Below are 72,089 nucleotides of genomic sequence, written 5' to 3' on the forward strand. Positions count from 1 at the left end.
GAGGAGGGAGGGTGGGACTGGGAGGGGAGGAGGGAGGGGCTTATGGGGGGATGCAGAATGAATAATGTGTAATTGATGAAAAATTTTTAAAAAAAGGGAAAAAATAATTTAAGAACCTTAAATGACTTTCAAAAGTGGAGGAAAACATGGAGTTAGTCAATTGGCATGAAGCACCTCTCGCCCCTGGGGGCAATGGTCTTCTGAACCTACTCAGACCTCGGACACCACCACTGCTAGTTCTAGAACTGACACAGGATGTTTCAACGAGGGGGTTAAGGCTTCTCATAATATTTCCTATAAGCCCACACCTGTTTGTCTATATCCCCCATTTTTTATTCATTATTAGCCAGATAGAGCCAAGTAATTGTGGTAATGATACTTGCTTTTTTGCCCAATGCTGGAATGCTAGTAAATTTAGGTATGCCCTGGTTACTCGCATGCCTCACTGGGTGCCTGTGCCCGTTGATGCCCCTCACGCTATGACTCTCTTCAGACAGAAAAGGGATCTTGGAACTACAGCCACCATTTTTACTACCATCTCATTGGCGGCTGTTGGAGCTACCACCGGGGCATTAGCCATGAGTCATACTGGGCAGACTGCTCAGACCCTGAATAATCATTTAGCCAATGTAGCTCATGCCTTAGTTGTACATAAAGTAATTAATGCTCAACTTAAAGGAAGCTTGATGGTGTTCAATCAGAGGATTGACCTCGTGCAGGAGCAAATTGATACCCTATGCCAAATCGCTCAACTTGGCTGTCAATGAAAATATGCTGGACTTTGAGTCACTAGCATATAACATGAGAATTTTTCCTGTGCTGCAAATCTGTCTAAACAATTGTCGAGCTATATTTTAGGTAATTGAACTGGAGAATTCGATACTACGATGGAGCAGCTGAGAGTGGCCATTGTCACAGTAAATTCTACCAGAGTGGACGCAGGACTAGCCACAGGATTATCATCATGGATTGCTGCAGCCATGAATCATCTGAAGGAATGGGCGGGCATGGGAGCGTTAGCAGGCCTTCTGGTGTTGGTCTCCTTGGTTTGCCTGTGGTATATATGCAAGATTAGAGTCTCACCACAGTGTGATGCAGCCATGATCATTCAGGCCTTTACAGCCATTGAAGCAGGACATTCGCCCCAAGCATGGTTGGCTACCATAAAAAGCTAAAATGTTATGCTCAGGATGCGAGGCTAAGCACTGCACTCAGGGTCAGCTGCTTTGGACCCAGAGAAGAGCATGTCTGATTGCATGCGGGTTGATACCCCAAGTCCCGCCTCTGAGAAAAAGGTATCGGATGGGTCTGATGCTCTTTGGGTGGATGACACCTAAATGAACATCGGTACAAAGTCCCAATTTATTTCTAATATCAGAGATCAGACCTCTACTCTTGCCTGATGCGTCTAAAACAAAAAGGGGGAACTGTGGAGAGCTGCGGAATGCTATGCCTTAAAGATGGAGCTGGTTTCCCGCCTTCCACCTTCCCGATGGTGAGTGTTCTCTGTCACGAACAATTCCACATTTGGCTAAGGCTGAGGATCTGGCTTGCTTCCATGTATGTGGACCTATGTGCATTGCCCACGTGGCACGCCTGGGTTGGCTACCCAGAGGCTATTTAAGCTGTGGGCTGGCTTTCCCCAGGATCTGGTGATTGTTCAAGGTTCCTGAATAAACTGCATTGAAAAAAAAATAAATAAAAACTAAAAATAAATTAAAAAGAAACTGGTTCCCCCAAGTGTTGTTTGTATACAAACTTTTCAAAATAACTTCTCCATCCAAAGTGGCACAGGTGGGAGACATATTCACCTCATGGAATAATTGTTTAATTGCCATGAAACATAGTGTTGTATGTTTAAAGATTTAGACAACCAATGGAGAGACATGTAAGTGTGCCTTAAGGAGTAAGCTGTCTTAAGGAGTAAGTCTGCTCCTGAAGAGTAAATAAGAGTCTCTTTCCTAACAGAGGAATAGACGTTCCCCAAAGTCTTACTGCTTGAAACTTCCAGAGCCAGGAGTCATTTACCTCCTTATAGTTTTTTGTCAAACAGCCTTGGGGGTCTGCCAAAAAACAAAGTCTTTTGCTACTGTAGATGGTCACACACAGAAATGAATTTTAAAATCCTACTGCTAAAGATGTTTTACAGCTCAGTTGCAGGACTTGGAAAAATAGGCCCAGGCCTGGACATGAAGGGTCTCATCTTTGAACCAGCTCCTGTGGTTACTCAGGTGCTGGAGATAAGTGAGCCCAAAAGTCCAACTCAGCTTTGGGTTGTGCATGCTTCCTAATGGAAGTGCTGGGGAAGATGTGTCAACCAGTACAATGAGAGGCTCTGAATACACACTTATCTGATTGGACATAAAGCCCATCTCAGGAAAGAATTTACCCTGGTGTTATGAATTTAGACAAAATTCTATGGCTGGAAAGATCATAGGCTCCATTGGGGAAGCCACCACTGTTTGGTGAATGCATGAGTAATGCGTGTTAATTGTATTTCTAAAATATCTTTTTACCTAGAAATCGCTGTTGTCAGCATCACCTCAGAATCACTGCTGAAATTCCTTAGAGCAAGTGAATGTGGCTGTAGCACAGAGCCTTAATCTTTAGCCAGAAATAGATGTCTGTATTTACCCTCCAAACTCAGGAAACTTTGTGGGGTCAGAAAGGAAAGTATAAGGTGCACAGCTGGTGATGGAGTGTTGTATGGTTTCTTCCTCTAAATTGCAACATTCTCTCAAAATTGAAATATTAACCCCAGAAATAAAGGAGAGACTTACCAGCCTCTGATGGCAAACAGGAGATAAACGAAATGTCAGGCATTTGGAAAAATAGAAGCTTGGAAGGTTCTTGAGGGCCTCACCCATATCACAAATACGAGGAAATGATTGCTGAACAGTCAAAGTACTAAGAAGAAAAAAAAAAGAATTTTTTTATGCTAAAACCTTTAATCTTGGCAAATGACAGTCTGTGATAATCAGTCATAGCCACAGAAAATGGAGTAAGAATAAGTAGATCCTGATGGCTTGTGCCTATCATCCTGTTGATGGGAGGAACTGGATTTTAAGGTCATCTTTGGTGCCATAGGAAATTCTAGTTCAAACAGGAAAATAGATAGATAGATAGATAGATAGATAGATAGATAGATAGATAGATAGATAGACCTTGTCTCAAAATGAAACCAACAAAATGAACAAACCTCCAACAAACAAAGCATCACCAACGAACCATAACACACAACGAAAAAAGATAGTCTAAGGCAGCCTCCATCAGCCCAGTTCCCTGGGCAACAATGAGCAGAAAGGTGAGAGGGAGAGAGACAGGCAGACAGACAGAGACAGACAGAGAGTGAAAAAGAGAGACAAGGACACAGAGAGAGAGAGAGAAAGAAAGAGAGAGAAAGAGAGAGAGAGAGATTTGAGTTATTCAATGAGTCAAGTCATTGGTTGTGTTCCACATTTATGTGGTAGTGGACCTGCATGAAAGCTGGGTAGAGAAATCCAGGGTTGAAGTTTTTGGGAATGTTACCCCCTGGTATAGCGAACATTCTGATGATGCAGCTACTTTTGAATTATTCCTGCCTCTTGTAAGTAGTCCCTCATCCATACTCCTGGTAGTAACCTATCTCCAAAAATCCTTATTGGCTCCTGAAATTGAACACTGTTAGTACTGCTACTTTGATCATTTGTAGGTTCCCATTCTGGTGGTGAGTAGAACTGTGTGTTGGATCTCCCTGGAAATAATCTGTCCCACAACACGCAGAGAGCTAGCAACACAAGTTTATATGCAGGAGTCATTTAACTAATGTGACATTTCAAATGTCAGAAAGAACTCTATATTTAATATTACTGAATGGAATGGATGTGTGAATGTATGTATGTCACTCCAAACTGAAATGCTTACTCCAAGGGGAGATTCACCTACCTCCGATAGAAAGCTGTGTGGGTTTGTGTGTGAGTGTGTGTACTTTAAGCATAATACTTACTTATTAAATTTATCTAAAATGGCCATGTGAACAATTCTTATATGGATAGGAGGAGAATGACAAAGAAAACAATAAAAGAACAAGGAAAACGATTTAAAATTGTTTTTATCTTTTGTAATCCAGGGTCACTACCACAACTGACTATGGCCTTTTGTGAATGGTATGACTGACAGGGAATCCCTGTATATCAACGTCTTTAGGATCTGGCACAAGTTTTTGAAATTACTTAAACTTCTACCTCAAAGGAAGAAGCTGTGGGGGAAAACAAACAAACAAGCAACAGCAACAACCAAACCAAAACACTGTTATGTATAAGCGCATAATTTTTCAGCAACTGTGAATAGTATGTCATCTGACATGTTTTCCTCTGGAAATCAGTACAACCTCTTTCTTAACTAGAACATTCAGTGTCTTTAATAAAATATGGCTTCATGAGAAAATTTTTCGTTCCTTGTAACTGTGTTTGAATTTCTTTTCTTTTTATTATTTTAATATAATTTTTATGTATTATAATTTGTTCACTTTGTAAACTAGCTGTAGCCCCACTGCTATCCCCTCCCAATCCTGTTCTTCCTCCTTCCCTTATCTCCTCCTATGTCCCTCCACAAGCCCACTGATAAGGGAGGTCCTCCTCCCCTTCCATCTGACCCTAGCCCATCAGGTCTCATCAGGACTGTCTTTCATAGTCTTCCTCTGTGTCCTGGTCAGGATGTTCCACCCTCAGAGAGAGGTGATCAAAAAGCCAGCAACTGAGTTCATGTCACAGCCCCTGCTCCCCTTATTAGGGAGTCCACTTGGAGACTGAGCTGCCATGGGCTACCTCTGTCCAAGGGGTGCAGGTTATCTCCACAAATGGTCCTTGGTTGAAGTATCAGTTTCAGAAAAGACTCCTGGGCCCAGATTTCTTTGTTCTGTTGTTTTCCTTGTGGCATTCCAGACCCTTCCAGGTCTTTTTATCTCCCTCTTCTTTCATAAGATTCCCAACACTCTGCCCAAAGTTCAGTTTGATTTTTAAACACAAGTATAAACAGTTCAAAGTATTTTGAAAGGATGACCAAAAGATTATTCCCAAGGTTTTGTGTTGGTAAAACCTCTGTCTGAGTTATAATTGAGGTTAGTAATTGAATGCTTTCCCAATTTAGGGATAGACTTCTTCACAATGCAGTCAAACATCAGTGCTCATTAAATTCTGCTTCCTTAGAACAATGGCATTACCTGCTTTACCAAGGAGCATGGAATTCCATCTGCTGTTACTTCAGACACAAGTTATTTTATTCTTTTTCATCTGTTAATTTGCTCGTCTGAGAGTCATCAGGTTCCTGTACTGTGATGTAGCCAGGATGGTGCCAGAAGTAAAGTCAAACACAGAAGCATTCGCAGCATATTAAGGAACAAATGTGTGACTGGTACAAACAGGCACATACAGGAGAAATGTCCCACCAAACACTCTGGGATGTAAAAGCAGTGACTAACTCTACTGTGGACATAAGCAATTCTGTGATGGGCTTCCTAAAATTTTCTTAGGACTGAGGTCCGTATTCTTCATCCTGCTAGGCTCAGCCCTTCAGCTGGAGCTCTCTTCAAGAGTCCTAATTGAATACATAGCTCAGTCATGCTGCTCCCTAGGGAGAGCATGGACTCAGAGCTCTTCTATGGCCTAACTCCCTCCATAAAGGGGGCATCTGTGAACTGAATCTCCTTCCTGGTTCCAGAATATCAAAATGAGTTTTCTGGGGACTGATTTAGTTATATCATAGTTTCCTTTCTCTTCTTATAAGCACTATTTTCTTCTTGTACATACATTGTGGCTAAAAAGTATACCCACTGAACACCCTTCAAATGAATCTAATTCTATAAAAAATTCATCTTATACCAGGGTTAAAGCAGAAAATTGCCACATGTCATTTGATGGTTATTCCAACAAAAGGATGGGACTACCACATTTTGTTAGCTATTGGGTTTGGATGGAATTCAAGGTTCAGTGTTGCAGGACCAGAGTATGCTTAGGTAGGCAGTGACATAGTAAGTAGACAGGCTGACTGTTCAAATAAAGGATGACACCCGTGCTGAAGACAAAGAATTCTCACTAGGCTATTTCTAGAGGTTTTATACAATGGAGTGACATATTATTATCTTTAGGGAGATAATTGTTACAATCATGTTGGGAGAAGACGAAAGGCGCAGAGAGGCTTGATGAGATGTCAGTTAGAAAGCTTTACTGTCAGAATTCACTGAAGAAAGCCAAAATAAAGAAGGGTACTTATGTTAAGATACATGCAGGATTTGAAGAATACTAATTCATCAATAATCTACTAAATGAAGCAAGAGAGGGTTTCCAAAGTAACAGAAAATCTCAGTCATACCATTAGAGACTTTATTGTCAAGAATGATACATGCAAGAATAAGTAAAATGATTATGACTATATTCTTACATAATCACATTTTGTAATATAACCCAAGGCTAACAATGTGAGAAAAGCAAAATACAGAAAACTATGAAAATGAAATAAGATAATTTATTCAAAGCCTTAGGATAATGCCTGGCATACAGCAAACACTCCATTCTTCTGCTGGAGAACTAAGTGGAGCTTTGTTATATTGATTTAGAAATGTGAATTATTAGCAGGCTATGCATTGCCAATAATCTCTGTCTCTCTGACCAATGTAAAAATATAGTGATTTTCCAGATGATCATTGACACAATTTTAAAATTAATGTCCAAGCAAAAATTCTTTAAAGGGATCTTATATTTTATTTTTAAACCATTGTTACTTTTACTCTATTCCAGGGTCATGTACCATGCATAGAAAATCAATAGCATGAAACAAGTAATTTAGCAGGCAGTAAGTCAAGGACAGCCTCTAATTCTGCTCTGAAGAGTTTCTGGTGCTCCAGAGGCACTCCAACATAAAATTCAGCCTTCATTTTTTCTAAGCTAAAAATATTTGAAGTTTTAAAGTGTCATTATCAGACTAGGGCTGTCAATATTTGATGTTGCCATTTAACAATAACAGCCAGTTTTCACTGACTCTCCCTTGTGTACCCAGGAAAAATGAAACACTTGATAAACATCTCTCTGACCCCATTAGTACCCCTACAAGATCCTTATAAGTGTCTTTAGTATCTCTTGTAAGCTTCGGGAAATTTATTATCTAATCTGAGCTTCAGAAATTTAATATCTCATTCAAGCTTTGGCTACAGGTTGTGTGGATGAGCTGTTGCTAGGTAAATTATTATTAGGGGATCTAGGACATAAATTTGACTAAATAAGCATTTCCTGAAAATCATCTTGCCAATCCAAGTTGCAGAATAAATGAGAACTGTATTTGTTCATTTTGCTTAATGATTCACTGAATTACTTTTATCATGCATAAAACACCAATAAGAAATTTGGTGAAGTGAACATGGAAATTATTCAGTTCTTAAACCTGACAAATCATGCTGAAGGACTCTGGCCATGCATAATATGGTAGCTATCTAACTTTCTTTGTAAAGAATAAAAAAAGAAAAGAAAAGCATGCGAGAGAGAGGAGGCTAATAGTTTAATATGGTTTTCAAAGAAATTAAAAAGAAGAATGCTAAATAGGACAAGAAAGAAAAATTATCATTATCACACAGAGGATTCACGATGTTTCATTATAGGGGTGTTTTATCTTTTGGTATTTTTGTTTAAGAATGGGATACTTTTGCTCCATTCTATGTCAGATTTTCAGTGTGTGTGTGTGTGTGTGTGTGTGTGTGTGTGTGTGTGCGTATTTTCTTTTCCTCTCAGACCTAGAAGATGATAAGACTGTGTCTGATACTTAGTTGTTCAAAACAATAATATACAACTTTTCTTCCAGGGCCACATCCTCATCTCACACTGGAACTGTCTTTCTTTTTTCTTTTTATTACTTACAGTTGGTTTACTGTGTATGCCCCCTGTATTGCCCTTCCTCCTCCCCTCCCAAATCCTCGCTCCCTCCCCCTTCTCCACCCATGCCCCTCCCCCAGTCCACTGATAGGGGAGGTCCTCCTCCCCTTCCTTCTGATCCTAGCTATCAGGTCTCATCAGGAGTGGCTGCATTGTTTTTCTCTATGGCCTGGTGAGGTTCCTCCCCCCTCAGGGGGAGGTGATCAAAGAGCAGGCCAATCAGTTCATGTCAGAGACAGTCCCTCTTCCCATTACTAAGAACCCACTTGGAAAATGAACTGCCATGTGCTACATCTGAGTAGGGGTTCTAGGTTATCTCCATGCATGGTCCTTGGTTGGAGTATCAGTCTCTGCGGTGTCCAGATTTTTCGGTTTTGTTCCTCTCCTTGTGGAGTTCTAGCCCTCTGCAGGTTTTACTATTTCCTACTTCTTTCATAAGATTCCCTGTGCTCTGTCCAAAATTTGGCTATAAGTCTCAGCATCTGCTTTGATACCCTGCAGGGTAGACTCTTTCAGAGGTCCTCTGTCTTTCAAACAAGCAAGTGCCAACCAGTATGTGCATATAATGAAACTTCATTGTTAGCTTCCTAGTCCTTTTGGTTTGTTAAGTGAAATAAATAGTCATGGCTATGATTTTTCTTTTGCATGCAAGGAAAAGATCAGTGAACATTAAAGCTATTGAGAAAAACATTATGGTTTAAAATATATAATAAGACTTTAGAAATATTTGCCTAAGATAATAACAGAAACATTTATCAATATAATATTGATAATTTATTTACTGTGGTAGACAGAAAATATTATGGAAAATAATATGGAATATATTTACAGTTTTTACATGTTGATATTATAGCCTGTGATTAGAACACAATATTAAAATGTGAATCAACAGCATATATAGTCCATGAGATTTATTATTATTCTATGAAATCTGTTCACATTAAATATATATATTTTTTTAATTTTGAGAAAAGTTAAGTCACATTAAGTCACATTAGGGTCCAGATGGTCACAGTCATTTATATCAGATCCTCACAGTATTTTTGTCATTTTTACATACTCTCTTCTGTTCATCTTTGCATAGTAAGTATAGACTTCTGCAGTATTCGAAGTTAATCATAAGAGCATGAGTTATATCTTACCAGAATTAAGCAAATTTTGAATAACTTCTTGTGAACTGGTACTAAATGAAGATGACACTGATTAATATTGATATCTAATGCAGACTGGAGTTAAACTTAGATTTCTCTGACCAAAACAAATAACCATAAATGAGGAAATATGTGTCAATTACATTCAATTCATCCTATACTAACTTTACAAAGAAGCTAATGCAGTGATGCGCTTTATGTAACATCTGACAGAATGAAATGAATTTTGCTGCCAAAGATCTCAAAATGACAGTTCCCTTGCTGATCCATTAGCAAAATATGAAATCAGAGCTGAATGTCACTATTACTTTCTAAAACCGTACTAAGCATGATTTTAATATTGATTCTTGCACATATCTTATATATTTCCTCAGTGTTCAGTGGTTCCATGACAGGTTGCACTACAAATCACTTGTGTCTTTCATCTTTATTTTTGGATATACATTTTTAATATATTTTATTAAGTCAGCTGTCTTTCAATGGCATGATTGTAAATACATTTGATATGTTACTGACAAATTTATAGAACCAATGCACCAGGAGAAAGTATAAAAAAATAAAATGTTAGGAATGCTGATCTAAATAATAATTAAAAAGCAAAAGTTTTGACTAGGATCTAGTAAGGTGATTTTAAAATGATGGTAGCTTATAGCTTTTCTTAGCCAGGTCCTATTGCTGTGAAGAGACACCGTGATCATGTTAACTCTTTTAAAGGAAAGCATTCACTTGAGGCATGCTTACAGCTTCAGAGGTTTAGTCATTTATCATCATGGTGAGGAGCACGGCAGCAGGCAGGCAGACATGGTGCAGAAAAAGTATCTGAGAGTTCTACATACAAATCCCCAGGCAGCATGAAGAAAGATCCACCAAGGCTGGCTTAGGTTCTTGAAACCTCAAGCACCACCCCAGCGACACTTCCTCCAACAGGACCAAACCTCCTGAGCTTTTCAAATAATGCTGTTATTTGGTCACCAAGTATTCAAACATATGACTCTATGAGGGTGATTCTCATTAAAACCACCACATAGATATACTGATATAAAGTATAGAACTGCTTCTATGTTCATTGTCTTGGGAAAAATCAGAACCACTCTGAAACCACTATGGATGAACATAGCTTGTTTGAAATTATGCAGTTGGGAATTAGCGATGTGAAGATGCAGAGGACTGCTCAGATTTCTAGGCCTGTTGTTTTTGGTTTGATACTGCACTATAGATTTATTCTCAGTAAATACAAAAATTAAAGCAACACACACAAACCAAAAAATTTGAACTTTCACTCTTTTTTCTCCTGTGCAATTTAGAAGAGAACTATATTAACATAAATTTGTACCTGGAATGATGTAATTTTGAATTACTTGAATGACTACTGTGTAAGCAAATCACATTTTCACTCAATCAATTCTGATTTCATTTCATTTTATTTTATTAACATTTTTAAATGCCTCAATTATTGCATGCTCTAAACCTCTAACTTCAAAGTTTTGCTTACATTTAATGTGGCATATAGTGCTTGGCAAATGATTAATTGACCATGCATATTTCTGTTTATTTTAGGCAGTCCACAGGTAAATATTCAGTAGAAATGATGAGGCTATATTATATTATGGATGAGGGTTGAGAGGTGCACTAATGTATAAGAAAAAAAATTAAGAAGTCAAGGAGGGGAGTCAAGATGGCAGCACCAGGAGAACACTGTGTCTGAGAAGCAGGACAGCACTCTCCGTGAAGCGACCAGGAGACTGAACTCTGGGCCCTAAAACTACAGCGATCATGTTTTCCAGGTGAGGGGAGGCTCCCACGGCGTGAGAATCAGTAGGGTCCACTCTCGGGCTGCCCAGCCAGAACCCTGAAGAAATCCCGGGTAACGCAGGCTTTGGTCTCCGGGCCAGAGCCACAAGCCTGCATGTCTTGATCACTTTCCTAGGCTGATCGGTGGGCACATGAGTGCTTGAGACTGGAAGCCCCAGTCGCAAGAAAACCCCACGGGGAAGCAAAGTGGCAGTGGCGAGTCTGATCACGGGGGTCAACCAGTCTTTCCCTGGAAGTTCTTGCTGACCATGGGTACCCGTGAGCTCCCGCCTTGCTGAGAGCTGCAGGCCTAGCTCACCAGTACAGACGAGCTGCTCCCCCCAGTGCAAAAGAGACTAGGAATCCATGTCCGGAGAGGGCCCCACAGGGAAGGAAAAAACAGGGCTGCTTAGGTCATCTAAGCAGCTGTGCGCCCAGCTCACCAGTACAGATGAGCTGCCCGCCCCAGTGCAACAGAGTCTGGAGAGGGCCCCACAGGGAAGGAAGAAACAGGGCTGCTGGGGTCACCTAGGCTTTGCATGGGGAAAGTCTAGCAGATCTCAGATTGCAAACAGGCAAGTAAGCCCAGCCATCACAGATCCTGGCCCAAGCAGGGAGCACAGAGTTATTGGGAACCCAGCTCCTGCAGACTAGCAGGCAGGCATACTCTCTGCCAGCCCAAAGGCCTGCTTTGTACCAACTACTCCTTACAGACAGAACTGTGTGCCCCAAGACACCAGAGTCTTACAGTCACTGTCTGGAGAAACCCTCACAAGGAGCAAGGAACGAAGCAAAGGGGATGGAATTAGGCAACCCAATATATCCCCGGAAAAGGTCCCACAGACTGGCCCAACCCAGGAAACTGCTGTGCCCCAGATAGCCTGCTGTTACCAGGAAGCAGTACTCACCCGACACAGATTACCTCTTGGGTTCTGAGGCGCAGAGACCCAACCTCAGACCTACAAAAGACCAGGAACCCTGAGATCAAACCCCAGATACTGATCCAAGGGGCAACCAGTTATCCCTAACAAAATCGAACAAACCACGGGACACAAAGGTTACAGCAGCTGATCACTAAATTTACAGCAAGAAACCCAGAAGGAGGGCAGCTGTCTCCAGGACTTCTCCCGGTGAGAGGAGAGCCCTCTTGACTAATCAGGACCACAGTTGCCACCCAGGTCTCTATGCCTGAGGTGAGCTGTAGCAACTCCTGAAAAACAGCAGCCATCAAGTGACTATACCCAAAAAGCTGAGAAGGGTTCCTTCAGGAAAAAACATCTTCCTGCCAAAGCGATTCTCTCCACTACAAGAGTCCAGGAACAACCAGAAACTAACTTCAAACAACTAAGATAGCCCAATGGGTAGAGGACAGCGAAAAAGTTCAACCAACAAAAACCAGAGCAATATGGCATCTCCAGAACCCAGTTATCCAGGGGCAAATAGCCCTAGAAACCCCAGGATAATTGAAATGCAAGGAGATGACCTAGCATCTATGCTCATGAAGAAGATAACAGAGGAAACAAATAAAATATGATAAGAAATAGAGGAAGCTGCAGCCAGTTTGTGGCCTTTAGAGAGGAAATGCTTAAATCACTAAATGAAATAAAAGAAAGAGTGAATTGTTCAAACAAACAGCTGAAGGGATTGATGGAAAAACATGAAAATACAGTCAGACAGGTGAAGAAAACCAACAAAATAGCTCAAGACCTGAAGATAGAATTGGAAAAATTAAAAAAAAAAACACAAATAGAAGAAATTGTGGACAGAAAGAACTTAGGGAAGAAAGCAGGAACTACAGAGGTTAGCATAACCAATAGGCTACAAGAAATGGAAGAAAGAATCTCAGGTGTGGAAGAAACAATGGAAGAAATAGGTGTGTCTGTCAAAGAAAATGTTAAATCTAAAAAAATTCCTGACACAGACCGTCCAAGAAATTCAAGACAACATAAAGAGAAAAAACCTAAGAATAATAGGAATAGAGGAAAAAGAAGATTCCCTGCACCAAGGCCCAGAAAATATTTTCAACAAAATCATTGAAGAAAATTTCCCCAACATAAAGGAGAGGGCTATAATCATACAAGAGGCCTATAGAACAACCAATAAATTAGACCAGAAAAAAAAAATCCTCCCGCCACATAATAATCAAAACTGTAAGTACACAGAACAAAGAAAAAATACTAAAAGCTGCAAGAGAAAAAGGCCAAGTAACATATAATGGCAAACCCATTAGAATCACACCTGACTTTTCAACACAGACTATGACAGCAAGAAGGGCCTGGACAGATATCATGCAGACCCTAAGAGAACACAGATGTCATCCCAGGCTACTATACCCAGCAAAACTTTCACTCCTCATAGACAGAGAAAACAAGATATTCAATGACAAAAACAAATTTCAACAATACCTACAAACAAATCCAGCATTACAGAAGAAACTAGAAGGGAAAATACAACCCAAGAAAACCAGCTACATTCAAGAAAACACAGGAAATAAATAACCCCACTTCAGTAAATCAAAAAGCAACCACGCACACAAACTTATGACAACAGCCAACATATAATTCAAAGGACCTAACAGCCACTGGTCATTAATCTCTCTCAACATCAATGGACTTAATTCTCCAATAAAAAGACACAGACTAACAGAATGGATGCGTAAACAAAACCCAGCAATCTATTATGTACAAGAAACACACCTAAGTCACACAGATAGACATTACCTCAGGGTAAAGGGATGGAAGACAGCTTTCCAAGCAAATGAATGCAAGAAGCAAGCAGGAGTAGCCATTCTAATATCTGATAAAATAGACTTTCAACCAAAATTAATCAAAAGAGATGGAGAAGGACACTTCATACTCATCAAGGGAAAATTCCACCAAGAAGATATCACAATCCTGAACATCTATGCCCGAAATAAAAGGGCAACAACATTTGTAAAAGAAAGATTGATAAAACTTGAACCACACATAGATCCCCACACACTAATAGTGGGAGCCTTCAACACCCCACTCTCAAGAAAGGAAAGGTCAACTAAACAAAAATTAAACAAAGAAACAATATCTGTAACAGAGGTCATGAATCAAATGGACCTAACAGACATTTACAGAACCTTACACCCAAACAAAAAAGAATTTACCTTCTTCACAGCACCATATGGAACCTTCTCCAAAATAGAACATATGGTTGGTCACAAAGCGAGCCTCAACAGATACAAGAAGATTGAAATTATCCCTTGTATCCTGTCTGATCACCATGGAATAAAGACGGACCTCAATAACAACAGAAATAGCAAAAAGCCTACACATATATGGAAACTGAACAACTTGCTACTAAAAAACAGCTGGGTCAGGGAAGAAATAAAGAAAGAAATTAAACTCTTTGGGTATGATGTGTCAATTAAAATGACACATCATACCCGAAGTTGTGGGACACAATGAAGGCAGTGCTAAGAGGAAAGTTCATAGCACTAAGTGCCTTAAAGAAGAAATTCGAGACAGCTCATTCAAGCAACTTAATGGCTCACTTAAAAACACTAGAAAAAGAAGAAGCAGACACACCAAAAAGGAGTAGACGGCTGGAAATAATCAAACTCAGGACTGAAATCAATCAATTAGAAACAAATAAAACAATTCAAAGAATCAATGAAACCAAGAGCTGGTTCTTTGAGAAAATCAACAAGATAGACAAACCCTTAGCCAAGCTAAGTAAAAGGCAGCGAGACACCATCCAAATAAACAAAATGAGAAATGAAAAGGGGGGTATAACTACAGACACTGAGGAAATTCAAACAATAATTAGGACTTACTTCAAAAGTCTATACACAACAAAATTTGAAAATTTAAATGAAATGGACAATTCTCTTGATCAAATCCACTTACCAAAGCTAAATTAGGACCAGGTAAATCAATTAAATAGTCCTATATTCCCCAAGGAAATAGAAGCAGTAATCGAAAGTCTCCCATCCAAAAAAAGCCCAGGAACTGATGGTTTTGGTGTAGAATTCTACCAGACATTCAAAAAAGAGCTAACTCCAGTTCTCTTCAAATATTCCACAAAATAGAAACAGAAGGAACATTACCAAACTCATTCTATGAAGCCACAGTCACCTTGGTACCTAAACCTCACAAAGACCCAACAAAGAAAGAGAATTTCAGGCCAATCTCCCTTATGAACATTGATGCTAAAATATTCAACAAAATACTCCCAAACCGAATACAAGAACACATCAAAGATATCATCCACCATGACCAAGTAGGCTTCATCCCAGGTATGCAAGGGTGGTTAAATATATGGAAATCCATCAATGTGATCCACCATATTAACAAACTGAAAGAAAAAAAAAACACATAATAATCTCCCTAGATGCTGAAAAAGCATTTGATAAATTCCAACATTCATTCATGTTCACACTATTGGAGAGATCAGGGATACAAGGCACATATCTAAACATAGTAAAGGCGATATAGAGCAAGCCTATAGCCAACATCAAACTGAATGGAGAGAAACTTAAAGCAATCCCACTGAAATCAGGGACAAGACAAGGCTGCTCACTATCTCCATATCTCTTCAACATAGTTCTGGAAGTCCTTGCTAGAGCAATAAGACAGTTGAAGGAGATCAAGGGGATACAAATTGGAAATGAAGAAGTCAAAGTATCACTATTTGCAGATGATATGATAGTATACGTGAGTGACCCCAAAAACTCTACCAGGAAACTCCTACAGCTGATAAACACCTTCAGCAAAGTGGCCAGATACAAAATTAACTCAAAAAAATCAGTAGCCCTCCTGTATACAAAAGACAAAAGGGCTGAGAAAGAAATTAGGGAGACAACACCCTTCACAATAGCCACAGATGACATAAGGTACCTCAGAGTAACCCTAACCAAGAAGTCAAAGACTTGTATGAAAAAAATTTCAAGTCTCTGAAGAAAGAATTAGAAGAAGATATCAGAAGATGGAAAGATCTCCCATGCTCATGGCTTGACAGGATTAAAATAGTAAAAATGGCCATCTTACCAGAAGCAATCTACAGATTCAATGCAATTCCCATTAAATTGTGAACACAATTCTTTACAGACCTGGAAAGAAAAATTCTCAACTTCATATGGAATAACAAGAAACCCAGAATTGCTAAAACAATCCTCTACAATAAAAGATCTTCTGGAGGCATCTCCATCCCTGATCTTAAGTTGTACTATAGAGCAACAGTTTTAAAAACTGCATGGTACTGGCATAGAAACAAAATGGTGGATCAATGGAACTATACAGAGGACCCAGAAACAAACCCACACACTTATGGACACCTGATCTTTGACAAAGATGCCAAAACCATACAATGGAAAAAAGATAGCATCTTCAACAAATGGTGCTGGTCCAACTGGATGTCTACATGTAGAAAAATGAAAACAGATCCATAATTATCACCCTGCACAAAACTGAAGTTCAAGTGGATCAAAGACCTCAACATAAAACCAAACACATTAATTCGGCTTGAAAAAAAAAAAGTGGGGAATACCTAGAACTCATTGGTACAGGAGAAAACTTTCTGAACAGAACACCAACAGCACAGGCTCTAAGAGCAACAATCAATAAATGGGACCTCATGAAACTGAAAAGCTTCTGCAAAGCAAAGGACACTGTCATCAAAGTAAAGCGACTGCCTACAGATTGGGAAAGAATCTTCACCAACCATTTATCTGACAGAGGACTCATATCCAGTATATATAAAGAACTAAAGAAGTTGAAAAGCAGCAAACCAAGTAATCCACTTAAAAAATGGGGAACAGAGCTAAACAGAGAATTCTCTGTACAGGAATACCAAATGGCAGAGAAGCACTTAAAGAAATGCTCAACCTCATTAGCCATTAGGGAAATGCAAATCAAAACAACCCTGAGATTTCACCTTACACCCATGAGAATGGCCAAAATCAAAAATTCAAGTGACAACACATGCTGGAGATGTTGTGGAGAAAGGGGAACCCATCTCCACTGCTGTTGGGAATGTAAACTTGTACAACCACTCTGGAAATCAATCTGGTGCTTTCTCAGACAACTAGGAATAGTGCTTCCCAAGATCCAGCCATAACACTCCTAAGTATATATCCAAAAGAGGCTCAAGTACACAAAAAGGACATTTGCTCAACCATGTTTGTAGCAGCTTTATTTGTAATAGACAGAAGCTGGAAACAACCCAGATGCCCCTCAACTGAAGAATGGATGCAGAAACTGGGTACATCTATACAATGGAGTATTACTCAGCAATGAAAAATAAGGAAATCATGAAATTTGCAGGTAAATGGTGGTACCTGGAAAGGATCATCCTGAGTGAGTTGTCCCAGAAGCAAAAGACACACACGGTGTATACTCACTCATATAGACATACAACATAGGACAAACCCACTAAAACTTGTGCAGCTAAGGAAACTAAGCAAGAGAGAGGACCCTAACTAAAATGGTCAATCCCCATCCTGAAAGGCAAAGAGGATGAACATTAGAAGAAGAAGAAAACAGGAAACAACTTAGGCAACTTCTACAGAGGGCCTCTGAAAGCCAGAAGAAGAAAACAGGAAACAAAGTAGGAACCTACCACAGAGGGCCTCTGAAAGCCTCTGCCCTACAGACTATCAAAGCAGATGCTGAGCCTGATGGCCAACTGTAGGGCAGAGTGAATGGAATTTTATGTAAGAACTGGGAAAAAATAAGAGCTGGAAAGTACAGGGTCTCCACAGGGAGAGCAACAGAACAAGAAAATTTGAACACAGGGAACTTCCTGGAGACTCATACTCCAACCAAGGACTATTCATGGAGATAACCTAGTACCCCTGCACAGATGTAGCCCATGGCAGTTCAGTGTCCAAGTGGGTTCCATAGTAATGGGAAGAGGGACTGCCTCTGACATAATCTGATTGACCTGCTCTTTGATCACCTCCCCCTGAGGGGGGATCAGCCTTACCAGGCCACAGAAGATGACAATGCAGCCACTTTTGATGAGAACTGATAGACTAAGATCAGAAAGGAGAGGAGAACCTCCCCTATCAGTGGACTTGGGGAGTGGCATGCATGCAGAAAGGGAAGGGAGGGTGGGATCGGGAGGGGAGGAGGGAGGGGCTTATGGGGGGATACAAAATGAATACAGTATAATTAATAAAAAATTAAAAAAAAGAAAAAAAGCAAGTATCATTACCACAATTACTTGGCACTATCTGGCTAATAATGAATAAAAATGGGGGATATAAACAAACAGGTGTGGGCTTATAGGAAATATTATGAGAAGCCTTAACCCCCTCGTTGTTACATCCTGCATCAGTTCTAGAACTAGCAGTGGTGGTGTCCGAGGTCTGAGTAGGTTCAGGAGACCATTGCCCCCAGGGGCGAGACGTGCTCCATGCAAATTGACTAACTCCATGTTTTCCTCCACTTAGTAAATTTAGGTATGCCCTGGTTACTCGCATGCCTCACTGGGTGCCTGTGCCCGTTGATGCCCCTCACGCTATGACTCTCTTCAGACAGAAAAGGGATCTTGGAACTACAGCCACCATTGTTACTGCCATCTCATTGGCTGCTGTTGGAGCTACCACCGGGGCATTAGCCATGAGTCATACTGGGCAGACTGATCAGACCCTGAATAATCTTTTAGCCAATGTAGCTCATGTCTTAGTTGTACATAAAGGAATTAATGCTCAACTAAAAGGAAGCTTGATGATGTTCAATCAGAGGATTGACCTCGTGCAGGAGCAAATTGATACCCTATGCCAAATCGCTCAACTTGGCTGTCAATGAAAATATGCTGGACTTTGAGTCACTAGCATATAACATGAGAATTTTTCCTGTGCTGCAAATCTGTCTAAACAATTGTCGAGCTATATTTTAGGTAATTGGACTGGAGAATTCGATACTACGATGGAGCAGCTGAGAGTGGCCATTGTCACAGTAAATTCTACCAGAGTGGACGCAGGACTAACCACAGGATTATCATCGTGGATTGCTGCAGCCATGAATCATCTGAAGGAATGGGCGGGCATGGGAGTGTTAGCAGGCCTTCTGGTGTTGGTCTCCTTGGTTTGCCTGTGGTATATATGCAAGATTAGAGTCTCACAACAGCGTAATGCAGCCATGACCATTCAGGCCTTTACAGCTATTTAAGCAGGACAGTCTCCCCAAGCATGGTTGGCTACCATAAAAAGCTAAAATGTTATGCTCAGGATGCGAGGCTAAGCACTGCACTCAGGGACAGCTGCTTTGGACCCAGAGAAGAGCATTTCTGTTTGCATGAGGGTTGATGCCCCTGGTCCTACCTCTGAGAAAAAGGTATCGGATGGGTCTGATGCTCTTTGGGTGGATGACACCTAAATGAACATCGGTACAAAGTCCCAATTTATTTCTAATATCAGAGATCAGACCTCTACTCCTCTACTCTTTCCTGGGGCGTCTAAAACAAAAAGGGGAACTGTAGAGAGCTGTGTAATGCCACGCCTTAAAGATGGAGCTGGTTTCTGCCTTCCACCTTCCCGATGGTGAGTGCTCTCTGTCACGAACAATTCCACATTTGTCTAAAGCTGAGGATCTGGCTTGCTTCTATGTATGTGGACCTATCTGCATTGCCCACGTGGCATGCTGGGGTTGGCTACCCAGAGGCTATTTTAGCTAAGGGCTGGCTTTCCTCAGGGTCAGATGATTGTTTAAGGTTCCTGAATAAACTGCATTGAAAAAAAAAAGTGCATAAACTGTAATTAGTAAAAATATAAACAAAAAAGGGAAAAGAACTCAAAAAAAAAGAAAAAAAAGAAAACAGTGGAAAACTAACATGAGTACATGTATATGGCCAGAAAGCACACTTGCAAACTTTGATTGATGTTCTACATACTAAAACAAAATGGCAAATTTCATTAAAAATAGTAAAATAATGACTCTCAAGATCTTCTCCTTTACAGAAGTAATAAGAATGAAAGCAAAAGAGTCATTACAAATTTTCTCTGAACTCTGGAAATTAACCAAAGCCCTAAAGCAATCTGGAGTGTGTGTACTAGAGAGGGGAGAATATTTGTCTTAACAAAATAAAGGGTTTTGCTGCAAAAGAAGAAGAAGAAGAAGAAGAAGAAGAAGAAGAAGAAGAAGAAGAAGAAGAAGAAGAAGAAGAAGTCAAGGAGCAATTTAATGCCATTTAACAGAATAGGACTTTTCGGTTCGTTCTAGGACCTGTGCTTTATCAAGCCACAGCGGTTTTTGGTCTAATTACAGGTATCAGTCTTGAATTATATCTAATGGAGAAGGCTTTAAATATAATTTAAAAAGTGTTTAGTTACTGCCAGAATATTCATGCTTTTGTTGCATTAGTGGGTATATATCCTGGGGCACTTGATAATAATAGTTTGTAGTTTGCTTAGTTAATTATGATGGTTAACTGTTGTTTTCCCATGGTAATAGAAATGGAATCTTCCATCACTATAACAACTAACCTAGAGGTATGTAGATTTTATGTGAGTACCAACTTTATTTTCCATGTGCTATGACTCAAATATGTGGTTTCTTCAAAAGTAGGGTCTTGATATCACATTAAATAATATAAACAAGAAGACTTGTAGCAACATCCAGTAGTATTTAGGTAGAGAGTCTAGGGTATCTAATTGACCAACAGTTTGAAAATGCTATTTCATTCCTGGCTGTTGGCTTTTTATTTGATAGCCTTTGTTGCCTAGGGAAGCAGCGTGCTCTTGTTAAGGGCAATGTCATTCGTAATTCCACATATATAAATAAGAAGCTGTGACAATAGTGGGTTACAATTTGTTATTTCCGAAGACATTGTTATTTATTCTTACCCACACTTTCCATCTTCTACTCTGCCTTCCAACTTCCTGCATATTTAACACTATGTGTTTCAATTATTCACCTTTTCCTTTCGTATCTCTTGCATTTTATTTCCCCCTTGTCTTGAAAGCTCCAAAATCCCATCGTCTGATAATTAATTTTCTACCCTTTATGCGTACTCCCATTTTAATGCACTTATCTAAAGACTCAAAAGGAGAATCCATGTATAAGAAAGAATACGTATACTTTCTAGTTCTGAATTATCTCAGTCAGAATAAATATTTGCAGTTTAATACCTTTACCAGTTAACTTCACTTTTCTTTCAAGGTGAATAATATTTCATTGTATATATGTAAAACATTTGTGTCACCCAGTCATTACTGGATGGGCATCTAGGATGTTTCTATTTCTTGGGTATCATGAATAGAACAGAAATAAAGATGAATGTTCAGGTATCTCAACAGCAGGATAAAAGTTCTTTGGGAATATTCCCAAGAGCAGTAATATCTGCATCATGTGAGAAACCTACTTTTTAACCTCTGAGGAGCCTCCACACTAAGTAATAGTGGCTGATCCAGTTTGTACTCTCATTAGGAGTGGATTAGTGTTCTGCTTTCCTCACACTTTAACCAACATTTATTGTCATTTGATTTTTGTTTGCTAATCTCTCAGATTCTAACTGTGGTAATATAAAACTCTCAAAGATTTTAGTTTTGATTTCCCTTGTAACTGAGAATGTTGAACACTTTTTGGTTGTGAGCCTAGTCTTTAATGGCTGAGCTGAAAACGAGGTTGATGTCCATGATCAGTGCTGCCACAAGAACCCATGTGGAAGCCCGTGATTCATTATGTCAGTGGCTGCTATAGGAAAGAATGTTTCTTTTGCAGTGGTATCCATGACCAATATCTAAAAATGAGAGACATTGAAGGCTTCTGTGACAATTCCCCCCAAATAATCCAAACATAAAGCTATTGAAGAGAGTTCTTACAAATTATGATAAAAATGCTGAAGCATAGATCTTTAAAGTTGAAAGTTTATGGTGAGGGATTTGGAGAAGGACTCAGTTTCTTCAAGTGGCTGGCCAATGGGAGTTTCGCCATCTCTAATAACTATATGGCCAACTTGGCTTTTTTTTTTTCTTTTCTTTTCCTTTGTGGGGGTGTGTGTGTCACAATGTTGGGAAGACGGACCTAGAAGGAAAAGAAAGCAAGTGTGATGGGCTACATTATATGAAATTACAAAATAATTAATAAAAAGTTATGTTTGTGGGAGAAAGAATGTTAAACACCTTTTAAAATATTTCTTACCCATTTGTACTTCTTTACAGAAGCTTTTTAGTCTGAGGAGGTCCCACTTGATAATTGTTGGTCTTAAATTCTTCTTTATCAGAATCATGTTACAAAAGTCCTTTCTAGTTTCTTTCTCAACTGTCAGATTCGGGATGTCAGATTATCTGTGGGAGTCATTGAACCTGTTGAGTTTTGTGAAAAATGAGACATAACAATATTTTTTCATTCTTCAAAGATTCAAAGAGTAACTCTATTCACTTATTCACTTGTTGAAGATGCTAACTTTTTTTTTTTTAGTAAGTACTGTTGGCCTCATTATTAGAAATTTGGTAGTTGTGACCATACATGTGATTACTAATTCTGTTCTACTGATCAATGCATCTGATTTTATGCCGGAAAATTCTGCTTTTATCAAAATATCTCTGTAGTATAACTTGAATTATAGGATGAGGATAACTCCAAACATTCAGAGTGTGATAGCCTAGAAAGACCATTTTTGCACATTTTCTCACATTTGTATATGCTAGTTTTGAACAAGCATATATTTGTGTTCTATTTGGAATAAACTTAGAGATTAGGAAATTATAAAGGGTTAATGAGGAAAATATTACAAGGCAGGGGATTCAGAACACAGCGCCCTAGCATATCTGCACTCAGGACACCATTGTAGATCAAAAGGTTTATACCTGTGTTGGTGCTGAGTTTTGTTTTCTCTCATGGTAATGTGCCATCTACCTTCCTATACTAAAGATACTAGAATGCAGAAGTAAAGGTTCTATGTATGCTCTAGCTAAACTTCTCCATGGTCAGTGAATTGTGTGTGTGTTGTTTTCAGCCATAAAGCCTTGCTATCAGTTTCTGGAGAGCAACATAATGGCTTGGCAAAAGTCTGAGTTGTCAGAATTAGATTCTATGTCACGGAGTAGGCCTTAAACCAGTAAAAATTAGTTGGGTATTCCATAACATTTGTGTCATTATTGTACCAGTGGGCATCTCTTACAGCTAAGTTGCTTTTTTAGGCTGTAGACTTCATAGCTGAACGAGATTCATGATTACATTTTTTTTTTCTAATAGCATACATGGTATCTTTCAGTACTGTGAACTCTTGTCAGCAGAATTACAGAAGAGTTGGATCTTCTACTTGGCTACCAGCAGTGTGTCTCTGTGCTCAGTGGTGTACAGTTTCCTCATAAGAGGTCTAAACATCTGATTGTGTGTCAATTTGTGGAATTCATTTGGTGAACCACTCAAAAATATGTAACTTAGTACTGGTACTTGGGGTTTTATTTATATTATGTTTAGTTGAGACATTATTTGTCCAAACATGGTAATTCCATTTATGTGGTTATATATTTTACAAGGAATATAAATGTATTGGGATTCTACATGGGATTTCAAAAGGAGTTTAGTACTAGCAATTCTTCCTTAAAATTCCTCCTTTACCTTGCCCTCATACCCACCTCTCATTTTAATCTTTCTGTTCTAGTCTCCCCTTTATCCCAATATAGTATTTAATTATATATCCCCTTCTTAGAAGATTCTTTCTTTCCCCTTGTCTTTCTTGAGACACATTACCACCATATGCTTAATAAAATATACATATTTAAAACTTAAAAGCAAATAGAAAAGAAGCATGCAATTTTTTTTTTCTTTCTGCATTTGGCTTAACTCATCTAAGATGTTTCTGGTTCAATCTTTTTTTCCTACAAATTTCAAAATTTCATTTTTAACTGCAGACTAATACTCCATTGTGTAAATATACCATATTTTTAAATTTTCCATTCATTAGTTAAGAAATGTATACTGTTTCACTAATTTTGGCTGTTATGAGTGGTATAGCAAGGAACAAGGATGAACAAGTATCTCTGTAGTAACTTGCAGAATAATTTGGATATGTGCTCAAGAGCAGAATGCTGGTCTACTTTCAGCATTTTGAGACACCACCACACTGATGTCCATAATGTCTGTACTAATTTCCACTCACAACCATACCCCTTTATTCATATCCTCACAAGCATCTGCTGTCATTCCCATTATTAATCTTGGCCATTTTGACTGAGTTAAAATAAAATCACAAAGTAATTTTAACTTGCATTTATCTGATATTTAATGGCTTGCTGAGTAATTTTTCTCTCATCTTTTCAGAACTCTTTAATTAGTTATATACCATATTTTTAATTAGTATAAAACTAATATTGGTACATAACCATACTTTAATTGGTACTTTTAATTTTTCTCACCAGTCAGTCTTTTGGGTTTTTATACATTGTAGATATTCACCTCTTGTCAAATGTATAATTTTTAGCTCAAATTACTCTTAGCTCAAATCCTGATGTCTGTTGATTTACAGAAACGTTTTAGCTTCATGAAGTTCTGTTTATTAACTTCTGGTTTTAAATCCTTATTTTCTTTTTATAATTTTCATTTTTATATTAATCACAGGTTATTTACTTTGTATTCCAGCAGTAGCCCACCCCCCTCATTTCCTCCCAATTCCACCCTCCTTCCCTCATTTCCTCCCTGACCCATTACAAGTCCACTGATAGGGAAGGTCCTTCTCCCCTTCCATCTGACCCTAGCTTATCAGGTATCTTCAGGACTGGATGCAATGTCCTCCTCTGTTGCCTAATAAGGCTGCTCCTCCCTCTGGGAGGGGGAGGTCAAAAAGCCAGCCATTGAGTTTATGTCAGAAATAGTCCTTGTTCCCCTTACTAGGGTTCCCACTTGGATACTGAGCTACATCTGAGCAGGGGTTCTAGGTTATATCCATACATGGTCCTTTGTTGGAGAAGCAGTCTCATATGAGACCCCTGTGCCCAGATATATTTTGGTCCTTGTGGAGCTCCTGTCCTCTCCAGGTCATACTAACTCCCCTATCTTTCATATGATTCCCTGTGCTCTGTTGAAGGTTTGGTTATGAGTCTCAGCATCTGCTTTGAGAAAGTTCTTTCCTGAACCTACAGTGAGTTCATGACTGTTTCCTCTTTGATTAGACTGGTTTATCTACTCTTATGTATAAGTACCTGATGCCCTTGAAATTAACTTTTGGGAAAGGTAATCAATATGGATCTATTTCATTGTTCTGCATACAGCTAATCCTTTTAACCAGCATGATTTATTAAAGATGATGACATTTCTCCTTTTTTTTATTTTTGGCTTCCTTATCAAAACCCAGACCTCCAAAGGTGGAATTATGTCCAGGTGTTCAATCATACTCCATTGATCAATTATTAGTGTTACTTATGCAACTTCCTTCTTCTTCTGTTTTGACCACACAAACCCTTCCAAATTAGATCCTCCTCTCTATTTCTCTGTTTTCCCCTTCATACCACCTATGTGATATGTTCTGATATTCCTTTCTCAAGCCACCCCCTCTACCACCAAGTCCCATGATTCCTTTTTGCTATTCTTGTTTTCTGCAGGTATGTCATGATATATACTCACATCTGATGATTTTGAGCCAGGAACACAGATGAGAGATCATCATACGGCATTTAGATGTCTATGTCAGGAAATCAGACCACATATAATCTTTTAGGCCTTCCGTTTACCTTCAAATTTTAACTCATTTTTGTTTACATGGAATACAAGTATATATACTACATTTTAATCATTCTTCCATTAATTGAAGGATGTTTAGGTTGTTTCCATTTCCTAGTTATGGTGTTTATGGCAGCAATAATCATCAGGATGAAAAACACAGGTCCAATTTTATTCTTCTACATATGGACACCTAGCTTTCGCAATAATATAAATTCTAAAATTCATACATGTTTTGAAAAGTACCCAGACAGCCAGAGAAATTATTATTTTTTTAGATAGGAGGATTTTTAAATTAAATTTTTAATATTTTTTTAATTTTAATTTTATTTTATTTTTAATTACACCTTATTTACTTTGTAGCCTCCTTTCAGTTCCCTCCCTTCTTCTCTCCCAATCCCTTACTTCCTCCCCTTTTTCCACGAATACCCTTCCCCATGTCCACTGGTAGGGGAGGGTATCTTTTTATTCATTCTGATCCTAGTCTGTTACATATCATCAGGAGTGGCTGCATTGTCTTCCTCTGTGGTCTAGTAAGGCTGCTCCTCCCTCAGGGGGAGGTGATCAAAGAGCAGGCTAATCAGTTCATGTCAGAAGAAGTCTCTGTTCCCATTACTATGGAATCCACTTGGACACTAAACTGCCATGGGCTACATTTGTGCAGGGGTTCTAGGTTATCTCCATGCATGGTACTTGGTTGGAATATGAGTCTCTGGAAAGACCCCTATGTTCAAATTTTCTGGTTCTGTTGATCTCCTTGTGGAGTTCCTGTCCTCTCCAGATCTTACTATTTCCTGCTTCTTATATAAGATTCCATGCACTCTGCCCAACATTTGGCCATAAGTCTTAGTGTCTGCTTTGATAGTCTGCAGGGCAGAGCCTTTCAGAGGCCCTCTGTGGCAGGTTCCCAACTTGTTTCCTGTTTTCTTCTTGTTCTGATGTCCATCTTCTTTGCCTTTTGGGAAGGGGATTGAGCATTTTAGTTAGAGTCCTCCCTCTTGATTAGTTTCTTTAGATGTACAGATTTTAGTAGGTTTATCCTATATTATATGTCTATATGAGTGAGTATATACCTTGTGTGTCTTTCTCTTACTGGGACAGCTCACTCAGGATGATCCTTTCCAGTTTCCACAATTTACCTGCAAATTTCATGATTTCCTTGTTTTTCATTGCACAGTAATACTCCATTGTGTAGATGTACCACAATTTCTGTATTAGTTCTTTAGTTGAGGGGCATCTGGGTTGTATCCAGCTTCTGGCTATTACAAATAAAGCTGCTACAAACATGGTTGAGCAAATGTCCTTATTGTGTACTTGAGCCTCTTTTGGATATATGCCTAGGAGTGGTATAGCTGGATCTTGAGGAAGCGCTTTTCCTAGTTGTGTGAGAAAGCGCCAGATTGATTTCCAGAGTGGATCAAAGACCTCAACATAAACCCAGACAGGTTAAATAAGTTAGAAGAAAAAGTGGGAAAGAGCCTTGAACTCATTGGCACAGGAGACAACTTCCTGAACACCAACAGCACAGGCTCTAAGAGCAACAATCAATAAATGGGACCTCATGAAACTGAAAAGCTTCTGCAAAGCAAAGGATACTGTCATCAAAACAAAACAAATGTCTACAGATTGGGAAAGAATATTCACCAATCCTCTATCTGGCAGAAGGCTAATATCAAATATATATATATATATATATATATATATATATATATATATATATATATATATAAAGAACTGAATAAGTTAAAAAGCAACACATCAAGTAATCCAATTTTAAAAATGGCGAACAGAGCTAAACAGAGAATTCTCAATAGAGGAATATCAAATGGCAGAGAAACATTTAAAGAAATGCTCAATGCCCTTAGTCATTAGGGAAATGCAAATCAAAACGGCCCTGAGACTTCAACTTACACCCATCAGAATGGCCAAGATCAAAATCTCAAGTGACAACACATGCTGGAGAGGTTGTGGAGAAAGGGAAACCCTCCTCCACTGCTGGTGGGAATGTAAACTTGTAAATTTTTTAATATTAAGTACAGTTTATTTATTTATTTTGTATCCTAGCTGTAGACCCCCTCCCTTGTTCCCTCCCAATCCCACCTTCCCTCCTTCATCTCCTCCCTGCCCCTCTCTAAGTCCACTGATCGGGAAGGTCAGAATAGGAGGATATTTAATACTCCTACCCTCTGAACAATTCTAACTGAAATAAAGGCTTCAAAGAGCAGACATGAAAATTCCTCAGCTATGATCATGAAATATGTGTGCATGTGTCACATCATACTACAGTCATAAATATGCACAATCACTTCTGTCAAACTTTATTTTCAGCTTTTAGGCATGTTGTTTTCCTTCACCTTTTTTCCCTTTGCTCAGGTGTCTGCAGAGGTGCTCAGGACCTCTCAGTAGTGGCTCTAACCCACTTGGTGGCCTGCTCTTTGGGAGTGGCTGGCCATTCCTCATTAGCTGGCTGGGTACTCCAGTGTTCAGCAGATAACTGCTAGATGGGTAGAGAGGGCATCTGTACACTCTCAGGCCAGTCTGCCTTCTCAGACTGAACAACAATGAACTCAGAGCTGGCACAGTGCATTCGCCCTGGAATTCCTCCTTGGTCACAGCCTTCTCAACAGCAGCCTGCTTTTCCTCCTCAATATCCTCTGGGTCTCTGTAGAAGTAAAGATTAAAATGAGCATTGCTGGTGGGAGTACCATTTCAGATTTCAAGCCACATTGTAGAAAGATTGTAAGAAAAAGTGTGGTATTGGCATAGAAACAGACATGCAGACTAATGTAATAAAACACATGACCTCAACATGAACAAATTTTATGATTTCTTTTTTGTTTATATACTACATTTTTTATTATCCTTCCATTAATTGAAAGATATTTAGGTTGTTTTCATTTCCTAGTTATTGTGCATGTGTCAACAATAATCACTGCCATGTGACTTTTGACAAAGATTCCAAAAGACATACACTGGAGAAAAAACAGAAACTTCAACAAATCATATCAGGAAAACTGAAACATAAGATTTAACTTCTCTTCATGTGTTTCAGCAGCATGTATGTTTGTAGCCAATTTATGTGTCTTATGTCAAGAGAAGTCAGAAGAGGGCATCAGAATTTTGAAGCTAGAGCTATAGATGCTTGAGCATCACTGTGTGGGCATACCATAAATCAAAACAGGATCTTCTGCAAGGTAAGCCAGATCTCTTACCTTCTATGCTATCTCTACTGAAATACAAACTTGTAAGTCAGGTACTTCTGATTCTCCCTTTTTCATATGTCTGCTGTAACGCCATTCCTTTCATATCATTTTCTTATTATTTGTCCCACTCATTCATTTGGTTAAAGTTTTGTCAGTTCATTAGTCTTTTTTTTTTCTTTTGAGTTAGCTAACATGTAGTTTTATTATCTGTTTACTTCTTATTGATTCTTTGTGAATTTCATGTACCCCAATCCCACTCATTTTTCCATCCTTCTATATCTGCCCTGTGCCCTGGCAATCCTGCCTCACCAGAAAGAAAACAAAAACAAAACAAAACAAGGAAAACCAATAATATCTCTTTGTGGAAGCTGCTGCCTGTCGCACAGTATACCTTTTTGCCCAAACAACTTTACTTTCAAGTGTTCATTGCAATGAATTTTAGTGTGGTTCAAGGCCTCTGTCTTTTGCTAAACTATCAATGCTGTATCCTCTCCTTAGATATCTTAGATATTTTGGTACTGCCCTGTATTGTGAAGATCCTGTAGCTTTTATTCTGCTGGCATGGTCACTTTATGCACTCCAGCAGTTCATAGATGGGGTATGTTGCTGTGTGACAATTCAAAGCTATGGATCTATGACTGGTGATGGCTGGATTGGTCAACCCTCCTGAAATCCTGCACTCGTGCCACCAGAGCCATCTATTTATGCCTATTTCACTGCTGAATTTGGTTCTATCAACTCATACATTGCTTTGGAGTATTGTTTATTGTTGTTCCTATTTGGCCTTCAGTTGAAACATCATGTTTCCTATTTCTCAAAAAATGTTATATGACATTTACTGCTATAGACCTTTCTCTCAGGACTGTCAACATCATGTCTCATAGAGTTTAGTATACTATATTTTTATTTTAATATGATTTGGATAATTTTAAATGTTTTTCTTGATTTTATTTTGTTGTGGTCAGGTATTTGCAGGTTATTTTTTTCATTGATATTTGCATTGGTTCCTAATATTTAGTAAATTTGAGAGAAAGGTCAATCTTGAGAAGAATATGTGTTCTTAAGTATTTGGATAAAATTATTTGTAGATGCTTTTTTTTCAGTCCACCTTCTTAATGACATCATTTAATTCCAAGGGTATTTTTATTTTCTTTAGCTTTTAGCCAGATAAACAATTAGTGAAAGTGGATTATGGAAGTTACCTATTTTCCCCACTCTCTCTGTGTTGGTGCTCAGTTGTGGCTTTTAGATCTATTATTATTTCATTAAATGAAATTGGTGCATCTGTGTTTGGTGCTTTATTGTTTATAATATCACTATCTTTTTGGTGGATTGTTTCTTTAATGATTGCTAAGTGACCTGCATTATCTATTCTGGCTAGTTTTGTTTGAAGGCTGTTTTGTCAGATATTAGAATAGCCGCACCTGCTTGTTTCTCATTCCCTTTGCTTGAAAAAACCTTTTTACACACCTTAACTTAAGGCATATCTATTGTTGCTGTTGAAATGTGTTTTGCGAACACAGAAAAAAAGATGGGCTTTTGTTTTCTATTGAAATATGGAAGGTTATGTCTATTTATTGATGACTGGAGATTGCTAATAATAATAGCTTTTGAGAATGATGTTTATTTGTTTATATAACTGTGTATGTTATGTTTTGTGGGCAGCTTTTGGAAATTTTTTCTGGAATTGTTTATTTACTTTGTGCCAACTTATGTGCATTTGTCCTCTGAAGACTATAGTATTCTTTTCTGCATGCACAGAAGAGATGGTTTGGTCAGCATTCATTCCTTTAATCCATTTTTTTATTATAAATGCTTTTATGTTTCCTTAATTTTCAGTAGCTTTGTTGGGTAAAATATTCTTGGTTGAGAATTGTAGTCTTTATAACTTTGAAGACATTTTCCAGGTACAATTTGGCTTTTAATTTTTCTACTAAAAATCAGGTATTATTTTGATAATCCTGCTTATATGTGAATGTACATTTCCCTTTTCATAATTTTTTATTTTTATATTAATTACAGTTTATTCTCTTTGAATCTCAGCTGTAGCCTCCTCCTTCATTCCCTCCCAATCCTACTCTGCCTCATCTCCTCCCATAGCCCTCTCCAAGTCCAAGGATAAAGGGAGGTCCTCCTCCCCTTCCATCTGACCCTAGACTATCAGGTCTCATCAGGACTGGCTTCATTGTCTTCCTCTGTAGCCTGACAAGGCTGCTCCCCCTTCAGGAGGAGTTGATTAAAGAGCCAGCCACTGAGTTCATGTCAGAGACAGTCAGTCCCTCTTCCCCTTATTAGGGTACCCACTTGGCTTCTGTGCTGCCATGGGCTACTTCTGAGCAGGGGTTGTAGGTTATCTCCATGAATGGTCCTTGGTTGGAGTGTCAGCTTCTGAAAAGACCCTTGTGCTTAGATATTTTGGTTCTATCGCTATCCTTGTAGAGCTCCTGTCCTCTCCAGGTCTTACTATCTCCCCTTTCTTACCTAAGATTCTCTGCACTCTGCCCAAAAAGTTTGGTTATGAGTCTCAGCACCTGCTTTGATTCACTGCTGGGTAGAGTTTTTCAGAGGCCCTCTCTGGTAGGCTCCTATCCTATTTTCTGTTTTTTTCTTCTTCCAATGTCCATTACATTTGCCTTTCTGAGTGAGAATTGATCATCTTACCCAGGGTCCTTCTTCTTGCTTAACTTCTTTAGGAGGTCCCAGGAGCCATGTACAGCCACCTGCTGCTGCACTCCTCTGCTTTGTCAGTTACTGAGCCGGGTTTGGAGTAGCAGACACTGCAGGCTCACCTCTGCTGCACAGGGAGGAGGGAGGCCAGTCAATGGGAAGTGCAGGGGTGTTGAATATTCACCACTCTCAGTCCCCAGAGAAGTCTGCAGATGACCTGGATCCAGCTCACCAGTTGCCTCTGCCCAGGAAGCTTCAATGTTAATGTTCTGGCATCTATTGCCACTCCACTTACCGATTTTGGAGTTTCTGATCCTGTGCCCCTCAAATACGGTGTGCGGTGGTTGCAGCCATCTTGGTTCATCTACTTTTCCCTTTTGAGGTCCTTTCTTTTATGACCCTGTGTATTTGGTATTCTTTAGGCCTACTGTACATGGAAGACCATCATTCTGTAAGTCTGGATTTTTTTCTATGATCTTCCTGAAAATATTCTCTTTTCTTTTACAGTATTCTTCTCTATCTTCTCCATCCATAATTTTGAAACCTAAGCCTTCACATGATGTCATATTTCAAACGTCTTCTATGTTCTCATAATTCAAAAAATATGGCACTGGCCTCTACAGAGTAACCAATTCCTTTACATCATTCTCCAGGCTCTCAGATCTGGTTCTCTAGTGTCTAAATGAGCCACTTTACCGATGAGGATTCCATTATAGTTCTAGCATAAATTCAGATTGGGTTTTCTTCAGCAAATATACCTCTCTGTTGAATTGTATTTTTATATCTGACTACTCACTTTTATTCCTCTATCCCTGCTCTTTTTCTTAATGAATATTCATAAACCCTTTTAGTTGTTTGAAATCAGTTTTAATCATTATTTAAAAATATTTGTGTGCCATTTCATCTATGTTGCTCTCATTATTCTTGTCATTATTATTTCATTAGTCATTACTGAATTCATGTTATCTTGATTTTTCCACATTGTATTTGTTCCTATAATCTGACTGAACATTTGGAATAGTTTGTTGGATAAGTTCTTTCTGCCTTTTGTTTTTTGTTCAAGTCACCTCTCTTTTTTAATTGGAGGTGTTTACAATATTCTGGAGAAGACTAAGTTTGAGTAGGGCTGAGATGACTATTTTTAATGTTCTTGTGCAGGAAGTTCTGGAGCAGCATAAATGGAACTAAGCAAGGAAAGCTGAGGTCCTCTTCAACAGGCCTGAGAATGGCAAACACGGTGCCAGCAGCTATTTCCCTTCTCCCATCCCTCCCCCTTGCTTATATTATATTCTTTCTTTCATTAACTTATTCTTTTATATATTACATTCCTACTGCAGGTTTTTTACTCTCTCTTTACCCCCCCATCTCTTTTGTCCCTGTACCTCAACATCCATTTATCCTCCATTTCCCTTTAGAAAAGAGAAGACTGCCTAGGAATATAAACCAGAGATGGCATATTAAGTTGTAATGAGATCAAGCACCTCCCCTCATATTAAGACTAGACAAAGCAACCCAGTAAGAGGACAAGGGTCCCCAAAGCAGGCAAAATCATTAGAAATAGCCCCTGCTCTCTCTGTTAGGAATCCCACAAAACCACCAAACTATACAACTATAACATATATACAGAGGGCCTAGGTTAGACCCATGTGGGCTCCCAGATTGTCGGTTCAGTCTCAATGAGCTTTGTGAACACAAAACCAATAGTGCAAGTGAATAAACTCTAATTAATATAAAAAATAAAAATTAAAACAAAGCAAAACACACAAAACACAATAGTGCAGGCACTAAGATCCACTATTAATAAATGAGCCATTATTAAATTGAAAACCTTCTGCAAGGCAAAGGCACTATCAATAGGACAAAATGGCAGGCTATAGAAGGAGAAAAAATTTTCACCAACTCTACATCTGACAAAAGATTAATTTCTAAAATATATAAATAATTCAAAAAAGTAGAAAACAACAAACCAAATAATCCCACACTAAAATGCAGTACAGGGAATTAGCTCCAGTTCCCAGGGGAGAAGGTGGCACAAGGCGGGAAGAAGAAAGCCTTGGAGCTGGTGAAGGAGCAGTGGACCTGGATCTTACATCCATTGCCACAGAGAAGGAGTAGCAAGAGTCCCAGGATGAGACACCCACTTGGCCCATTTCTTTTTGTTTAAGTAAATAGAAGGAACTTCTGCAAGGTTTCAGTGTCTGGTTCAAGATGAAGTTGGAGATCTGGGTGGGAGCAGTGTATGTAGGGATTTATACTGACTCCAATCATCCACATTGAGGCTTCCTGGGTAAGAAGGGATAACCCATGAGCTGAGATTATTTGGATTCAGGTCACCCACAGATGTCTCTGGGGACTGAGAGTGGCAAATATTCAACCCCCCTGCACTTCCACTTGGTGGACCTCCCTCCTCAGTGGAGGCAGCACACAGTGTCTACTGTTTTTAGCACAGGACTCCTTTCTCAGTATCTGAGACAGCGGAGGCAGATATCTCAGTTCCTCAGCAGCAGGTGGCTAGCTGTATGGGATCCCCAGGGCCAACCAGCCTGCAACTGTACTGGCCTCCCAGTTCTGCGGCTGCAGCACCACTGAGCAGAAAGATCTCCTATACTCACTTTTGCCCCTGTAGGCCCAAATCTGGGAGCAGAGAACAGGGGGAACACTTGTGCTTCTTGATCAGGCCTGCTAGAGAGTGAGTGTGCCTTAAAGTGAGTGCATGCAGAGCCCAAAATCCAGGGTTCCTCTATGCTAGCAGTCAGACATCAGATCCTTCCCCTACACAGCCCCATTGTAAGCAACATAGGGATTCATGAGAAAGCAGTCTCAACATTGAAGCCTCTAATAGAGGCTAGCAAGAGTCCAGGCAAATAATTCTTGGATCCCAGACAGATCAGAAAACCAGGAGGACAGTAAGACAAGCCTGAAGGACAATGAGGTATTCAGGGAACCTGCCCATGGGCATTACACCCACAAACAGCACCAGCACCCTCACCCCCACCTGTGCTTAAGCCCCACATTTCAGACATCTACACTCTCTGACACTGTGTCCTTCAAGCTACACTTCCACACACACATCTGTGCTGGCTTGCCCACTTGTGCACCTGTGCTGTGACCTTCCTTCCTTTGCTACAGCTGAAACGACAGCACACACTCTCAAATGGGTGAACCCCATTCATCTTCCCTGAAGAATACTCCAGATACCAGAGAAAGGCCAAGTAACATATGAAGGTAGACCTATCACAATCACACTAGCCTTCTCAACAGAAACTATGAAGGACAGAAGAGCCTGGGCAGATGTCATGTGGACTCTAAGAGACCACAGATGCCAACCCAAACTACTATACACAGCAAAGTTTTCGATCAACATAGATATCCCGTGACAAAACTAAACTTAAACAATAGCTACACAGAAACCCATCCCTAAAGAAGATACTTGAAGGAAAACTCCAATCCAATGAAAAAATAATACACCCAAGAAAACACAGGATATAGATAACTTCACAACAAAATGTAATAGAAAACAAGCATTGAAACACAGAAACACCACCTACTCCACAATAAAAGGAGTTAACATTCATTGGTTACTGTTAGCTATCAACATCAATGGACTCAACTCTCCAATAAACAGACAGCCTAACAGAATGTCTGCAGAAATAAGATCCAACATTGTGCTGCATCCAAAAAACACACCTATGTAACAAAGATAAACACTACCTAAGAGTAAAGGGCTAGAAAAATATTTTTCAAGTAAATGGACCCAGAAAACAAGCTGGAGTAGCTATCATAACACCTAAAAAAATAGACTTTTAACCAAAATTAATCAAAAAAGATGAGGAAGGGCACTTCATGATCATCAAAAGAAAAATCCACCAGGAGGACATCATAATTCTGAACATCTATGCACCAAACACAAGAGCACCTGCATTCCAAAATGAGACATTATTAAAGCATAAATCATTCATAGATCCCCACAACTTAATACTGGGAGACTTCAACACTCTGCTCTCATCAAGGGACAGATCATCTAGACAGAAGCTAAATAGGAAAATAATGACATTTACAGTGGTGCTAATCCAAATGGAGCTAATAGATGTACACAGAACTGTTCACCAAAACTCAAAAGAATTTACCTTTTTATCAGCACCTCATGGAACCTTCTCAAAAACTGACCACATAGTCTGGCACAAAGCAAGCCTCAACACATACAAGAAGGTCAAAATAATCCCTTGTAATCTATCAGACCACCATGGCCTAGAACTAGACCTCAACAACAACAGAAATAACAAAAAGCCTACACACACACGGAAACTAAACCACTTTCCATTCAATGACAGCTTGGTCAGGGAATTATTGAAAAAGAAATTATAGACTTCCTAAAATTTATTGAGAATGAAGGCACAACTTACCCAAACTAATGGGACACAATGAAAGCAGTGCAAATCGGAAAATTCATAACTCCAAGTGTCTCCAGAAAGAAGTTGGGACATCTCATACAAGTAACTTAAAACAACTAAAAGCTCTAGAATATATATATATATATATATATATATATATATATAATCAGACAAGCTGAAGAGGGGTAAATGATTGGAAATAATCAAACTCAGAGCTGATATAAATGAATAAGAAAAAAAAATACACGCTACGAAGAATCAATGAGACCAAGAGCTGGTTCTTTGAGAAAATCAACAAGAAAGACAAACCCTTTGCCAAACTAACTAAAAGGCAGAGAGAAACTATCCAAATCAGCAAAATCAGAAATGAAAAGGGGACATAACAGCAGACACCGAGGAGATCCAAACAATCATTAGGTTATACTACAAATGCCTATATGTCACAAAATTTTAAAATAAAAAATGAAATGGAAAATTACCTTGACAGATTCCATTTATCAAAATTAATCAAGATTAGGTAAATAGATTGATTAGTTCTATATCCGCCAAGGATATAGAAGCAGACATCAACAGTATCCTTTCCAAAACCAGCACAAGGCCAGACCAGCACAGAATTCTATCAGAACTTTTCAAAGAAAAGCTAACTCCAATTCTCTTCAAACTACTCCACAAAATAGAAACAGAAAGAACATTACAAAACTCATTCTAAGAAACCATAGTCACCTTGATACCTAAACCACACAAAAACCCAATAAAAAACGAGAAATTCAGACCTCTCTCTCTTACGAATGTTGTAGCAAAAATACTTGCAATCTGAATCCAAGAACACATAAAAGATATCATCCACCATGACCAGATAGTCTTCACCCCACACATGAAGTCATGGTTCAATATACAGAAATCCATCAGTGTAATTCACCATATAAACAAAGTGAAGGAAAAAAACCACATGATCATCTCCTTAGATGCAGACAAATGTACTTGACAAAATCCAAAACCCATTCATGTTTAAAGTCTTGGAGAGATCAGGGATACATCGTACTTACCTAAATAGTAGTAAAGATAGTAGACAGCAAGCCTATAGCCAACATCCAACTGAATAGAGAGAAACTTAAATTAATCCTACTGAAGTCAGGGACAATGCAAGGCTGCCAATTTCTCCTTATCTCTTCAACATAGTACTTGAAATCCAAGCTAGAGAAATAAGATCAAGAAAGAAGATCAAGGAACTACAAATTAGAAAGGAAGAAGTCAAAGTATTACTATTGGCAGATGATATGATAGCATACATGAGTGCTCTCAAAAATCAAACCAGAGAATTCCTTCAGCTGATAAAAAAAATTCAGCAAAGTTGCAAGTCACAAAATTAACTCAAAAACAAACAAACAAAAAAAAAAACAACCCCCCCCACAAAAACCAAACCCTTTTGTATACAGAAGACAAAATGGCTGAGAAAGAAAGCAGGGAAACAACACCCTTCACAATTCCAACAAATAACAAAAGTACCTTGCAGTGACTCTATACATATGAAAGACCTGTTTGACAAAGACTTCAACTCTCTGAAGAAAGAAATCAAAGACATTAGAAGATGGAATATCACCCATGCTCATGGGTCAGTATGATTAATATAGTGAAAGTGGCCATTCTGATAAATGCAATCTAGAAATTCAAGGAAATTTTCGTCAAAATACCAACACAGTTCTTTTTATTGCACTTGAAAGAACAATTCTCATATTTACATGTAAAAAAAAAATTGTAACCTCAGTAAAAACAGTGTGTTCTTAACTGCTGAGACTCTTCTCCAGTATTTTGTTTGGTTGTTTGTTTGCACTATTTTTTTCTAACCTACAAGAAGACAAAATTTGTTAGCATGGAATCAGAAAGTAGATAAAGCATGAATAGAATTTGGAAACTAGAATATGGATTGTGCAGGGCAGATACAAATCTTTGATTACTAGGCTAGTACTAAAAGCAGGCCACAGGCCCACACAAACTCCTTAAAACTAGTCATTTTATCATACTTTACAGGTTTCTGTTATTTTTAAATTCAATGTATGTATAAAAAAAGATTAAAAACTAGAAATACTGCAATTTAAACTGAGTAGAAAGACAGAGCTGTCCCCTATCAGTGGACTTGTTGAGGGGCATGGGAGAAGAGGAAGGAAGGGTGGGGTTGGAAGCAGATGAGGGAGGGATACCAATAGAATAAATTGTAATTTAAAATAATTAATTAATAAACGGAAAATATGCACTGTTGGAAAATGTACAGCAAAGCTTCAAAATCATACAGGTTTTATTTATTTGTTTGTTTGGTTGTTTGGTTTGGTTCTTAGATGCATGGTCTAGAAATATCTCCAAAATTAGCACAGTCTTCAGGTGAAGCCAAGACAATCTCTGTGACATAGAAATGAACATGAGAGTGAGTGGCTAATCACTTATGCCATTGAACTGAACTCGAGAGTAAGTGAGTAGAAACATGATCGTAGTATCTACTAAGGAAGTGTCTGATCATTGTATCTGCTAAGGATGCTATGCAATTATGGTAGCCTCTTTGAAAAACTGTTAAGCTATTTTAGGACACATTGTAACTCAAGGGTTGATTTTTTTATTTTTATTTTTATATTATTATACAGTTTATTTGCTTTGTATTCTAGCTGTAGCCTCCTCCCTTCCTCATCTCCTCCCTTCCCCCCTCTAAGTCCACTGATAGGGGTGGTCTTCCTCCCCTTCCATGTGACCCTAGTTTATCAGGTCTCATCAGGACTGGCTGCAATGTCTTCCTCTGTGGCCTAACAAGGCTGCTCTTCCCTCGAGGGATGGGGAAAGTCAAAGAGCCAGCCACTGAGTTCATTTCAGACACAGTCCCTGTTCCCCTTACTAGGGTATCCCACTTGGATGCTGAGCTGCCATTGTTTACATCTGAGTAGGGGATCTAGGTTATATAAATGCAGGGTCCTTAGTAGGAGAATCAGTCTCAGAAAAAAACCCTGTGCCCAAATATATTTGGAACTCCTGTCTTCTCCAGGTCTTACTAACTCTCCCTTCTTTCATACGATACCATGCACTCTGTGCAAGGTTTGGTTATGAGTCTCAGCATATATCCAAAATATGCTCAAGTACACAACAAGACACTTGTTCAACCATGTTTGTAGCAGCTTTATTCATCATAGCCAGAACCTGGAAACAACTCAGATGTCTCTCAACAGAGGAATGGATTTAGAAACTGTGGTACATTTACACAATGGAATACTACTCAGCAATTATAAACAAGGAAATCATGAAATTTGTAGGCAAATGGTGGGATCTAGATCTAGAAAAGATCATCCTGAGTGAGGTATCCCAGAAGCAGAAAGACACACATGATATATAGTCACTTATAAGTGGGTACTAGACCTATAAGATAGGATAAACATACTGAAATCTGTACACCTAAAGAAGATAAACAAGACAGAGGGCCCGGGGTAAGATGATTAATCCTCAAGTAGAAAGACAAATGAGATGGACATTGGAAGTATGAGAAAATGAGAAACAAGACAGGAGCCTACCACAGAGGGCCTCTGAAAGACTCCACCTAACAGTGTATCAAGGGTTGATTTTATGAGCTACAGGCATGTTTCCATATTCCCATCTCCTTGAGGTAAATGTTTCTTCAAACTTCATATGTAGTAAAATAGAATAATCAGCTGGAAAGAACATTCTAGAAAAGACAGTTACTTCCATAGAGAAGAGTAAAATATTTAAAGAATCTGTGGTAATGCTCAAGCATAACTAGTGCCCAGTATTACTCTACAGATATTGCAGAGTTACCAGAAAACAGTGACTGAAAAATATTCATGATTTCCTTTCCAAATTGGAAGCACGTAGCTCAGATCCCTGTTCTCTGAACATTATGTGTGAGGGGCTGTGCAGTCATCTATCTTTCTGTTCCTTAGTCAGACTTCTGGGAGAACATAGCAGCGATTGGGATCACGTGGATGGTGCCACATTCTCATGTAAGTCGTGGTTTTTTAACTGTATGGGACGACTATATGGTACTAAATATGTATTGCCCTTTTAGAAAGAAAAAAAAATATTTTCCAAATAAGAGAAGAAAATGAAAACCCATTTAGTGAACCAAAAGGAGGATTGTATCATGTGTACAAATTTTCCAAACTGTTTCAGTTTAGGATTATCCAGTTACATTTGACTATATAGCATTCTGGTGAACAGTAATTTTTCCACTTGATCAAGCAGTGTACACTGCTTCTCTGTTCATACATAGTACATTCTTTACACAATTTCTTACTCTTTCAGTTTTCTGAGAGCCAAAATGTATGCTAAAGTTTGTAGCACACAATGCCATTAAACTGCTTAGGTCTATCGTTTCTTTGTGTAAAGTAATCAAGGATTATACGAACCTAAAATAATATCTTTTGTTTGTTTCTTAGAAGGGAAATTTTATTGTGTGAATCTATTGAGCTTTGAGGGTGACCATATTACCTAAATATAGTATAGGTTTAGTACTCAGTGAAATGTGTTGTATTCAGGTAATAGATTTAGTAGTTATTTGGTAAAAACGAGAAGTACGCATTTAATAAGTATTTGTTTATATATTGGGTAATTGATTATTGACAGTAAGGCAAGTATATTATAGGTGAGGAAACATCACATATATTTCAACAATCCAATTCTTAATTCCAATATTTATCTGTGTAGCAGAGAAAGGCTTCAGCCTTCTATGCTTTAGTGCTTCTTTGAGTTGAAATATTTGCCCCACTTAGTGACTGATAATTTGATCTAATTAGCTAGTAGGACCCACATATCATGTTACAACATGCAGACTTTCATTTTTGGGTGATAAAACACATCCAGGATTCTAATAGCCTCTTGGCTTCTAATCAGGCTTTGACATTTGGTAATGATATATGCAGAGAAGCTGGTGCAGACCCTTACTAGCCCTGGGGTTCCTGCTTCAGTCTCTGTGAGGCCACCTGCATCCTGCTTAATTGATTTGGTGGGCCATGTTGTCCATTCTCTCTGACTCCTACAATCTCTCCCCAGCCTTTCTCAGGGTTTCCACATCTCCAAAAGGGAGCAATTTGATGGAGACCTGTAATTTAGACTCACTCTCCACATATTGTTTAGCTCTAGGTCTATTAGCTTGGTGTTTTGTGGGACTCTTTTTTCTTTTATTTTTTTTTTATAATTTATCTATTCATCTATTTATTTATTTATAAGTTTTTCACTTTGTATCCCAGCTGTAGCCCCCTCTTTCTTCCCTTCCCAACCCCACCTTCTCTCCCTCCTCTCCTCCCATAGCACTCACCAAGTTCACTGATAGGGGAGGACTTTCTCCCCTTTCATCTGACTCTAGCCTGTCAGATCTTATCAGGACTATCTGCATTGCCTTCCTCTATGGCCTGGTAAGGATGCTTCACCCTCAGAGGGAGGTGATCAAAGAGCCAGCCACTGAGTTCATGTCAGATACAACCCCTGTTGTGGGACTCTTAACAATGGAAACAGGTGTATATCTGAGTCTTTTGTCTTTTCTAGGATGCTTCTCTTTTGATCGGTTGCCTTTTCCAGCCTTGATATAAGGAATTTTGCTTTGTCTTATTGTATCTTGTTTTATCCTGCTTGGCTGTAGTCTTTTGTAGGCATTTTTTTTTTCTGAAGAAACTGAAGAGCATCTGAGACAGAAGGGAAGTGGAGAAGGAGAGTTGGCAGCAGTGAAGGGAAGCAAACTGTGGATAGGATGTGTTGTATGAGAGAAGAATCTAGTATAAATAAAATAAATTAATTAAAAAAATAAATTTTGTAATAAAAAATGCTTATTTCTCAGTGGTAGCCTGGACAAAAGTGGAACTCTTAAAATCCACTTGAGATTGTTCATAGCTAATCATCTTGAAATGTGATCTGACACACTATTGTTAGAAGATTTCACAGTTACTGCAGAGAAACAAGATGAACAGTATACTGAGTTACTGAGAGTGTAATTAAGTTCTCTAGCCTTAGAGTCAGTACTCCATTTGCTACACAGAAGTTTGTACTTTAAGGTCATTCTTCCGTTTAACACCCAGTGTAATTTTAATTTTTTGTATTTGGTATTATAATAATTTCAGTTTTAAATTAACATTTATTAATGAAATTTATTTTTTAAAAAGATTTTCAACTTTAAAGAAACTTATTTCAAAACTAATTCTCCACAGTTACAAACACTGACAAAAAACAAAAAATTGCCAATGGTCATTTTAATGAATAAATTTTTCTCCTCATGAAAATATGTGGGATTAATGAGTCTGCTCCTGTTTCTATTTCATTTGGGAAATGACATTCTCAGGGAGCCTGTAAAATGTTATTATGCGTCTCTTTTCCATTTTCAATGAGTATGAGGAATGCTAATCTGTTTCATGTTTTATGTCTATACTATATATTTCATAATAAACTGTCCAGTGGCAAAGCTAAGAAGTGTTCTAATTATTTGTATTTATTCTTAGTGCTTTCTCCATTAACTAGACACAAGAAAATGTGTTTTTATGTGTCATCCCTTTTAATATAGTTATTAATGTTGTTTTCCTCACTTTGAAAACCCACTTTAGTATTTTTAAATAAAAACACTTCTCTGTTTATTTTATAGCAAATCTTTTAGAATACAAATCACATTTTCCATTTCTCTGTGAAGTATATTTAAGATTTTTTTTTCTTGAAGTGACTGCTACTTCTCTCCATTCAGGAAAAAAATGATTGAAGTCTTGCATGAGAAATAGATTTTGCTACTCAACTAAGTTCATACAGAAAACAAAACAAACTATAACAGTTGTATCTTTACATGTATTTTGTTGTGTTAAACTTTATTATTTTCTATCGTGTGACTAATCATAGGAGAATTACACTATAATTTAATAAACAGTGTGTCCTGGACTAATATAGCATAATAGAGAAAAGGCATTGAACAGAACAAGTTGCTACTGATAGAAATGTGGAATATATATGAACCATCTAAAATTACGAATTGATTTTTTAAAATTGCATTTCCTCAAATATATTTGATATCTTTAATAGTAACTAATAAAATAGAGAAATATATTTAACGCCATATTTAACAGTTTTTATAGCAGGGTTTCAGCATATTTTTAATATTTGTTCATTTATTGTCCCCATTTACATTAGATAAAAAGTAGTGATAATACATGCAAAACTGTATATCATGAATTATAATAGAAAATACAATAATATAGGCAACATTATATATCTTATATGATAGTAGATAATGCAACAAATATGGTGAAAGCTTTAGTTTTCCATCTCTTTTTTAATAATCTGGCATTAAAGGTACCTTAAAAGTAAGAAACAGGTTTCACTGCAGTTGAGAAAATAAGTGTCAGTCTTCAAGGGAACCTCTCAATTTGTACAATATCCCATCTAGAAACCTCCTCTTCTTTTTCTATTGAGTTTGTACTAGAAAGTCACAATGGCAGGTTTCACTCATTCTAAAATGGTATAGGAAACTCTGTTATATCTGCTCTCAAATTACTATACTTATAGTTCAAGTTGAAATGAATGCTATCAACAAGTGCTTCAACCTCAGGAAAAAATGGGAAGAAAACCAACAAAACTCTGGGCTTAACTAATACTTATTGACTTGTGAATCAATGTTCTTTTTTTTTTTTTTTGCACCTGTAGTTTAGGCTTCTCATCTTCAGCACTCTTGAGAAATCTGTGGCTTAAGGAGAAGTTATTCTTCAGGAGTTATTCCTGTCTAATAGGAGGTATTGAATAGTGTACCTGGGCTCTTTCTGTATAACTGTATCAAATTCAATGTAGATGAAGTTAGCTGGGCAATGGTAGATTATTCCTCAATGCATATGAGGATGAAACCTTAATCCTCACAATATTACTTCTAAGATGATGCATTGGATTCACTTTTGGCAGGCTTTTGATGAGGTCAGCAGTATAAGAAGAACATTTAGACTTTCATGGGTGCTTCCTTGAGCACATCAAATGAACCTGATTCTAAGTTCACTGTACTGGGTCTTTTTAAGAATCCCGTGATTTGTTTTCTGAATAGGTACATATTCTGAGTCAGGGTCTGCATTTTCTCACTCTGACAGCTTTGCTAAGCAAGTACTTAGAGGAAAGGTTTTATATATAGCTACGCCATACTAAAACACAGCTAACTGAAGGGTCCATTGTTTGCAATACACAATGTGTCATTTACATGCTGCTGATCCCCTTTCCTAAGTCAATATTAAAAACATATTTAATAAGTCAACACCTGTGTGTAATTTACCTGAGGCTGACTTATGCCTTTCCCAGAAGACCTCCTTTATGATAGCACCTAGAACTGAAATTACTGCTCAGTTTAGTCTTCAGAAGTTTTTCTACTGTCTGTATGGGTCAAACTGGTGAATTCAAGGGAGCTATTGTGAGAAACAGAATCACCAAATCTCTTGGGTCATTAATACTCAACCTAGCATCCTTGGAAGATGTTATATGTTTTTGGTTGTTTTTCAGCAAGTGACATGGACCTTAAGAAACAGAGGGTCTGTGATGATTCCAGAAATTCCAGTTTTTTTATATGAAGAAAACAGAAAGATTGTTACGTCCTAAATTTCCCTGGAATTTCCAAAGAATCCCTAAATACAAGTTCTGTGTTTCTGTTGGAACTATATTTTAGTTCTATTTTCTTAAACTGAACTTCAGCTCGTGCTTTTATTTTTATTTCCTGTTTATGTCCAACTTTCCTTTTTACAGCTCAAGTCTGCAGATCTGTGAACTTTTTGTTTCCTAACCTTTAAAAGCTACACATCAAAACCGTTAGAGTTTTCCCACACAATCTTAGTGTATTCATTTTTTTTCTTTCTCCAAATCACTCCTACTTGTGACTGATTACATCCTCCATTAGAATTTTTTCTTATTGTTATTGAATGCAACACAGGCATATCTTCTTTAAAATGAGATGTTCACTAATGGAAATTTATTCTGTCTGAGCCAGCAAAATTAAATCATGGCCCCAAAGTACAACTAATATTATGAGAAATAGAAGTTGCCAGATATTCTGGCCTACTATTAGACAACTTTCTTCACAACTCCTTATTTTATTTTATTTTTTGTTTATATTCATTCTTTTTAAATTTATTTTTCTAAAACTTACAATTTTGTCTCATTAACTGTTCTCTGTGTTTCAGGTTGTAGCACTTACTTTTCTTGTACTCTTAAAAAAAAGCCAACACCACAAGGAGAGCAACAGAACCAGAAATTTGAACACAGGGGTCTTCCCAGAGACTCATGCTCCAACCAAGTACCATGCATGGAGATAACCTAGAACCCCTGCACAGATGTAGCCCATGGCAGTTTAGTGTCAAAGTGGGTTACATAGTAATGGGAAATGAGACTGCCTCTGACATGAACTGATTGGCCTGCGCTTTGATCACCTCCCCTGGAGTGGGAAGCAGCCTTACCAAGCCACAGAAGATGACAATGTAGCCATTCCTGATGAGATTTGATAGGCTAAGATCAGAAGGAAGGAGAGGACCTCCCCTATCAGTGGACTTGGGGGTGGGAGGGTAGAATCAGGAGGGGAGGAAGGAGGAGCTTATGGGGATACAAAGTGAATAAAGTGTAATTAATAAAAATAAAAAGAGCCAACAAAAACAGAGTAAGAAAGGAAGTTTATAATCCATCATGCAAGGGAAAGCATGGCATTGTTTTTATGATGGTTTGAATGAGAATGTCCTCCATATGCTCATACTTCTGAATAGTTAGTCTCTAGTTGGTGGAATCATTTGGGAAGGATTAGGAGGCATGGTCTTAGAGAGGAGGTATCACTTTTTACTGTACTTGCAGGTTTCAGAGGATTGGTGACATGCCTATTCATGTCTCTTCCTCTTGATCTTAGATTGTGACATGAGCTATCAACTGTTCCCTTTACCATACCTTTGTTCTTCCAACAAACACTAAACCACCTGAAACCCTAATCTCTTTCTTCCATGAGTGCCCTAATATAAGTAACTAAGTCAGCATTTGAAGTTCAAAGGTTCTCACTTTATTTTCCTCTTTTAACTAAGTTTTAGAACCTAGATTGTGGACACATAAAGTTATCTATTAATCTAATCTCAAGACTACCTTATACATGTACCTAAATTCTTGTCACCTGAGTAAAATTAGATCCTGTCAAGTTGACAACCAATATTTACCATTACAAAGATAGGGCAGTGAATAAACGGCATCATTAAGAAGCTCATAATCTACTAATTAGAAATAAAATAAACAAAAATTTGTTTTACCAATGTCTATTAATGAATAACAAATGTTATTTGTAGACACTGAAACAAGGAAAGCATACTTGAGCATGCCTGACAATGTGTAGATTTTTAGAACAGCCTGAATATGCCTTAACTACTATGCAACATTTGATATCCATTAAGAGCATAATTATTGACAGAATAACAGCTTGGGAAACTTTAATCTAACCTTCTAATAAAAATGACCTTTCATTAGGAACTCCTTAAAACTGCAAGCATCAAAAATATGTTGTGGACAGAATATCAGTTTATAACTTTACAATGTTGGAGAAACAGGATATGTTTTTAAGGTGAATACATTGTGGAAAGCTCCTCCACTGACCTAACAGCAAAAGTGCTGTGTGTTTGCATTACTGTTTTGGCCTCAATATATTCAGGTCACCTACAGTTGAATAAAACTACCTTCCTCCTTTTTCATTTTCTTTTAATTATTGCAATTTATTCATTTTGTATCCCAGTTGTAGCACCCATCCCTCATCCAGCTGAACCACACCCTCTCTCCCTCTTCTACACTCATGACCTTTGCACAGTTCATTGATAGAGGAGGTCCTCCTCACCTTCCATCTGACCCTAGCCTATCAGATCTCATCAGGACTAGCTGCAGTGTCTTCCTCTGTAGCCTGATAAGGCTGCCCCCACCTCCTCTCCAGGGCAGGTGAGCAAATATCTAACCACTGAATTCATGGCAGCAACAGTCCCTATTCCCCTTACTAAGGAGCCCATTTTGAGACTGAGCTGCCATGGGCTACATCTGAGCAGGGGTTCTAGGTTATCTCCATGAAAGGTTATTGGTTGGAATATCAAGCTCAGAAAAGACCCCTGTGCACCATTTTTTTTTTTTTTTTGGTTCTGTTGCTCTGCTTGTGGAGTTTCAGCCCTCTGCAGGTCTTTCTATCTCCCCCTTCTTTCATAAGATTCCCTGTACTCTGCCAAAAGTTTAGCTATGAGTCTCAGTATCTACTTTAAAACCGTGCTGGGTAAAATCTTTCAGAGGCCCTATGTAGTAGGCTTCTCTCTTGTTCCTTGTGTTTATCCTCTTCTGACATCTATCCAGTTTGACTTTGTGAATGAGGATTGATCATCTTACCTAAGGTCCTCCTTCTGGCTTAGTTTCTTTAGGTGTACAGATTTTAGTGTTTTACACTATATTATATGTCTAATATCCACTTTTAAGTGAGTATATATCAGGTATGTCTTTCTGCTTCTGAGATACATCACTCAGGATGATCTTTTCTAGTTCCAACCATGCTTATTCATTTTCTAAAGATTTGATTAAGTGTCTATAGCCTGAAGGTCTTCCTTCTGTTATATTCAGCTTCTGTGATATTAGGAAAAATCACTAACTGCAAAGATGTTTTAATTAATAATATTATTACAGTAATAAATTGTATTTATTAAATGCTCAAAATGTAGTAGATATTTTGTTAAGTAACCTACTTAAATTCAATTTTGATTCTTTAAGAATTTTAAAGAAAGATGTAGTTAACCTTATTTCCACAATTAATAGAGAGGCTAACAAAACTTTAAACAGTCTTAGGTTCAACTATTAGTGAATTTCAAAAACAGGATTTGAATATGAGTCCTGATTCTTACATTTGTAACCATTCCTACCCACAATATGAAAATCTTATATGCATTCTCAATCTCCAAAAGCAACATTTGACAATAACTAAAAGTATATCTAATCAGACCATATCTTAATAGAAAACCCCAGTATAAGTAATGAAATCAAGGCAGCATAAATAATAAATCATAATTTTTGACAATGTACAATGACTGTTCGTGGATCACAAAAATACAGTTTTACAAATGGAGAACATGATAAAAAAATTTCTTTCTTAGTCTCCTCAATAAATTTTAACAGTTTGGAATGGTTTCATCAGACCTGTCTCTTACTGCACTTAATGAATTCAAAGCTCCAGGATCATTTTGTAGACTAAAAGAATATTACAGACTAAGTTGTTGAATGACTAAAAAGCAAGATTGTCTTCTGGAAACAGGAAGACAGCTATTCATACAAACATACAAAGTTGCAACTGTTAATGCAAAAACAAGCCATTCCAGTTTCTAGCAAGGAGAGAGGAACTGGGCACACAATCTTACTCTAAGACTTGGAACTATTGGCACATATTAGCTTCTGGGAGAGAAAAGGCAATTTTGTATTTGTAGCAAATAGTAATTTGATCACTCTTAAGGAGAAGACTACATATCTAAGAATATATGGTTAGCATAAAAGTAGACTTGAAGGTTTAAAAGACAAATGACCCAAACTTGAGTGAATAGAAAGGAGAACATGAGCCTAGCTTTATGGTGCATCCCATTAGTCCCAGCACATGGGGAGGCAGAGGCAGATCTCTGTGAGTTCAAGGCCAGCTTGGTCTACAAAGTGAGTCCAGGACAGCCAAGGCTACACAGAGAAATCCTGTCTTTAAAGATGAAAACAAGCAAGCAAACAAAAAACAAAGAGAAAAAAAAAGAGTGACTTGGATTAATGTTTGGAGAGGAAGTGAATATGATATAGATACATAGTATGAGAATCTTTGAAAACAAAAAAAAATTAACTTTTAAATTTCTAAAACTGTGTCCATTAATCTTGGAAGTCATGGTACATTTTCTGTGTACTTACCTATATGCAAATGTAGCAGTTAATTTATTTATTTAGAGAAAGGGTTTGTCTAGCCAGAAATGAACAGAGATCCACCTGTCTCCACATCCCAGCTGTTAGGATTACAGACAAGTGCCACCACACCCAGACCAAAACTGAAATAGTTACTTTTGGAATACTGTATCTGTTTGATGCAAAGTACTTAAAGAAAATGCTCAACAGAAACTGTACTTAACAACAAACTTGCTAATGTGCTCAAGCAGCATCCCAGAAAATGTTTATTTACATCTCCTTCTCTAAAGGTTAATTATTTGAAGATGATTTTCTGGTATGGAGATCAAAAAGAAAAATCTAAATTTTACTCTAAGGATAAGAGACTATGAGGACAGAAGAGAAATCACAAAAGAAATTGAAATGTCAGCATTCGTTATTTTAATAAATTGATGGAAAACTAAAAAAAAAATCTTCAATTTATACAAAGAAAAAAAATCACACATTGTTTAACATAATGTATTTTTTAATAGCAATTTTAAAAACTTACTTCTTTTTACTGTGTTTTCAGCTGATAGTCTTATGATTTATATCATCTTCCTAATGTAATCCTGAATTTAAAAAATCTGGCCGCCCATGAATGTAAAGATAAATGTTTGTGCTCAGCATGCCTGAAGGCTTTGCAGTTTTTTTTCTTCAGTGTACTCAGATACAATATTTTATAGGCACTAAGAACTATAAATAATACATATCTCTAGAAAGCAAAGAATTAACAATATACAAGAAACTTAGCACTTTTACATTCTTTCTCTGCTTTTGTTTTTTCCTTCTGTTTTTTTTTTCCTTTCTTTCCCTTTTATTCTTTCTCTCTCTTTTCTTTACTTTTCTTTTTTTGTGGTATGGGGATCAAAATCTTGGCCTTGTGTATGCTAGAACATCTCTCTTTTATTGAGCTCTTTTCCCAAATTTTCTATATGATTTTCATGGTCAAACACAAAAACATACCTTATGAAACTATCTTAACTCTGAAAATCTTCACTTAAAATATTTTGGATATCCTATTATTAAAGGTTTGAAAGGCATAGCCCAGGTGGCTTATGTTTACACACCAGTCGGTTTTCATACCTCCTGTATGTAATGTTTGCATTACTGTATGTGCACAGTTGCAAACACAAGATGATTTTATCAGTGGAATACACTGGAAAAGACTCACATGTATTTTTCCTTTAGTTTGACCTGTATTTTAATTTTTAAATGGCTGTCTATTAATTTTACTTAACAATTCTTTTAATAGGAGTAAAGACAGAAAACATTTCAAAAGATCAAAAGAATTGTTTTTTCATTGGACTTCCAGTATAAATGTTTCATTGCCATCATACCTTTTTTCATAAGGTAATGGGCTTATTCTCTACTGATGAATTTTAAATAATATGTTAATAAAAGTAATTTTAAAACTCATTCTTATGCTTTACTTCTCTAATATCATTTATAGAAATGGTAGTAGAACTGTATATAAAAACATATTAAAGAAAATACAAGTCAATCTAACACAAATACATGTTAAAAAGTGTAAACATATAAACCCATCAATAAATTAAATTAAAAAGTTGTTTAATTCTATGTAATTTTTACTTTAATGTAGCATATTATTAAATCTACAAGAGATAGTTTATATAATTATATCTATACATTTAATATTTGACAATAATCCTTACATTAAAAACTCAGTTTAAGCTAGAAATGAAAAAGACAGAAATTGGATCATCCAAGATGGCTGCAACCAGCACATATTATTTTTGAGAAGCAGAGGAACTGAAGCTCCACATTTGGTACAGCTGAAACAACAACAGACACACTGAAACCACTGGAAATCTATCATCTTCCTGAAGAATTCTCCAGACACCAGAGAAAGATGGTACCAATCTGACCTCCAGAATCCAGTAACAAACAGTAAGGTTAAGGATAAGCAAATGGTCAGGGGTAGGTGAAAGAACACATCCAACATAAATCAGGACATCATGGCTTCACCAGCAGCCCCCAAAATTAATGGATACTCCAAACCATGAGAAGCACAGGAAAATGACTATAAAGCTATGATTATCCAGTTATTTGAGGCACATAAAGAGGAAACAAACAAATCTCTCAAAGATTTGTCAACCCAAGTGGAGGCAAAGAAAGATGAAATGAGCAGAGTTCTCAAAGAGACACAGGCAAATATAGCCAAACAAATAGAGGCACAAGTAGAGATATGATTAGTGGCATATGTAGAGAAAATGAACAAAAAAATAGAGACCATCACATAGAGACAGGGATCCATATTCAAACAGATGAAGGAAACAGTGTAAGGCATGAAAACAGAATTATAATCAATTAAAAAATACAAACTGAGAAAAACCTGGAGCTGAAGAACCTAGAGAAAAGACCAGGAACCACTAAGTTAAGCATCACCAACAGAATACAAGAGATGGAAGAGAGAATCTCTGGAGCTGAAGATACACTCATAGAAATTGATACTTCTCTCAAGGAGAAAATGAAGTCAGAAAAGTCCCAAACACAAAATATCCAAGGAAACAAGGACAGCATGAAAAGGCAAAAATCTAAAAATAATAGGAATTGATGAAAAAGAAGATTCCAGGCTCCAAGGTCCAGAAAATATGTTCCAGAAAATCATAGAAAATTTTCCCAACCTAAAGAAAGAGATGTCCATAAACCTACCAGAGTCCTACAGAACACCAAATAGATTAGACCAGAAAAGAAACACATCATGTCACCTCGTAGTCAAACACTAAATCTACGGAACAAAAAAAAGATATAATTGGCGGCTGTTGGAGCTACCACCGCGGCATTAGCCTGGAGTCATACTGTGCAGACTGCTCAGACCCTGAATAACCTCTTAGCCAATGTAGCTCATGCCTTAGATGTACAAAAAGGAATTAATACTCAACTAAAAGGAGGCTTGATGGTGTTCAATCAGAGGATTGACCTCGTGCAGGAGCAAATGGATACCCTATGGCAAATCGCTCAACTTGGCTGTCAATGAAAGTATGCTGGACTTTGAGTCACTAGCATATAACATGAGAATTTTCCCTGTGCTGCAAATCTGTCTAAACAATTGTCGAGCTATATTTTAGGTAATTGGACTGGAGAATTTGATACTACGATGGAGGAGCTGAGAGTGGCCATTGTCATGGTAAATTCTACCAGAGTGGACAGAGGACTAGCCACAGGATTATCATCATGGATTGCTGCAGCCATGAATCATCTGAAGGAATGGGCGGGCATGGGAGCGTTAGCAGGCCTTCTGGTGTTGGTCTCCTTGGTTTGCCTGTGGTATATATGCAAGATTAGAGTCTCACAACAGCGTAATGCAGCTATGACCATTCAGGCCTTTACAGCCATTGAAGCAGGACAGTCTCCCCAAGCATGGTTGGCTACCATAAAAAGCTGAATGTTATGCTCAGGATGCGAGGCTAAGCACTGCACTCAGGGTCAGCCGCTTTGGACCCAGAGAAGAGCATGTCTGATTGCATGCGGGTTGATGCCCCAGGTCCCGCCTCTGAGAAAAAGGTATCAGACGGGTCTGATGCTCTTTGGGTGGATGACACCTAAATGAACATCAGTACAAAGTCCCAATTTATTTCTAATATCAGAGAGCAGACCTCTACTCTTGCCTGATGTGTCTAAAACAAAAAGGGGGAACTGTAGAGAGCTGCGGAATGCTATGCCTTAAAGATGGAGCTGGTTTCCACCTTTCTCCTTCCCGATGGTGAGTGATCTCTGTAACGAACAACTCCACATTTGCCTAAGGCCGAAGATCTGGTTTGCTTCCATGTATGTGGACCTATCTGCATTGCCCACGTGGCATGCTGGCGTTGGCTACCCAGAGGCTATTTAAGCTGTGGGCTGGCTTTCCCCAGGGTCAGATGATTGTTCAAGGTTCCTGAATAAACTGCATTGAAAAAAAAAAAAAAAAAAAAAAAAAAAAAAAAAAGCAGCAAGGCGAAAAGGCCAAGTAACATATAAATGTAGACCAATCAGAATCACACCAGACTTTTCATCAGAAACTATGAAAGCCAGAAGAGCCTGGGCAGATGTCACGCAGATTTTAAGGGACCACAGATGCCAACCTAGATTACTATACCCTGCAAAGCTCTCAATCAACATAGATGGAGAAAACAAAATATTCCATAACAAAACTAAATTTAAGCAACATCTAGACAACAAACCAGCCCAACAGAAGAAACTAGAAGGAAAACTCCAATCCAACAAAAACAACTATGGATACAGAAATTGTGGTACATCTGTATAATGGAATATTACTCAGTGATTAAAAAAAACAAACAAAAACAAAACAAAACAAACAAACAAACAAGGAAATCATGAAATTTGTAGGTAAATGATGGAAAGTGGAAAAGATCATCCTGAGTGAGGTATCCCAGAAACAGAAAAACACACAGGGTATATACTCACTCATAAGTCAATGCTTGACATATAATACAGGATAAGCATACTAAAATATGTACCCTAAGGAAGCTAACCAGGAAGGCAGACACTGGCTAAGATGCTCAATCTCCATTCAGAAAGGCAAAGAGAATAGATAGCAGAGGAGAGAGAAAACAAAGAACAGGACAGGAGCCTACCACAAAGGGCCTCTGAAAGATTCTACCCTGCAGGGTATTGAGGCAGATGTTGAGACTCATAGGCAAACCTAGGGCAGAGTACAGGGACTCTCATGAAAGAAGTGGGAGATAGGAAGACCTGGAGAGGACAGGAGCTCCACAAGGAGAGCAACAGATCCAAAAAGTCTGGGCATACGGGTCTTTTCTAAAACTGATACTCCAGCCAAGGACCACTCATGAAGATGGACTGGAGCCCCTGCACAGAGGTACCTGAATGCAGTTCAGTATCCAAGTGGCCTCCATAGTAATGGGGACAGGACATGTCTCTGAAGTGAACTGATTGGCCTGTTCTTTGATCACCTCCTGCTGAGTGGGGAGCAATCTATCAGGCCACAATGTAGACAGAACAATACAATGCAGCCACTCCTGATGAAACCTGACAGACTAGGATTAGAGGGAAAGACAGCAGGATCTCCCTTCTTAGTGGACTGGGAGAGGACACAGTGGGATTAGAAAGGGAAGAGAGAGAGAGTTACAAGGGGGATACAAGGTGTATAAACTGTAATTAATAAAAAAATAATAAAAATAAAAATAATTTAAAAAACAACCATACCCAAGAAAATATAGGAAACAACAAAAATTTTCCAACAAAAATTAAAAGAAAACAAGCAATGAATCACAGTAAGACCACCAACATCACAATAAAAGGAATTAATGATCATTGGTCACTATTATCTATCAACATCAATGGACTCAACTCTCCAATAAAGAAACACAGACTAATAGATTGGGTGCAGAAACAGGATCTAACATTCTGCTGCATCCAAGAAACACACCTATGCAACAAAGATGAGCACTACCTCAGAGTAAAGGGCTGGAAAAATGTTCTCCAAGAAAATGGACCCAGAAAACAAGCTGGGATAGATATCCTGATATCTAATAAAATAGACTTTCAACCAAAATTACTCAAAGAAGGATGAGGAGGGACACTATATTCTCATCAAAGGAAAAATTCGCCAAGAGAACATCACAATTCTAAACATCTATCCCCCAAATACAAGAGCACCTACATTCATAAAGCTTAAATCATTTAAAGCTTTTAAATGATTTAAAACATTTAAAGCTTAAATCACACATTGATTCCAACACCCTAATAATGAGAGACATCAACACCCCACTATCATCAAGGGACATATCATTTAGACAGAAAATAAAAAGGGAAATAAAGGCTCTTACACGGGCCCTAAATCAATTGGACCTAATAGATGTCTAGAGAACTTTTCACTCAAACTCAAAAGAGAATACCTTCTTTTCAACACCTCATGCACCAGTGGGGCCGAGGCTCCAGCACTCAGCTGTGCTCCAGACACAGGCACAAACAGTTGAGGCCCTCCTGATGTCCAACTGGGTCACAGCAGCTGATCATTAAATTTACAACAAGAAACACAGAAACAGGGCAGCTGCCCTCAGGAATTCCCTGGGTGAGAGGAGAACCCTCTCGACTAACAAAGACCACAGTTACCACTCAGGTCTATATCCCTGAGGTGAGCAACTCCTGAAAAAACACCAGCCATCCAGGGACTATACCCAAAAACCTGAGAAGACATCCTTCAGGAAAAACCAGCTTTCTGCAAAGGGGATTCTCTCCACCACAGGATCCCCAGGAACCACCAGAAAATAACCCCAAACACCTAAGATAACACAATGGGTAGAGGCCAGCGTAAAAGCTCAAGCAACAAAAGATAGAGCAATATGGCATCTCCAGAACTCAGTTACCCAGGGGCAAGTAGCCCTGGACACCCCACCATAACTGAAATCCAAGAAGATGACCTAACAAGTATGCTCATGAAGATGATAACAGAGGAAACAAATAAGATTCGTAAAGACATAGAGGAAGATAAACTCAAACAGAATATTGCCATCCGTAAAGAAATAGAGGAAGCTGCAGCCAAACAGTTTATGGCCTTTAGAAAGGAAATGCTTAAAACACTGAATGAAATGATAGAAACAGAGTTGAAGGAACTAAAAGAAAAACAGGAAAGTACAATCAGACAGGTGAAGGAACTAAACAAAACAACTCAAGACCTGAAGATAGAATTGGAAAAATTAAAGAAAACACAAATGGAAGAAATAATGGAAAGGAAGAATCTAGGGAAGAAAACAGGAACTACAGAGGTAAGCATAACCAACAGATTACAAGAGATAGAAGAAAGAATCTCAGGTGTAGAAGATACAATGGCAGAAATCAATGTATCTGTCAAAGAAAATGTTAAATCTAAAAAAATTCCTGACACAGACCGTCCAAGAAATGCAAGACAATATGAAAAGACAAAACCTAAGAATAATAGGTATAGAGGAAAAAGAAGACTCCCTTCTCCAAGGCCCAGAAAATATTTTCAACAAAATCATTGAAGAAAATTTCCCCAAGCTAAAGGAGAGGCCAATTAGAATGCATGAGGCCTACAGAACACCCAACAAATTTGACCAGAAAAGAAAATCCTCCCGCCACATAATAATCAAAACAGTAAGTATACAGAACAAAGAAAAAATACTAAAAGCTGCAAGGGAAAAAGGCCAAGTAACATATACTGGCAAACCCATTAGAATCACACCTGACTTTTCAACAGAGACTATGAAAGCCAGAAGGGCCTGGACGGATATCATGCAGACCCTAAGAGAACACAGATGTCAGCCAAGGCTACTATACCCCGCAAAACTCTCAGTCCTCATAGATGGAGAAAACAAGATATTCAATGACAAAAACAAATTTCAACAATACCTACAAACAAATCCAGCATTACAGAAGACACTGGAAGGGAAAATACAACCCAGGAAAACTAGCTACATACAAGAAAACACAGGAAATGAATAAATAACCTCACTTCAGTAAAACAAAAAGCAACCAAGCACACAACCGTATGACCACAGTCAGCATCAAAATCAAGAAATCTAACAGCTACTGGTCATTAATCTCTCTCAACATCAATGGACTCAACTCTGCAATAAAAAGACAGAAATTAACAGAATGGATACGTAAACAAAACCCAGCAATCTGTTGCATACAAGAAACACACCTAAGACACAAAGATAGACATTACCTGAGGGTAAAGGGTTGGAAGACGACTTTCCAAGCAAACGGAACCAAGAAGCAAGCAGGAGTAGCCATTCTAATATCTGATAAAATAGACTTTCAACCAAAATTAATCAAAAGAGATGGGGAAGGACACTTCATACTCATCAAGGGAAAATTCCACCAGGAAGACATCACAATCCTGAACATCTATGCCCCAAATACAAGGGCACCCACATTTGTGAAAGAAACATTGATAAAATTTAAAGCACATATACATCCCCACACATTAATAGTGGGAGACTTCAACACCCCACTCTCAACAAAGGACAGGTCAACAAAACAGAAATTAAACAAAGAAACAATGTCTCTGACAGAGGTCATGAATCAAATGGACCTAACAGACATTTACAGAACTTTACACCCAAACACAAAAGAATTTACCTTCTTCTCAGCACCTCATGGAACCTTCTCCAAAATAGACCATATAGTGGGTCACAAAGCAAGCCTCAACAGATACAAGAAGATTGAAATAATCCCATGTATCTTGTCTGATCACCATGGAATAAAGCTGGACTGCAACAATAACAGAAATAACGAAAAGCCTACACACACATGGAAACTGAACAACTTGTTACTAAATGACAGCTGGGTCAGGGAAGAAATAAAGAAATTAAAGTCTTTCTAGAAATCAATGAAAATGAAGACACAACATACCTAAACTTGTGGGACACAATGAAAGCAGTGCAAGAGGAAAGTTCATAGCACTAAGTGCCTTCAAGAAGAAATTCAAGACAGCTCATTCAAGCACCCTAATGGCTCACTTAAAAACCCTAGAAAAAGAAGAAGCAGACACACCAAGAAGGAGTAGACGGCTGGAAATAATCAAACTCAGGGTGAAATCAATCGATTGGAAACAAATAAAACAATTCAAAGAATCAATGAAACCAAGAGCTGGTTCTTTGAGAAAATCAACAAGATCGACAAACCCTTAGCCAGGCTAACTAAAAGGCAGAGAGACACCACCCAAATCAACAAAATCAGAAATGAAAAGGGGGATATAACTACAGACACTGAGGAAATCCAAACAATCATTAGGACTTACTTCAAAAGTCTATATGCCACAAAATTTGAAAATCTAAATGAAATGGACAATTTTCTTGATCGATTTGACTTACCAAAGCTGAACCAGGACCAGGTAAATCAAATAAATAGTCCTATATCCCCCAAAGAAATAGAAGCGGTCATCAAAAGTCTCCCATCCAAAAAAAGCCCAGGACCAGATGGCTTCAGCACAGAATTCTACCAGACCTTCAAAGAAGAGCTAACACCAATTCTCTTCAAATTATTCCACAAAATAGAAACAGAAGGAATATTACCAAATTCATTCTATGAAGCCACAGTCACCTTGGTACCTAAACCTCACAAAGACTCAACAAAGAAAGATAATTTCCGGCCAATCTCCCTTATGAACATTGATGCAAAAATACTTAATAAAATACTTGCAAACCGAATCCAAGAACACATCAAAGATATCATCCACTATGACCAAGTAGGCTTCATCCCAGTTATGCAGGGGTGGTTCAATATACAGAAATCCATCAATGTGATCCACCATATTAACAAACTGAAAGAAAAAAAACACATGATAATCTCCCTAGATGCTGAAAAAGCCTTTGACAAAATCCAACATCCATTCATGTTCACAGTATTGGAGAGATCAGGGATACAAGGCACATATCTAAACATAGTAAAGGCGATATAGAGCAAGCCTATAGCCAACATCAAATTGAATGGAGAGAAACTTAAAGCAATCCCACTGAAATCAGGGACAAGACAAGCCTGCCCACTCTCTCCATATCTCTTCAACGTAGTGCTGGAAGTCCTTGCTAGAGCAATAAGAGAGTTGAAGAAGATCAAGGGGATACAAATTGGAAAGGAAGAAGTCAAATTGTCACCATTTGCAGATGATATGATAGTATACGTGAGTGACCCCAAAAACTCTACCAGGAAAATCCTACAGCTGATAAACACCTTCAGCAAAGTGGCCGGATACAAAATTAACTTAAAAAATCAGTAGCCTTCCTGTATACAAAAGACAAAAGGGCTGAGAAAGAAATTAGGGAAACAACACCCTTCACAATAGCCACAAATGACATAAGGTACCTTGGAGTAACCCTAACCAAGGAAGTCAAAGACTTGCATGAAAAAAATTTCAAATCTCTGAAGAAAGAATTAGAAGAAGATATGAGAAGATGGAAAGATCTCCCATGCTCATGGCTTGGCAAGATTAACATAGTAAAAATGGCCATCTTACCAAAAGCAATCTACAGATTCAATGCAATGCCCATCAAATTACCAACACAATTCTTTACAGACCTGGAAAGAAAAATTCTCAACTTCATCTGGAATAACAAGAAACCCAGAATTGCTAAAACAATCCTCTACAATAAAAGATCTTCTGGAGGCATCTCCATCCCTGATCTTAAGTTGTACTATAGAGCAACAGTTTTAAAAACTGCATGGTACTGGCATAGAAACAGAATGGTGGATCAATGGAACCAAACAGAAGACCCAGAAATAAACCCACACACTTATGGACACCTGATCTTTGACAAAGATGCCAAAACCATACAATGGAAAAAAGATAGGATCTTCAACAAATGGTGCTGGTCCAACTGGATGTCTCCATGTAGAAAAATGAAAATAGATCCATACTTGTCACCCTGCACAAAACTGAAGTCCAAGTGGATGAAAGACCTCAACATAAAACCAGACATATTAAATCGGCTTGAAAAAAAAGTGGGAAATACCCTAGAACTCATTGGTACAGGGGAAAACTTCCTGAACAGAACACCAACAGCACAGGCTCTAAGAGCAACAGTCAATAAATGGGACCTCATGAAACTGAAAAGCTTCTGTAAATCAAAGGACACTGTCATCAAAACAAAGCGACCACCTACAGATTGGGAAAGAATCTTCACCAACCCTTTATCCGACAGAGGACTCATATCCAGTATATATAAAGAACTAAAGAAGCTGAAAAGCAGCAAACCAAGTAATCCACTTAAAAAATGGGGAACAGAGCTAAACAGAGAATTCTCTGTAGAGGAATATCGAATGGCAGAGAAGCACTTAAAGAAATGCTCAACCTCACTAGCCATTAGGGAAATGCAAATCAAAACAACCCTGAGATTTCACCTTACACCTATGAGAACGGCCAAGATCAAAAACTCAAGTGACAACACATGCTGGAGAGGTTGTGGAGAAAGGGGAACCCTTCTCCACTGCTGGTGGGAATGTAAACTTGTACAACCACTCTGGAAATCAATCTGGCGCTTTCTCAGACAACTAGGAATAGTGCTTCCCCAAGATCCAGCCATACCACTCCTAGGCATATATCCAAAAGAGGCTCAAGTACACAATAAGGACATTTGATCAACCATGTTTGTAGCAGCTTTATTTGTAATAGCCAGAAGCTAGAAACAGCCCAGATGCCCCTCAATTGAAGAATGGATGCAGAAATTGTGGTACATCTACACAATGGAATATTACTCCGCAATGAAAAATAAGGAAATCATGAAATTTGCAGGTAAATGGTGGGAACCTGGAAAGGATCATCCTGAGTGAGTTGTCCCAGAAGCAAAAAGACACATATGGTATATACTCACTCTTATAGACATACAACATAGGACAAACCCACTAAAACCTGTGCATCTAAAGAAACTAAGCAAGAGAGAGGACCCTAACTAAAATGTCCAATCCCCATCTGGAAAGGCAAAGAGGATGGACATCAGAAGAAGAAGAAAACAGGAAACAACCTAGGAACCTGCCACAGAGGGCCTCTGAAAGCCTCTGCCCTACAGACTATCAAAGCAGATGCTGAGCCTGATGGGCAACTGTTGGGCAGAGTGAATGGAATTTTAGGTAAGAACTGGGAAATAGTAAGAGCTGGAGAGGACAGGGTCTTCACAAGGAGAGCAACAGAACAAGAAAATTTGAACACAGGGAACTTCCCAGAGACTCATACTCCAACCAAGGAGTATTCATGAAGATAACCCAGAACCCCTGCACAGATGTAGCCCAGGGCAGTTCAGAGTTCAATTGGGTTACATAGTAATGTGAAGAGGGACTGCCTCTGACATAATCTGATTGGCCTGCTCTTTGATCACCTCCCTCTGGGGGGGAGCAGCCTTACCAGGCCATAGTAGAGGACAATGCAGCCACTTTTGATGTGAACTGACAGACTAAGATCAGAAAGGAGAGGAGAACCTCCCCTATTAGTGGACTTGGGGAGTTGCATGCAAGCAGAGGGAGGAGGGAGGGTGGGATTGGGAGGGGAGGAGGGAGGGGCTTATGGGGGGATGCAGAATGAATAAAGTGTAATTGATGAAAATTTAAAAAAAAAAAGAATATAATTGAAACTCAAAAAAAATATGGAAATCCATCAATGTAATCCACCACAGACACAAACAGAAGGAGAAAAACCATATGATCATCTCTGTAAATGCCCAAAAATAAAATTTGACAAAGTCCAACAACCATTTATGTTTAAAGTCTTGGAGAAAGCAGGGATACAAAACACATACCCGAATATAGTAAAGGCAATATAGCCAACACCAAACTTAATGGAGAGAAGATATCAGAAGATGGAAAGATCTCCCATGCACATAAATAGAATGAAAATGGCCATCCTGCCAAAACTAATCTACAAATTCATGCAATTCCCATCAAAATACCATTACAATTCTTTACAACATGAAAGAAAAATTATCAAACTCATATGGAGAAAAAAAAAAACCCAAAATTTCCAAAAGAAGCCTGTATAACAACAGATCATCTGGAGGTACATATATCCCTGATCTCAAGCTGTATTACAGAGCAATAGTAATAAATACTGCATGGTATTGACATAGAAATAGAAAGGAGGATTAATAGAACTAAATAGATGACCCAAAAATAAACCCATACACACACCCATGAATACTTGATTTTTGACAAAGATGCCAAAACCATTCAATGGAAAAATGCTCAGATATAGTCCATGGTAGCTCAGTATCCAAGTAGGTTCCATAGTAAAGCAAACAGGGACTATTTATTTTATTATTTATTTTGTATTTATAAGGGTTTTTTATGTATTTTTTCTTTTTTATTTATAATTTTTTTTAATTTTTCATGCTTTATTAATTATACTTTATTCACTTTATATTCCCTCTGTGGTTCCCTCCCTCCTCCAGTTCCAATCTCTCCCATCCTCCACCATCTGCATTCATGCCCTTCCCCAAATCCACTGATAGGGAGGTCTTCTTTTCCTTCCTTCTGATCCTAGTCAATTAGGTCTCATCAGGAGTGGCTGCAGTGTCTTCTTCTGAGGCCTGGTAATGCTGCTTCCCCCTCAAGGGGAGCTAGTTAAAGAGCAGGCCAATCAGTCCCTGTTCCTATTATAATGAAATCCACTTGGATACTGAACTGCCATGGGCTACATCTGTGCAGGGGTCTTAGGTTATCTCCATGCATAGTTCTTGGTTGGAGTATCAGTCTCAGGAAAGACCCCTGTGCTCAGATTTTTTGGTTCTGTTACTCTCCTTGTGGAGTTGTCCTCTCTAGATCTTACTGTTTCACACTTCTTTCATAACATTCCCTGCCCTCTGCCCAAAAGTTGCCCTTAAGTCTCAGCATCTGCACTGATAGTCTGCAGGGCACAACTTTTCAAAGGTCCTCTATGTCAGGCTCCTGACTTGTTCCCTCTTTTCTCCTTCTTCTGATGTCCAGCCTCTTTGCCTTTCTGGATAGGAATTGATCTTTTTAACAAGAGTCCTCCCTCTTGATTAGTTTCTTTAGGTGTATAGATTTAATAGGTTTATCCTATATTGTATGTCTAAATGAGTGAGTATATACCGTGTGCATCTTCCTCCTTCTGGGATGGCTCACTCAGGATGATATTTTCCAGGTCCCACCATTTACCTGCAAATTTCATGATTTCCTTGTTTTTTATTGTTGAGTAATATTCCATTGTGTAGATATACTACAATTTCTGCATCCATTCTTCAGTTGAGTGGCACTGGGCTGTTTCCAGCTTCTGGTCATTACAAATAAGGCTGTTACAAACACGGTTGAGTAAATGTCCTTACTGTGTACTTGACACTCTTTTATGTATATGCAGGAGTGTTATAGCTGGATCATGAGGAAGCACTATTCCTAGTTGACTGAGAAAGCACCATATTGCTTTCCAGAGTGGTTGTACAAGTTTACATTCCTACCAGCAGTGGAGGAGGGTTCACCTTTCTCCACAGACTCTCCAGCATGTGTTGTCCCTTGAGTTTTTGATCTTAGCCATTGTGATGGGTGTAAGGTGAAATCTTAGTGTTGTTTTGATTTTCATTTTTCTGATGGCTAATGATGTTGAACATTTCTTTAAGTGTTTCTCTGCCATTCGATATTCCTCTATTGAGAATTCTCTGTTCAGTTCTGTACTCCATTTTTTAATTGGATTACTTGGTTTTTTTTGCTGTTTAAATTCTTTATTTCTTTATATATACTGGATATTAGCCCTCTGTCAGATAAAGAGTTGGTGAATATTCTTTCCTAATCAGTAGGCAGTCGTTTTTTTGTTGTTGTTGTTTTTTTGTTTTGTTTTGTTTTTTTCTTGAGGACTGTGTCCTTTGCTTTACTGAAGCTTTTCAGTTTCATGAGGTCCCATTTATTGACTGTCGCTCTTAGAGCCTGTGCTGTTGGTGTTCGTTCATTTAGTAGTCTCCTGTACCTATGATTTCTAGGATTTTCCCCCACTTTTTCTTCTAACTGATTTAATGTGTCGTTGATCCACTTGGACTTTAGTTTTGTTCAGGGTGATAAGTATGGATCTATTTGCATTTTTCTACATGTAGACATCCAGTTAGACCAGTACCATTTGTTGAAGATGCTGTCTTTTTTTTTTCCATAAAATGGTTTTGGTATCTTTGTCAAAAACCTGGTGTCCTCAATTGTGTGAATTTATGTCAGGGTCTTCTATTTGATTCCATTTATCCACCAGTCTATGTCTATGCCAGTACCATGCATTTTTAGTATTGTTGCTCTATAGTACAGCTTGAGATCAGGGATGGACATACCTCCTGAAGATCTTTTACTGTAGAGAATTGTTTTAGCAATTCTGGGTTTCTTGTTGTTACATATGAAGGTGAGAATTTTTCTTTCAAGATCTGTAAGAATTGCGTTGGTAATTTGATGGGAATTCATTGAATCTGTAGATTGCTTTTGGTAAGATGGCCATTTTACTATATTAATCCTGCCAAGCCATGAGCATGGGAGGATTAATATTTCCATCTTCTGATATCTTCCTCTAATTCTTTCTTCAGAGACTGGATATTTTTTTCATACAAGTGTTTACTTGCTTGGTTAGGTTCACACCAAGGTGCTTTATGTCCTTTGTGGCTATTTTGAAGGGTGTTGTTTCCCTACTTTCTTTCTCAGCCTTTTATCTTTTGTATACAGGAGGGCTACTGATTTTTTTTATTTAATTTTGTATCTAGACATTTTGCTGAAGGTGTTAATCATCTGTAGGAGTTCCATGATAGAATTTTTGGGGTCATTCAGGTATACTATCATATCTTCTGCGAATAATGATACTTTGACTTTTTCCTTTCCAATTTGTATCAACTTGACCTCCTTCAATTGTCTTATTGCTCTAGCAAGGACTTCAAGAACAATGTTGAAGAGATATGTAGAGAGTGGGCAGCCTTGTCTTGTCCCTGATTTCAGTGGGAATGATTTAATTTTTTCTCCATTGAGTTTGATATTGGCTATAGGCTTGCTGTATATTGCCTTTACTTGTTCAGGAATGTGCCATGTATCCCTGATCTCTCCAAGACTTTAAATATAAATGGATGTTGGATTTGGTCAAATGCTTTTTCAGCATCTAAGGAGATTATCACGTGGTCTTTTTCTTTCAAGTTGTTAATATGGTGGATCTCATTGATGGATTTCCATAAATTGAACCCCTGCATACCTGGGATGAAACCTACTTGGTCATAGTGGATGATATATTTGATGTGTTCTTGTATTTGGTTTTTAAGTATTTTGTTGCGTATTTTTGCATCAAAGTTCATAAGGGAGATTGGCCTGAAATTTTCTTTCTTTGTCGTGTCTTTGTGAGATTTAGGTACCAAGTTGATTCTGGCATCATAGAATGAGTTTGGTGGTGTTCCTTCTGTTTCTATTTAGTGGAATAGTTTGCAGAGAACTGAAGTTAGCTCTTCTTTAAAGGTCTGGTAGAATTCTGTTCTGAAACCATCTGGTTCATGGCTTTTGTTTGGATGGGAGACTTTCAATGACTGCTTCAATTTCCTTAGGGGATATGACTATTTAATTGATTTACCTGGTTTTGATTCAGCTTTGGTAACTGGAATCGATCAAGAAAATTGTCCGTTTCATTTAGCTTTTTAAATTTTGTGGTGTATAGGCTTTTGAAGTAAGGCCTAATGATTGTTTGGATTTTCTCAGTGTCTGTAGTTATGTCCCCCTTTTCATTTCTGATTTTGTTGATTTAGATGGAGTCGCTCTGCCTTTTAGTTAGTTTGGCTAAGGGTTTGTCTATCTTGTTGATTTTCTCAAAGACCCAGCTCTTAGTTTCATTGAGTCTTTGAATTGTTTTATTTGTTTCTAATTGATTGATTTCAGCCCTGAGTTTGATTATTTCCATCAGTCTACTCCTTTTTGGTGTGTCTGCTTCTTCTCTTTCTAGGGTTTCTAGGTGAGTGATTAAGTTGCTTGAATGAGCTGTCTTGAATTCCTTCTTTAAGGCAATTAGTTCTATAAACTTTCCTCTTTGCAATGCTTTCTTTGTTTCCCACAAGTTTGGGTATGTTGTGCCTTCATTTTCCTTGAATTCTAGGAAGACTTTAATTTCTTTCTTTATTTCTTCACTGACCCAGCTGTCATTTAGTAGCAAGTTGTTCAGTTTCCATGTATGTGTAGGCATTTTGCTCTTTCTTTTGTTGTTGAGGTCCAGCTTTATTCCATGGTGATCAGATAGGATACAAGGGATTATTTCAATCTTCTTGTATATGTTGAGGCTCGCTTTGTGACCAACCATATGTTCTATTTTGGAGAAGGTTCCATGAGGTGCTGAGAAGAAGGTAAATTCTTTTGTGTTTGGGTGTAAGGTTCTGTAAATGTCAGTTAGGTCCATTTGATTAATGAGCTCTGTTAGAGACATCGTTTCTTTGTTTAATTCCTGTTTTGTTGACCTGTCCTTTGTTGAGAGTGGGGTGTTGAAGTCTCCCACTATTAGTGTGTGGGGATCTATGTGTGGTTTAAGTTGTACCAATGTTTCTTTTACAAATATGGGTGCCGTTGTATTTGGGGCATAGATGTTCAGGATTGTGATGTCTTCCTGGTGGAATTTTCCCTTGGTGAGTATGACGTGTCCTTCCCCATCTCTTTTGATTAATTTTCCTTGAAAGTCTATTTCTTCAGATATTAGAATTGCAACTACTGCTTGCATCTACACATCCATTCTGTTAATCTTTGTCTTTTTATTGGAGAATTGAGTCCATTGATTTTGAGAGAGATTAATGTCCAGTGGCTGTGAGATCCTTTGATGTTGATGTTGGCTCTTGTCATAAGGTTGTGGGCTTGGTTGTTTTTTGTTTTACTGTAGTGAGGTTAATTATTTCCTGTGTTTTCTTGAAAGTAGATAGTTTTTTTTGGGGGGGGTATTTTCCCTTCTAGTGTCTTCGGTAATGCTGGGTTTGTGTGTAGGTATTGTTGAAATTTGTTTTTGTCATTGAATCTCTTGTTTTCTTCATCTATGAGGACTGAGAGTTTTGTCTGGAATAGTAGCCTGGGCTGACATCTGTGTTCTCTTTTTGTCTGCATGATATTCCTCCAGGCCTTTCTGGGTTTCATAGTCTCTGTTGAGAAGTCAGTTGTAATTCTGATGGGTATACCATTATATGTTATTTGGCCTTTATCTGTTGCAGCTTTTATATCTTTTCTTTGTTCTGTATATTTACTCTTTTGAATATTATGTGATGGTAGGATTTTCTTTTCTGGTGTAATTCATTGGGTGTTCTGTAGACCTCTTGTATTCTTATTGTCCTCTCCTTTAAGTTGGAGAAAATGTCTTCAATGATTTTGTTGAAAATATTTTCAGAGCCTTGGAGGAGGGAATCTTCCTTTTCCTTTATTCCTATTATTCTTTGGTTTTGTCTTTTTATGTTGTTTTGAATTTCTTGGACCGTCTGTGTCAGGAATTTTTTAAATTTAACATTTTATTTGACAGATATATCTATTTCTTCCATTGTATCTTCCACACCTGAGATTCTTTCTTCCATCTCTTGTAGTCTATTGGTTATGCTTACTTCCGTGGTTTCTGTTTTCTTCCCTAAGTTCTTTCTCTCCACAATTTCCTCCATTTGTGTTTTCTTTAATTTTTCCAATTCTATCTTCAGATCTTTAGCCGTTTTGTTGATTTCCTTCACCTGTCTGACTGTAGTTTCGTGTTTTTCCTTCATTTCCTTCAGCTATTTGTTTGAACAATCCTCTGTTTCTTTTTTTTTTTCTTTCAGTGATTTAAGTATTTTCTCTATAAAGGCCACAAACTGTTTGGCTGCAACCCTGTATTTCTTTATGGTTGGCCGTAATCTCTTTTTCTTTATCTTCTTCTATTTCTTTACGGATGGCCATAATCTATTTATTTTTATCTTCCTTTATTTCTTTATGGATGACCATAATCTGTTTGAGTTTATCTTCCTCTATGTCTACGCATTTTATTTGTTTCCTCTGTTATCATCTTCTTTATAGGTTGCCATAATCTGTTTTACTGTATCCTCCCCTAATCTTTATGCATTTTTATTTACTTCCTCCATTAACCTCTTCATGAGCATAGATGTTAGGTCATCTTCTTGAATTTCAATTATGCTGGGGTGTTCAGGGCTACCTGTCCCTGGATAACTGGATTCTGGAGATGCCATATCGCTTTGTCTTTTGTTGGTTGAGCTTTTACACTGGCCTCTACACATTGAGTTATCTTAGGAGTTGGGTGTTAGTTTCTCGTGGTTCCTGGAATCCTGCAGTGGAGAGAATCCCCTTAGTAGGAAGATGGTTTTTCCTGAAGGAAGCGTCCTCACCTTTTTGGGTACTGTCACTGTATGGCCAGTGCTTTTCAGGAGTTGCCACAGCTCACCTCAGGCCTGATTGGTAACTGTGGACTTGTTAGTCGAGAGGGCTTTCCTCTCACCCGGGGAAGTCTTGGAGACAGCTGCCCTGCTTCTGGGTTTCTTGATGTAATTTAGTGAGCTGCTGCTATAAACTGGGTGTCCCGTGGTTTGGTCAGTTTTGTTAGGGATAACTGGTTGCCACTTGGACGATTATCTGGGGGTTTATCTCAGGGATCCCAGGCTCCTCTAGGTCTGAGATTGGGGCTTTGTGCCCCAGTACCCAAGCCATAATCTGTGGCAGGTGAATACCACTCTCCTGGTAGCAGGAGGCTAGCTGGTGCACAGCAGGTCCCTGGGTTGGGCCAGTCTGCAGGACCTTTTCCAGGGATATACTGGGTGGCCTAAGTTTACTTTCATTTTCTTCCTTCCCTGTGGGGTTTTCTTCAGATAGGGACTCCCAGTCTCTGTTGCCCTGGGGCGCACAGTTCTGTCTGTGACTGAGAGTTGAGTGCCAGCAAGTCTCTGTGCTCACAGCTGGAGCTGAGATCAGTGCTGGCTGCCATTCTTTTCCAGGTAAAGACTGGGTGAACCAAGGCCAGTCCTGTTTCCTTCCTTCACTGTGGTTTTTTTCTACAACTCGAACTCCCAGTGTCTGGTGTTTTTTTGCCCAGCTTTCAGCATGGGAAGATGATCAGGACATGCAGGCATGTGTCTTTGGTCTGTCCACCTAGTGCCTGCTTGACCCTGGATCTCTTCTGGGTTCTGGCTGGGTGAGCTGAGAGTGGAGCAGACTAATTCCCACACCATGGGGGTTTCCTCTCACCTGGGAAACATGATCGCTGTTGTTTTAGGGCCCAGATTTATTCTCTTGGTCGCTGTATGGAAAATGTTGTCCTGCTCCTCAGACACAGTGTTCTCCTGGTGCCACCATCTTACCCCTCAATTTTATTTTTTATATTAATCACAGGTTATTTAATTTGTGTCCTAGCCATAGCCCCCTCCTTCATTCCCTCCCAATCCCATTCTCCCTCTGTCATCTCCTCCCTGTCCCTTTCCAAGTCCACTGATAGGGGAGGACCTCCTCCCCTTTCATCTTACCCTAGCTTATCAGGTATCTTCAGGAATGCCTGCAGTTGTCATCCTCTGTGGCCTAAAAAGGCTTCTCCTCCCTTTGGGGGCAGGAGAAATCAAAGGACCAGCCAGTGATTTCATGTCAGAAATAATTCTTACTAGGGCACCCATTTGGATACTGAGCTACCATGGGCTACATCTGTGCAGGGGTTCTAGGTTATATCCATACATGGTCCTTGGTTGGAGTAACTGTCTCATAGAAGACCCTTTTGCCCTGTTATATTTGGTCCTTGTGTAGCTCCTGTCCTCCCCAGGTCATACTAACTCCCCTTCTTTCATATGATTCCCTGTACTCTGCCGAAGTTTTGTTTATGATTCTCAGCATCTGCTTTGATACACTGCTAGGTAGGGTCTTTTAGAGGCCCTCTATGATAGGTTCCTGTCCCATTTCTTGTTTTCTTCTACTTCCATTGTCCATCACATTTGTCTTTCTAAGTGATGATTGATCAACTTACCCTGGGTCTTCTTTCTTGTTTATCTTCTTTAGGTGTAGATATTTCAATATGTTTATCCTATCTTATAGGTCTAGTACCCACTTATAAGTGACTATATACCATATGTGTCTTTCTGTTCCTGGGATACCTCACTTCAAGATGATCTTTTCTAGATTTCACCATTTGCCTGCAAATTTCATGATTTCCTTGTTTGTAGTTGCTGAGTAGTTCTCCATTGTGTAAAAGTACCACAATTTCTGTATCAATTTCTCCGTTGATGGACACATGAGTTGTTTCTGACATGAACTCATTGGCTGGCTTTTTGACCTCCACCTCCTCTCATCACCAAAGGAGGAACAGCCTTGCTAGGCCACAGAGTAGGACATTGCAGTCAGTCCTGAAGATACCTGATAAAGTAGGGTCAGATTAATGGGAGGAGGTCCTTCTCTATCAGTGGACTTAGAAAGGGAAAGGGAGGAGATGATAGTTGGAGGGTAGGATTGGGAGGAAATGAGAGAAGGGGCTATGGATGGGATATAAAATAAATAACCTGTGATTCCTATAAAAAATAAAAATTATATAAAAATTAAAAGGACAAATCTTCAATACAAAATATTAGTTCCTAGTATAGTTAATCCACAAAGATCCAAAATAAATGAAATCCTAAGAAAATTTATAAAAACTAAGGAAAATAATAAAAATAGCAGAAGAACAAGAAAATAACTGAATACTTCTTTAGAAAATATCCTCAAGGCTGCTGTAAGCCTTTTATCAAATACTCCACACTAAGGATATTTCCTTTTAACATGGGAACAAGACAAAGTTTAATGGGACCATTATTTTAAAAAAATATATATATATTGTTTTGAAACTTCCACTATAGTAAGGGAAACAGCAAAAACAAATTTATGGTCTAATGAGAGATGTACATATTAATTACAGACATGATTTTCTACCTTGGAAATCCAAGAAAACTACCTAAAAGCCTATTAGCTTCTAACATTATATTATATAGGTAAGAGAGCAATCTGCCATGGAAAAACAGCAACAACAAAAATTACCAAATGAAGACTCATTTACAATAGCATGAAAATGCAAACTGTAACGTGTTCACCAAGATAAACATTTTAGTTTTTTAATTTATGAATTCTACATTATTCTATAGAATATAAATATGAAGGTTAACTTTATCTTAAATAAAAACATCGGACACTTTCTCAAATAATGCAAAGACACAATACTATCTTAATCCACATTTTTTATCTTAGAAATATAAATTAAACCTAAAAATGTAATTTAAACATTTTTGGGTGTGCACAGACAATGAATAGTGGAGGGAATTCTCTCTCATAATCACTAAAATGTTCATAAGCTCTATAGTAAAAACAGTGAATGTAGGTATAGGTAGAGACATGAGTGACGGATGTTTAGCAGTGAAGGCATAATTACTTATTTAATGAACCTCAAACTGGCATTTTTAATAAGCTGGATGACCAAGTGGATTAATCCATAAATGCCAGTGGAATAAGAGTCTAATAAAATGCATTCCTACATCATATTTTACACCAAAATAAATCCCCGATGGATTAAAGACTTATGGTTATTTTCATTATATTTAATCTTTAATCCTTAGAAAGTTATTTTCTAATACCTAGTGTTGTTGAGGGCATGTCAATCAAGTGTGAATTCATGCATAACTTTCATAAAAGCACATCTACAATATGGACTAAGGGTTTTAAAAGCACTTAAAATGTGTGTTGCCTCACAATCTGAGTTAAATATCTAACCTGAAAGCCACTTCCCAATCGACTAGAACTTGTATTCCCAGAAGTTCCTAACCAAGCTGCTAGGGGAGAGAAGCAACCAATAGTCCTATCTAGCTAGTACCTATGAGCCACAAGATTGACCATCATGCTTGTCTAGACACTCTTTTATTGCTTTGAAGAGACAGCATGACAATAAAAAGGAAAGGAAGAAAGAAAGAAAGAAAGAAAGAAAGAAAGAAAGAAAGAAAGAAAGAAAGAAAGAAAGAATAAAGCAAGCCTCTTCCCTATAGACTAGATGTTACAGACTCAGAAGGTACTTATCAAGCTGCCAAGGGAAGGAAACAACAAATAGACCTACCCAGCTGTGGTGTCTATGAGCCACAAGGCAACTATTATGAAGGAAAGCACTTAACTGGGGGCTCCTTTACAATTACAGGGAGTTAGTTCATTATCATCACTGGGAAATGGCAGCAGACAGCTGTGGTGCCAGAGAAGTAGTGGGGGAACTACAGCCTGATGTGCAGATGGAGAAAATGTCTGAGCCTGATGTGGGATTTTGAAACCTCATCCTCCAACCCAGGGATGCACTTTCTCTCCAACAAGGCCACATATGTGACCCTGTGTGTGTTGGGGGAGCCATTCTTATTCAAATTCCTGCAATGCATTAGTGGCACTCATAATTCTGTAACAGTAAACCACAACATAATTAGACTCAAGGCCCTCTTAACAGGAGAGAAATCATGCCTGAGACTTTAAATCTACCCAAATTACCTGTGCTAGTGTAGTGAGATTATAGCCCTTAAAGAGGATCTCTACAACCATTTTACTAAACCAGCATAATCCCTAGCTGCATTCCGAATACTTATTTTAATACACACACATGAGTGTGTGTAAGTGTAGCTCTTACCCCTCAGCAAGGAAACTTCTCTTTACAGCAACTGGAGAGAACAACAAAACAGAAAACCTGATGTTAGAGTACTAAGACCTAGTAATTAAAAGAGTACAAGTCCTACAACTAAAGCTCATGAACATCACAGAAGAGGAGGCAAAAGAGCCTTTGAGGAAGTCTGAGATTGTGTCTCCTAGGAGACACAGGGAAGCTGTACCCATGATATCTCCATAGAGCTACATAAACAAGACATGAACACAACAACAGTAATACAGATGGATTCTGGGCAAGGTAAATTTAATGGGGTCCCACTCCCAGGCAAATAACTACAGACTAACAATCTTTGAAAAGGGAGAGTTAGTCTCTTAAAAGATTAGCTCCCTTGTTGGTTATCTAATTCCAAGT

Source organism: Meriones unguiculatus, chromosome 12 (assembly GCF_030254825.1).
Source record: "Meriones unguiculatus strain TT.TT164.6M chromosome 12, Bangor_MerUng_6.1, whole genome shotgun sequence".
Taxonomy (NCBI): Eukaryota; Metazoa; Chordata; class Mammalia; order Rodentia; family Muridae; genus Meriones; species Meriones unguiculatus.